The sequence below is a fragment of the Amblyomma maculatum genome, chromosome 10 (assembly GCF_055883805.1).
Source record: "Amblyomma maculatum isolate TAMU_Amacu chromosome 10, ASM5588380v1, whole genome shotgun sequence".
NCBI lineage: Eukaryota > Metazoa > Arthropoda > Arachnida > Ixodida > Ixodidae > Amblyomma > Amblyomma maculatum.
The window spans coordinates 17,222,334-17,294,422 of NC_139353.1; the positions used below are offsets into that span (position 1 = coordinate 17,222,334).

The 72,089-nt window shown below is 44.6% G+C and overlaps 2 protein-coding genes across 2 annotated transcripts; both read right to left on the reverse strand.

Annotated features, from left to right (window-relative positions):
- Positions 1–13,887: 13,887 nt before the first annotated feature.
- Positions 13,888–20,234, reverse strand: LOC146175687 (monocarboxylate transporter 3-like). The gene is made up of 4 exons (XM_084581183.1): positions 20,012–20,234; positions 17,444–17,587; positions 14,912–15,889; positions 13,888–14,021 (listed from the first exon to the last, which is right to left on the reverse strand). The coding sequence occupies exons 1-4, from the start codon at positions 20,232–20,234 to the stop codon at positions 13,888–13,890; spliced, it is 1,479 nt and encodes a 492-aa protein (XP_084437309.1).
- Positions 20,235–26,946: 6,712 nt separating this feature from the next.
- LOC146175688 (monocarboxylate transporter 3-like) lies at positions 26,947–38,113 on the reverse strand. The gene is made up of 5 exons (XM_084580843.1): positions 37,974–38,113; positions 36,506–36,778; positions 34,954–35,097; positions 31,365–32,342; positions 26,947–27,789 (listed from the first exon to the last, which is right to left on the reverse strand). Exons 2-5 carry the CDS (start codon positions 36,732–36,734, stop codon positions 27,668–27,670), a joined length of 1,473 nt encoding a protein of 490 aa, XP_084436969.1. The 5' UTR covers positions 36,735–36,778; positions 37,974–38,113; the 3' UTR covers positions 26,947–27,667.
- Between the last annotated feature and the right edge of the window lie 33,976 nt (positions 38,114–72,089).

A 72,089-nucleotide genomic window follows, 5' to 3' on the forward strand; every position in this document is an offset into this window, starting at 1 on the left:
CGTGCGTAACAGGGTCAGCGAAAGCGATAGCAGTTCCCGGAAACAAGTGCCGGTGCTCATTAGAAAAATTTGTGACAAGGAGTGCAGTCCGGTCATTGTGAAGCGACAATAAACTTCGAGCAGCGCAGATGCCTTGAGCAAGCAGGAGTGAATGGTTCGCTACCGCTACAGCATCGCCGGCACGGAAATCGTCACAGGTAACTTCCACAAGAACACTGCTTCGCGGCGGCAGCGAGACGCTCTCGGCGGAAACGCGAAGTGCGGCATTGCAAGGACTGCTACTATCTCTTTCGGCAGATTGTCCCATCGAAAATGTGACGCGTCTGTTTCGCAGGTCGATAACTGCTCCGTATTCTCGCAGAAAGTCAATGCCGAGGATAAGGTCACGGGAACAGTCACTCAAAACGACGCAACTAACGACGAACGTATATCTGTTAATCTGAATACCAGCCGTGCACATCCCCTTTGGGGTAACTATATGACCACCGGCGGTTCGAAGGTACACACCTGGCCAAGCAGTGAGCACCTTCCTCAAAACAGTCGCCAAGCGACCACTCAAAATCGAATAATCCGCACCGGTGTCCACTAATGCATTGACTGGAGTACGACCGTCTAAAATAACAGGAATGTCCAGAGAAACGCTTTTGGCTTCCCTAGGAGACGGTACCAGCAGCTCGCGGTCGGATCGAAGCGGCGACGACGGGAGGTCTTCAACGCAGCGACTACCAGCGGCCTCGACCCCGAAGGTCTCTGTTTTCAGTTTTCCCGACCAGGGCTAGACGAGCGGCCTTGCCCCTCTCGCTAGGAACCTTGGGTGGACGTCGATGAGCGCCTTGGTGAAGGGGAGCGGGACTGACGCTGCGAACGAGATGAACGCTGTTCCGCCAGGTACTCTTCAATAACTCGGGGTCGTTGACCAAACCGGGGAAGAGGCGCGTCGATGCGGAAGCCGTGAAGACCGAGGCGTCGATAAGGACAATCCCGGTAGAGATGGCCTGGTTCACCGCAGTGGAAGCAGAGTGGACGGCGGTCAGGCGTGCGCCAAATGTCGGCTTTGCGTCGGGGCAGGGGACGTTCGTCGAGGTACTGCACTGGTTGCACCGAGGGCAGCGGAACTGGAGGCGGCGCGCGAATGGGTGGCGGTGAAGGGGGAGCCTGACTCTGCAGAACTTCCGCATATGTGGGACGGTTTTCGGTCCCCGACAGCAATGGTGGGCTCGTAACTATAGGCGAAAGAGGGCTCTTGAGCGCCTGTCGTACCTCCTCTTGCACTATAGCAGAAATGGAAGCTGGCGATTGCTGCATGGGATTCCAGAACTTCCTCAGTTCTTCGCGCACGACACTGCGAATTAGTTCACGCAAAGCATCAGGATGCCGCTCGGAAGATGCAAATGACTCCGCAGTTGTGCCAGTATGGAGAGGTCGGTTATAAGCCGCGGCAGGTTGTTGGAGCACCCTTTCGATTGTGGCGGCCTCCGCAAGGAATCAATTTACAGTCGACGGTGGGTTGCGCACAAGGCCTGCGAACAGTTGCTCTTTCAAACCCTGCATCAAGTGCCTGACGTTTTTGTCCTCGGACATGGCGGGATCGGCTCGCCTGAAGAGGCGCATCATGTCCTCGACGTACGCTTGGACACTCTCATTCGGCATCTGGATGCGGGAGTGAATGGCACGTTCTGCATGTTCGCGACGATCCGCGCTAGTGTAGGCCTCGAGCAGTTGACGACGGAATTCCCGCCACGATGTTAACATTTGCTCTCGGTTCTCGAACCAGATCCGGGCGCCATCCTCAAGGTTGAAGTAGACGTTCCTTAGTTTGGCAGTATCGTCCCACTGGTTAAAAGCAGCGACACGCTCAAACTGAAGGAACCAGTCCTCCACATCCTCAAAGAGGTCACCATGGAAAGACTTCGGTACCCGACAGGCCTGCAAGGTGTAGTTACAGGCCGGTGCGACGCCCGTTACCTGCTGAGCAGAAGCACTAGAGGTCATGGCGGCGGGTGATGGCTGAAACTCCGGAGGCAGTCCCTGGAGCCGTCGACTGCAGCGATACACAGGGGTGTCCAATGGCACAGGGCTGGCGCGACGTCTTTCAGATGGAGACTCTTGCATAGGTGATCTAACCCAGCAGCTCCACCAGAATGTCACGTACAAGGTATTTGAGGATATCAAGGATATCAAGGGGTTAGCTCCGATACAACAGCGGTGAGCAGCACAGACGCAAAACCCACAAGCGACACTTCGTCGTCCTTCACTCAGTCATGCGCCACCTGGCAACGCTAGGTGGCAATATGCTATATCAGAGGCACAAATTAAGGGTGCCATGTAAGTACGAAGAGAAGTGCATGATCGCGAAAGCAAATCAGAAAGCGAGGCTTCTGACAGGAGTTATTAACGCGGTCGTGTCATACAATAAAAAGCGGAGATTTGGGAATGCACGAATTTTGTTTATTCCATTCAAACCCCTGAACGCTCGTCACCCTCGTCACGAAGGTGACGGAAAAATTCAAAACATGAAATAGAAGAGGGAACATTCAGAGTGAAAAGCTGCACAATGAACGAGCTTAGTAAAAGGCAATAAATAGCCAACAACTATCAATGTGGTGGAATAACAGTACGCACTTCGCAAAACACTACGCGAAATCAACATAACGAAAGAAGCAATATTGTACACAGAAGAAAAAAATTTGAAACACGAACAAATCACATTGAGCAGAACACAAATAGAACAAAAAAAAATAATATTTATTTACCTAATATTTTAATGAACTGATGTCGAATTTATTTATGTAAGTCATGATACAGAAGGTAATCGTTTCAATTTGTGATTATTTATGGAAGGAAAGGCGTGGCAAAGGATGAAGTTTTTCACGCGACGCTTTTGATTTTGAAAACACTGTCAAGGCGTGGGAATACCCAAAATGATGAGTGAAAGAAATCGTCATGGAGCAACCGATGATGCTAAATATGGTTATAATGGGTTAAGCGGGTAGGTTTGTGGCAAGGGAAACGATCATCAAGTTCAGAACGAACTTTTAACGCCAACACATTAGTGAAACGTTCGTAATTTGAGTTCGTGGGGAAATGCATTGGCGTGGACGAGAAACACGCGTACGGGATCTACGTGTTGCTCGAGTCGAGGACCACGAATATGGCTTAGCGGCGGCATCGCCAGGTGACATGCCGGTACTGAAGCAAGTGTGACAGATACTGCACCCTCTCTTTCCTGTGAACCAACTGATTGATTCATAGGAAGGAAAAGGCGCGGTAACTGCCTCACTTATTTTCTGTGGACACCTAAACCGCGCCGTAAGGGAAGGGAGGAAGGTGGGAGTGAAAGTCGATAGAGAGAAAGAGGAGCCGCAATGGAGGGCTACGGCATAATTTCTACCGCCTGGGAATCTTTAACGTGCGCTGACATCACACAGCACACGGACGCCTCTTCGTTTCGCCTCCATCGAAACGCAGCCGCCGAGGTCGGGTTCGAACCCGGGTACTCCGGCACAGTAGTCGGACGTCTTACCACTGCACCACCCCGGCGGGGCCAGTGAACTAACGATTATTATTTTCTCGTCTACTTTTTGTTGCTTCGACACAGTCCATCAGCAGATTTCATTCGACCTAAATAATATTCTGGCTCAGTGCAAATTTATCATTTAGTTAGCCTTTCAACAAATTGTGTTTTTCCGTACAACATATATAGACATAAGGATCTAGAAAATTTCACTTACAAATACAAACAGACGCGCACTACCCCTAAACCTTTCGGAAAACTGAATCTGATAGCCCATTTGGCTTCAGAATCGGTACACACCAAATACCTATAACCCGAACCAAACCACTCACTCAGTAGCTCTGGTCTCTAAAACGAAAAGTGCAGCAAATGAGTGACAAGAGGACTCACCGTGCCCATGAAGAGGCCCGGTAAAGGTTGAATCATTGGCCTACGTGAGCAGAAACTGAGCAAAAATCCGGAGCGAGGACACGTAGAATCGGTCCCATTTGGAGATACGTTCAGCAAACACTCAGATCACAAGTGGACCGCTCGCCCTTGGACAAACGTGCTTACTGTAAACATGTGTTTATCGTCTACCATATTGAAAATAGCAGATAAAACTCACACCCCATGCGCAATGTGCATGGTAACCTGTTCAAGCAAAAAAAAAAAAAAAGATTGATGTTCTGCCGTCAACACGCTTAACACTCACGCTCTATATCGAGGCGAAGATATTTAAGCACGAGATTAGTTTTCTTATTCGAACTTACAGACCCCATAAAACAGCGTTTACTGGGCTTTTTTTAATGTTTGCTTGTTTTCAAGCGATAATTTTGAAACAATACTCCAAAATCGCCCGAGAGACGCCGTAGGAACTCCAGAAATTTCGATCAGCTTGGCTTCTTTAACCTGTACTGATATCACACCGTTTACCTCCGCTTTCCTTTCATCTCCATCGAAAAGGATGAACTGACCGCAATTTTATCCCGCGTCCTTCGATCCCGCAGTCGAGCGCCCTAACCACTGAACGACCTTGACGGGAAAGTTATTTTCTAAAGGGTCTGCTCTTAAAAAAGTAATAGCTTTTAGCGCTGTTTTGTCTTCACTGTAACATTCACTTTAGCATGGCGCAACTAGAAAGATTAAGCAGAACCACCACGGGCAGAACCATCCTCGGCTGGGTGGGACTGCAGTCAGATAGAGGAACAAGCCACAAAGTAGACATTCCACGAGAGTGTCGCGAATATATAATAGTGCCCCCCCTACCTAAAAACATGCACCCTACGTACAACAAGGAGAGGAGACAAAAGAGGGCCGAGACGCTCGCAAAGAAAGCGGGGAAAATGAAGCCGGGGGAGGTCGCCTACGTGGACGCGGCTAGCGGGAAGTCGGGGGCGGCGGTGGCTGTGGTCGTCAACGGCCGCGGCGTGCCCGCCGCCGCCGCGTCCGTTAGAAGCCGAAATGTAGACACGGCTGAAGAAGTTGCAATAGCGCTCGCTTGCGTTGGAACGGAAGCCAGCATAGTTATTAGTGACAGCAAAACAGCTGTCTGGAACTTTGTAAAAGGGAGGGTCTCGACGGAGGCAGCCAAAATTTTAGAGAAAAGAAAACTTGAAAGAAAGATTCGAATTATTTGGACCCCCGCGCACGAGTCCGTCCCCGGCAACGAGGCGGCGCACGAGCTAGCCCGAGCTCTCTACTTCCGGGCAGCCGTAGAGCCGCCTGATTGCGATGGGATGGACGAGAGGCTGCAAACTTATAAGGAAATTTTAGAACACTACAGACTTAGCAGAAGGTCCCTGCCACCACCGGACCGAACGCTAACTAACAAGGAGGCCGTCGCTTGGCGGCGCCTGCAAGCTGGGAATTTCCCAAGTCCCGTCTGGCTTTTCCACACGCAAGTGGAGGAAAAGGCGGACGATAGATGCGAAACCTGCGGAGAAAGGGGTACTCTTGATCACATAATCTGGCAATGCCTTGATTCCCCTGGCGCCAAGGAAAACATAAACAGTAGAGAAGCCTGGGAACTGCTACTGCGGAGCGAGTCCCCCGCCAACCAGCAGCAAGCTGTCCGCCTGGCGGCTGAAGCCGCGAAGAAACACTGTCACTTCGCCTGTCTTTAGTCGCGGAGGCCCCGGCCTCCGTCCCATAGGCCTGCGTGCCGGGGGCGGGGAGTAGGGGGCCTCCTACATCGGTGGAAAAATAAAGTTCGTAACAACAACACGGTGATTTGGTTTCACTTGTAGAGACGTGCAGCCCCAAAAGCAAGGTTGGTTTTTATAAAGAAAACTCGCGCTGTACCTTGACCGGTCGCCCCGCCGGGGTGGTGCAGTGGTAAGACGCCCGACTACTGTGCCGGAGTTCCCGGGTTCGAACCCGACCGCGGCGGCTGCGTTTCGATGGAGGCGAAACGAAGTGGCGTCCGTGTGCTGTGCGATGTCAGCGCACGTTAAAGATCCCCAGGTGGTCGAAATTACTCCGTAGCCCTCCACTACGGCTCCTCTTTCTCTCTTTCCACTTTCATTCCCAACTTCCTCCCTTCCCCTACGGCGCGGTTCGGGTGTCCACAAAGCAAGTGTGACAGTTACTGCGCCTTTCCCTTCCTGTGAACCAATTAATTAACCTTGACCGGTTCTCTCTGTATCGTTGTCGATTGCATGTAATTTTATGACATGTTGTATTATCAGAAGTGAATACTGTCCAGTTAGTGAGCGTAGAGCTTTTTGCACAGCGCGAAAAAAGAAGACCGGGAAAGCATTCGTGTGTCTGTGCGTGTTTCTTCCCCGGTCTCTGTTTTTTGCGCTGAGCAAAAATTATTCTATTAGCAGGCAAAAAATATAAAAATGTGAGACATCATGGCTGACAAGAACGCCCAGCAGGCTTTGGTGGCGTGGCTCTATCACGTATTGTCTCGATAACTATAATATTTGATCAAGTCTAACTGGACTGCCCCTTCATGAATCACTGCCTTGTCGTGGCCGAGGGGCTTGCGAAACTCGATGAAGTCGTGAGCTCTGCTGTGTAGGGCCACCCAAGATAGACAGGTCACGGCAGAGAGTTCTAACAAAATGTGATTCACTGGAGAAGGTAATGGCAACCCACTCCAGTATTTCCTGCCAAGAAAACCCTTTGGCCAGTCACAATAGCATTAATGATAGGGCGCCGGAAAATGATCCCCACAAGTTGGAAGGGGTCCCACATGTTACTGGGGATGAACAAAAGGCGATTCCTAGTAGCTCCAGGACGAATGAAGCGGTTCGGCTAAAGCCAAAAGGACGCTCAGTTGTGGATGTGTCGGGAAGCGACCGGAAAGTCCGAAGTTGCAAGGAGATATATCAAATAGCAACATGGAATGTAAGATCTATGACGCAAAGTAAACTGGATATCGTCAAGCAAGAAATGGACAGATTGAGGATTGATATCTTGGGTATCAGCGAGCTCAGTGAGCATTGATATCTTGGGTATCAGCGAGCTCAAGTGGACCGGAATGGGAGAATTTATTTCCGGTGACCATTATGTCTTTTATCCAGAAGGAATGGGGTCGCTTTCATAGTAAACAGAAGAATGGGCAAAGCAGTGCAAAGGATACAGCCCAAAAATTACCGAATGGTTTCACTTCGGATCCAAGGTAACTCCTTCAACATAACAGTTATCGAAGTCTATGCACCAACCACTACTGCTGAAGAAGCTGACGTTGAGAGATTTTATGCTGACCTGCAATGCCTTTTAGACCGCACTCCATCATCAGACGTCCTTTTTCTCATAGGAGACTGGAATGCTAAGGTGGGGAGTGAAGAAATATCCAGAAATACAGGCAAGTTCGGTCTTGGTGAGTCAAATGAAGCTGGGCAGAGGCAGTAGAGTTTTCTCAAGAAAACAACCTGACCATAGCGAATACTCATTTTCAACAGCACAAGAGGCGCCTGTACACATGGACTTCACCGGACGGTCTGTACAGGAATCAGATTGATTATATTCTGTGCCGGCAGAGATGGAGAAGCGCTATACAAGCAGTAAAAAAAAGGTCTGGGGCCGATTGTGGCACCGATCATCAGCTTCTTGTTACCAAATTTAAGCTTGGATCGAGAAAACCGCAGAAAACTAGAAGGCTTTTCAGGTATGATCTGGATGAAATTACATCAGAATATGCTGGAGAAGTGAGGAATCGATTTCAATAATTAGACCTAGAAGACAGAGAGCCTGAAGAGATGTGGACTGATGTTCGTGATATAATACAAGAAGTTGGTACTAAGGTAGTTCCAAAGCAAAAGAAATGCAAGAAAGCAAACTGATTATCTGAAGAGGCTTTGCAAATAGCTGAGGGAAGGAAGATGGCAAACGTTATGGGGGAAAGAGAAAGATACAAGGTTCTCAATGCGGATTTTCAGAAAATAGCAACGAGAGATAAGAATGCCTTCCTGAACATACAGTGCCAAGCAATTGAGGAGAACAGCAAATTGAGGAACACAAGAGCTCTGTATAAGACAATCAAATATATCAAAGGAAGCTTCTGTGCTAATCTGGGTGTGATAAAGGACAAATGAGGCAGGGACCTTACTGAAGCCTCAGAGATAAAGAAAAGGTGGCAGGAATGAACAGAACTGTACAAGAAGGACCCGGATGTGCAAACCCAAAATAAGACGGTTGTGATTACTGATCTCGATCCGGGCATCCTGAAGAGTGAAGTTGAATGGGCGTTAGCCAGCCTTGCTAAGAATAAAGCCAGCAGAATTGATGGCACCACAGCTGAGTTGCTTCCAAACCTCAATCATGCCGCTGTTAACATCCCTTTAGACAAATTTAGACAACCCTGCAGTGGCCCCAGGATTGAAGGAAGTCAGTTTACATCCCCATTCCAATGAAAGGAAGTGTCAAAGATTGTTCCAACTACCGCACAATCGCACTTATTTTGCATGCTAGCAAGGTGATGTTAAAACTCCTACAAAGTAGGCTGCAGCAGTATGTGGATCGGGAGCTTCCGGGCGTGCAAGCAGGGTTTCACGAGGGCAGAGGAACTAGAGACCAGATTGTCAACCTTCGCTAGATCATGGAAAAAGCAGAGTTCCAGAAACCCATCTATTTCTGCTTTATTGATTATGCGAAAGTGTTTGACTGCGTAGATCACAGCAGATTGTGGCAAGCTGTCCAAGAGATGAGAGTGCCAGTTCACCTCATCGTTCTTCCCAGGAACCTCTAAGAAGTTCAAGAGGTCACAGTCAGAACTGGGCATGGTCTTACTGATTGGTTTCCGATTGAGAAAGGAGTGAGACAAGGCTGCATACGGTCGTCCTGCCTATTTAACCTATATGCTTAATGCATCATGAGGAAGGCTGGTCTGGACGAGTCTTCAGCTGGCGTGAAAATTGCTGGAAAACGTATCAACAACCTTAGATACGCTGATGATACCACTCAAATGGCAAAAAGTGAAGTGGAACTCAAGAGACTTCTGATGCGCGTACAAGAAGAGAGTGAGAAGTTTGGGCGTATAGTGAACATTAAAAGGACGAAGATCATGGCATCTTGCCCTATCGAGTCCTCGAGCATCAAGGGAGAAGAAGTGGACGCTGTGACAGATTTTCTCTTCTTGGGCTCCAAGATTACCTCGGAAGGAGACTGCAGCCATGAAATTAGGAAGCGCCTGCTTCTGGGAAAGAGAGCAATGGTTAGCCTTGACCGCCTAGTAAAGAGCAGAGACATTAGTCTGCCAACCAAGGTCCGTATAACTCGGGCTATGGTCTTTCCAATTGTGATGTATGGATGCGAGAGTTGGACTGTGAAAAAGGCTGACCGCCGAAGAATTGACGCGTTTGAATTGTGGTGCTGGCGAAGACTCTTGAGAGTTCCTTAGACTGCCAGACGATCAAGTCAGTTGATATTGTCGACCGTAAACCCTGACTGCTCATTAGAAGGTCAAATTCTAAAGTTAAAGCTCAGCTACTTTGGTCATCTGATGAGAAGAGAGGAGTCGCTGGAGAAAGATTTGATGTTGGGAAAGGTTGAGGATCACCGGAGAAGGGGTAGGCCGCGAAAGCGACGGTTAGATGGCATCCTCTGGGCGCTGCAGATGAAGTTATGCGATGTTAGGAAGATAGTGAGAGACCGGAAAGCGTGGCGTGATGTGGTTCATTGGGTCACGAAGAGTCGGACACGACTAAACGACTGAACTGAACTGAACTGGACTCAAAGGTAAGACTTTCCAATATAAATATCTAGACCAGTCACAATCACGCGCACGTGCAGTTAACGCGGTCTCGTATGCTTTCTCCAGAGGCGTAAGGGGGGGATTAGGGTAGACAGCTTTATTTGTTTTATAAATTACATTCCTTAATGCTTCTGCTTGGAAACATGCGGACGCGATAATTATTGGCACTAATAAACGCTGGCCTAAAGTCAGGAAATAGGATTGAACTGTCAGCAAAGCTAAAAGTAAAGCAAGATCTGGTCAACGGTAGATTAATCAGAATGCCAAAACCGTGCTTTACGGGGCTGGGAAAGCATTTTTTTACATTTCAGCTTTAAGTACGTGATATACATTGAATGCACATCTTTCGCTAGCTCAAATATTGAGAGCAAACATCCTTGAAATTAACGAGCTAAGCGTATTTTCCAAGCAAGAGCTGTGTATTTTCACCATCATTTATTTATGCTGTAGAAACCTGTGCGCTGTAAAGCTGTTTTTTTATCTCTAAATTTAGGGCAAAACTGCGCTGTCAGAAAGCAGCTGGAAACCTAAACATTCACACGTGATGCTGACAATTTTAACACATCCAAAGCACCTAATTTAAGACTGTTCAAAGACGAAGGGCTTCGATAAGCTTATAACCAATCGAAAATGAAGATAAATGGTACAGGAGTGCAAAATTGAAATAAACAGGGCCCACACTACTGCTTCCTACTAAGAAAAAACAGCGTTTATTGCTTAGTTCGTGACAGATATTTTCTGAGAAAAAAAGGTAGCTCTTGATAATTCTGGCCAAATAAATTCAGCTATGACGTGCTAGCACTGTTTTTCCGTGGGTATATTTAAAATTTCACACACTTACACATACAATATATAAGCCTTTAACCAAAAAGAAACTGTGAGGACAATAAATGATACAGGGGCACAAAAATCTGTACACGCAGCGCCCCGCACTACTGCAGCTTACCACACAACAAACTCGTTAGTGCAAAGCTCGTGCACACATTCTTCAAGAGGACAAAATGACTGCTGTTATGTCTGGATAAATAAATGCGATACATTTGTGCTAGCCTCCAAGGTTCGTCTAAGTTGCCCGAAGACTAGCTGGAGCAGTTCGACCGGGTGGCTGTCTTCAACGTCTGGAAAGCTGACTCCAAGCTGTGCCATGTTTACTTCGCATTAGGATATTTTGCGAGGACATGTTTTTAAAATAACGAATCGGGGATCTGAACGTGGGATGCATTCAAGGCAGCATTGTTGCGTACATTCACCAGCACACTTCGCAAGGAAATGCAGAACTGCTTTCAAGCAGCCGATACAGCATCTGAACAAAACTGTGATGGTGTACGCCGAAGAGGCCCGACCATGTCGGAAGATAATAAAGTACGCCTTTTAATGAAAGGTGTTAAATAGCAGTTGCTTGCTGGCCTAGTGCGAAGTCTACCAGCGACGGTAGGTGAATTCATTACTGAAGCAGCCACCATCGAAAAAGCACTTGACTTGCGCGCCCAACTGTATCAGTGCATTACAGTGTCACAGCAGCATGAGATGGCCCGCAAATACGCACTCCTGGAGGACATTTAATAATGTCCACGGGAATGTGCACGGCGGGCACTACAGTACAAGGGCAAACCTTTCCGGCGACATTCGTCGTATTGGCCCAGTGTTCCCGTGACGTCATCCTCGGTATAGAGTTTCTAATAAAAAACGGCGCTATTATCGATCTACAGAATCATTCGGTAAGATTTTTGATTGAGAATGCCGTCGATACCAATAGCAGCCTCCCCGCTGCGCTTCACATTATTGATGGCCATGTGAGTGTGCCCCCACGTTCAGACATTATGTTGACTGTGAGTTTATTATCAATGCAAGTGTCTGAAGGTGTTGTCGAGACCAAACAGAACCTGCTTATATAAAGAGGCGTAGCAGTTGCCAGTGCAGTTGTTTTCTTTTAAAATGGCGAAGCTGATGTTCTCACAAACTTCAGCAACGAACACCAACATCTGAACAGAGGGACAACTATGGCATACCTCGACGCTCTAACTGCGTGCACTAGCTGTGCACGCAGTTTAACTAGCGCTTCGGGCAACAGAATCCTACGACAACGCTGAGCGGCTGTACGCACGAAACCCTGCATTATCGTCAAATTATCACAAAAACTACGGAACCTGCTCAGTCGCTGTTCTAATGCATTTTCCAGATCGACACGCGTCGGTCGAACGCATCTTGCAAAGCACCACGTCATTACAGACGAAGATTTTCGACCACTCTGTCAGTTGCCTTATCGGGTTTTCGCAACATAACGTACTGCCTTCAGAGTACAAGTCATAGAAATGCTCTATAATGATGTCATTCGACCTTCACGAAGCCCCTGGGCTGCACCTGGGGTACTTGTGAAGAAAAAGGGCACACTACGTTTCTGTTGACTATTGTCGGCTAAACAACATAACAAAAATGATATTTACCCTTTGCCCAGAATTAATGACGTCTTACATCACCTGTGCAACACAAAGTGCTTCTCCTCCGTGGATTTCAAGTCTGGCTACTGGCAGATAGAAGTCGATGAGTGGTACCTCAAAAATACAGCTTTCATTACATCCGACGACCTATACGAGTTCTATGTCATGCTCTTCGGCCTTTGCTGCGTGTCCGCAAACTTTCAGAGACTCAGAGACACCATTCTTGCAGAAATGAAGTAAACGACTTGTCTTGTACACTCGGACGACATGATTTTATTTGCCCTGAACTTCGAGGAGCAACTTCGTAGCCTAGCAGCGGCACTAGAAGTCATCCAATTATCAAGCCCTATTCTAAAAGCCGAGAAAAGCTGTTTCGCTTAAAAAGAGCTGAATTTTTTAGGCCATGTTGTGAGCCAGGCCGGCTGTCTGCCTGATCCTGAAAAAAACTGTTGCTATAGCTAATTTCCCGACACCGCGGTACAAGAAAGAAGTTCACTGTTTTCATAGATTATGTGCGTACTACCAGCGTTTCGTGAAAAACTTCTCGAAAATAGACGCCCCTCTTACACTTCTTACAAAGCGCATATGCGTTTTACGTGAGGAGCACCGCAAATGCAAATATTTCAAAAGCTTCAACGCCACCTGCAGTCACCTCATGTTCTGACATATTTAGATAAAAACACCGATATCGAAGTGCACATCGGTGCTAGCAGTGTCGCTTTGGGCGCTGTCCTGGTACACATACAGAACACACAATATGTGATCGCCTATGCTGATCGGGCTTTGTCCGAGGAAGAGGCAAAGTACTCTGCCATTGAAAAGAAATGCCACGCCATCGTGTGGCCTGTTTCGAAGTTTCGACCCTACCTTTACGTCAGGGTCTTCAAAGTAGTAACAGACCATCACGCGCTTTGTGTGCTGGCAATCCTCAAAGACCCCTCGGTGCGCCCCGCAAGATGGAGCCTACGACTTCAAAAGTACGACATTACTGTAACGTACTACAAGTCAGGTCGTAAGCATTTAGATGCGAATTGCCTTTCCCGTGATCGTGTGCAACATGCTCCCGAAGCCACTCCTGGACGACGACGCATTTCTGAATGTGATCAGCTCGGTTAACTTTGCCGATAACCAAAGCAACGACCTGAGCTCTGCTACGTAATCGACTTTCTTCAATGGGCTAGCACATGATGCCTAAAAACCTTTTCGTCACGCTTTGTCTTCTCTGTGTCTGCGTCACAGCGACATTAAGCAACAATATTACAACAACAAACCTACAGAATAGGCCAAAATAGGATCACGAAAAAAAATTATTCATAGGTTACCACGCATTGCAATATAAGAACAAGGCTTGAAAATACTATGTATTGCAGTGGAGCGAATAAATATGGCTAGAGAACAAGCGCAAAGTTATCGCACATATAAGCAATAGCTTCACATAGATAAGGCAATGTCAGTAGTATATCTTCCGGCAGCGAAGCAATGCGAAATGTTCTGTCGAGTCTGGTGAATTGGCGAATCTCCACGCTTGATGAGGTGGACAGTCAGCATCGAACGACCTAAGCATACCATCATCATAACCGGCAGCTGTACGCATTCTTGGTTGCATTTTTGGCTGCGTCTCCTAGTTTGTGCGAAACAGGCATGGAAGCGCTGCACGTAATGCCGCAGCTGGTGTAAAATTTAGGTAACCGCATATAAACTTCCTGCAAGCAAAGGAGTGTTCTTGTTCTATAGTCTCTGCACCACGCGTTTTACGAAACATTTGATCGTTGCTCTTTCTTCCGGGCCAGGTTCTTTGCCAGCCATGCAGCGGAGAGCACTACGCTTGACAAAGACACTAGGTGAAGCAGAAGGTCGTAGGATCCAAGGATGTCACGGCAGTAACCTGCGAGATTCGAATGAATAAGCATTCCGTGAGAAGAAATATAAGCATTTTCTAATAGTACGTTACTTAAATTCAGAAAGGTTTCAGGCTAGTTTCGAATTTCATCTGCAAAAAAAAAAAAACCTTTGCAGTAACGTTGTCTACAATATATGCATTGCAGTTGAGACTACAGCCTTTATCGAAACGTTATCAAAAATGCTCCACAAAGAAAACCTTCAGTAGTTAGGCTCAATAAACGTTCATCTTGAGGAGCTTCTTCGATGACATGAGGCAGGTGTGAATGTTCAATGAACGATTAGCAGACAGCAGTACGTACTCCTTGCACTGTGATTAAAACTTGCGGCATAAAACTTGCGAAGAAAACAGCTTGTCCTCCCAAATCATGCTGTCTTCGTTTTTTATGCCGATTTTCTTTCACTTCAATGTTTCCCCACTCCTTCATCGTTATTTTCAGGCACAAATTTTTAACGAGACCACCGTCAGGTAATATGTGTTGTAAGATGCGGTAAATGACTTTACATCTGCGGATACAAACTAGGCCTTCTTGCTATAGCTTTAATGACTACCCTATGCTTCATCCCCTGAAAGTGCTCCAAACTTCCTGAACATGATGTAAAAAAAAGCCTACTACAAATACTTTCAGTTTTGAAGGATATATTTTCTTTCCGAATGTCAAGCAGTAAGGGGAGTGCAAGGCGAACTCATGTAACTGCACTGTGAGTCGGCTTGAAATAATGAGTGTTTTTTATGTTCTTCCAAAAGTGCGCGGAAAATCATTCTAGATTATTATGTTATAATTGTAGGCCAGGTAAGCTGAAACATAATAATACAAAAACCTTAAATAAACGCCAGATAAAATAATAGTAAAATATTAAAACAGTTATACGTACCAATCAAAGCTGGTCTTGTTAGGAGCGCCAACCCATTACAAAAAAGTACGCCGCCAAGAAGAACAGACAGTGGTTCAATCCCAAAATCTTTCACCAGAGCAGGAGCTTGCAATGACACCTTAGATCCATTGCTGACGCCAATGAGCACGGAACAGGCAAGCATCGTTGGAAATGTCCTCAGCCAAACGAAAAGCTCGAAAGCAATGGCCTGAAGTAAGAAGCCTAAAGACAACACGGCTTCTAGGCTCAGCAGTCCCGTGTCAATAACGACGCCACTGAGGGCTCTGAGAGTGAGGTCGCCGATGGCAAAAACAGTCATAAGGAACACAGCGCTAGACGGTGGCACTCCCCTGTCTTTAGCAATGTCTACTGAGAGCAATATGAACGTTGCAACCCCAAAAGTTAGCACAATGAAAGTTAAAGCATGAACGGCGAACGGCAAGGTGAGGAACAGTCGTGCTATGGAAGCGATGGTTCGGTCGCTTTTGCCGTTTGTTACTAGTCGCTTCAAACACAGCCTGAGCAGTCGCAGGTGATTAGCGCGGTCATTGTCACTTTCTGGAAGTGGTGTTTTTGCAGTGTCTGTGCCTTGTAGCTTTTGAACCTCGTGTTCAGTTTTATGGTCATCGACTGTCCTGCTCATAATATCAGGAAGAGGCTGATTTGTGGTCTGCACAGCTGTCATGTCTTTCAATGCGCCATCCTCTCCTGGATCAGGAGAACGTTTTTTTTCTTTCATCCAGTCTGGGCTTCGGAGGATGATGACTGCAGGGCACGCGTTCAGTGTGACGGCACCAAGCAGCAAGAATGTGCCCCGGATTCCGTACGTAGAGCGGAAGAGCTCTGCTAGTGGCGGCGCCAGGAGCATGTTGAGTCCAGAGAAGAAGAAGGTGACGCTGCAGGCCGTCGCACGAAACCTCTCAAAGTGTTGAGACACTAGGACGCTGACTGCAACGATGCTACCGGACATCGCCACTCCTGCGGTAATGTTACGAGTAGAGTCACAGACAGTTTAGTTTCAAATATTGACAGCAAAAATGTGGCTAACGTGCTCATTCTTTTGTAAACAGGAAATCGGAACAAACGCAATTTTTTATAAAAAGGCGTTTTAGAAAGCAAGTTGTTGCTTATTATTAGACTGCACCAACAGTCAATATGTCCGGGCACCACGTGCCACTTGGGACAATTCCAGTTGTTTACATTTATCATCATAAAGCACATAAAGAGCCCTCTTTTTTACTTCTTGGTGATAGCATGGAAGGGATCTTAAACTAAGATTCATCCGCTAATATCAGAGTTATTATTCATATGTCTGGGGCAGTGATATACTGCAATACAGTGATATACTAAAGAGTTTTGTCGAAAATAAAAGTAACGGGCATAGAAGGTTCACATACCAGAGCTTATTAATGCGCAAATGTTATAGAACCTCTCTAAATTAGAGCCCTTGTGCAATAGGCGGCAGCATGTGGAGAAACTACGAATTCCTTGGAGCAGTTTGACGTCCAAATTTAGTGGAGCATCATAATTGAAATGTAAAGGAATTTGCTGTATAGGAGATTTATATAGAGTAAGAGTAGACTCTAACAGTAGTCCTTTCGGTCTTGACGTCGACACGCTACCGTTAGGCTATGTCGGTACGTTCATGCAGCTTAATTAATATATAATTTTTACGGTCATCAAGATATAGTTGCAGCCTACGACACTGCTAATCATTTCGTATAAGATAATAGTGACAATAATTGATGTAGGCAGCATACCCCAAATCATTTAACTGCCAGAGATTTGAATTAACATACATAATATTATTCACTGTGCTTCGAAGCGAAATCTGTAAAGCATGTACAAAAATACCATGCAATGGGAGGATTCTGCTAAAGATACATTTATCAGTGTTGTGGTTGGAAGCGCGGCGGAAGCGCACGTCACTGAGGGGTCATTGTACGCGAAGCAGGATCTCTAGGAGGAGCCTAAAATAGGAGTCATTAACGCAGTCGCGTCATAGCATAGCTTAAGTGCCAGCCAAAACTTAGTCTTGCTTATGGAACTATTTCGCTGTCTGCTTTAGGCCCTCATATCAACGGCCTCGTCAGGATAGCAGCCTCTAGCATTTCCTTCCCTTTTTTCTGTATAAGAAAGAAACCAAATAAACTGTCAAACTATAAACTATCAAATTATTTACATAACTTAGAGGTTGCTTGGCGGAGAAGTTGGTCAGTTTACCTATCGTAAAACAAATATACTTATTTATTTGGCTAAGCCGCCGCTCACAAAAAATAACTATAAGCACGATTGTCGCTCAACCAGCAAGGGCTGAGTCACATGTAAGAATAAAGTTATGACGTCAATAAAGGTTCCGTTAGCCACCGTAATCCTTTGGTTGAATAAGAAATTTATCATATAACCTCCGTGTTGCGTCCAGCTCAATAAGAAGCTTTAATAAAATTATTTCCTCTAGTAGCGCCACAAGCTTTAACATTTAAATACATTGTCGAGAAATTGTTTGCAGTGGTTAAGCAAGAACACTGTTACCTTGTACGAAGCCGTAAAGAAATGTGAGCAGCCGTATGTCGTCCGTCAAGCAGCACGCTCCAAGAGAAACTCCGCCAGCTACCGAACATGCGAACAGTACGGCCTGACATGAAAACCGCCGGCACAGGTATCCCATCGCTGGACCTGTATGAAACAAATTTACAAAAACTTATCATTTGAACATTGGCGGGTGATGTAACTTATTCGCATTGAGTGGCGTACCAAGATTAACCACCTTAATACAGAGTTTTAGTTTACCGTGATCCGCGATCCGCTACCGTGATCCGCAACCGCACGTTCCACTGCGCATGCCCAGGCCCCCTTGACGCCAATAGATTGCGCCACATACTGTACATGTACGTCGGCACATAGGTCCTCCGCGTCGGGACCAATCAGCTTGTGCGCCCAGCCCACGCGCGGTAGAGGGTCATGGCGGCGGATCGCGGATCACGGTAAGTTAAATCTCTCCAATGTTCAATTCCGCTGTTCAGTCATCCTGGCAAAAATCATACGCTCCACAACGGCATACAGCATGCATAAACCTAACCGCACGAACAAAATTACTGCTGCCACGTGAAGCGTAAAAATAGTTTCATCATACGCGAAACCTACTTTGACGATTTGTGCAAATAACTCTTTGTGCATAAATTAATATTCTAATGCATCACGTTTTAGCTATTCCTTCATTACATAGGGGAAATCACATGCACGAAAGAAGAGCAATTTTGCCACGCCGAGATAAATGTTTCACACGCAAGCCTATAAACGGCCTTGCTTCTTTGTTTTTCTTTGCAACGCGATCAATAAATCTGTGTGGCACATATCAAGCCAAAGCATATGTACGCCCCCTTTAAATTACAAAGCTTTGCCCTCCTTTCGGAGCAAAGACTCGAAATTACATACTTTCAATTTTTTTTTTTTTTCTTTTTGTCCAGCTGCCGACGACGCGTTCGTGGGCACCGAGCTAGTCGATCTTCAGGACAGCGTGTGCTCTCCCTTTGTTTTCTTAGCGTAAACAATATGCGTTGCCCATCATTTCAATGCATCCCAACTGAGATCTGTTCTTATTATGACTAATACTTGACGCATGTCAAGTACTGCCTCATTTTGACCTGTGTCCGGTGACAAGAGTCGATTTAAGACCATTTGTCTTGTCCTGTTGGGAGTCAGGGCTTATAAACGCCAATGCATTAGGCCCAACTACCGATGCACCCCGAAACAGGTAAGGGAGACTGCACTTTTGAAAACGTTATTTCAATGCAAACTATCCGCAGTTAGTGCTTTACATATCTCACGTTCTCCCAGTCATGGAGGACAACCGTGGGCCATGTACTTTCCGGTGTTTACCTTTCAAAAATTTGCATCATATTTTTCGGAATTTATATACTTCTTGCTAGTGGCGTCGTGAAAAATGTAAAAAATCACAATTACTGGTAAAATACGTTCTGAAAGCACAAAACATTGTAAAAGCAAAAAGGTGCAAATTTTATTGACCTCGGAGCACATCCACAGTATTGACATAGGAGTGCAGTTATTGTAGTATGAGACTGGCCTTCATCCCTCGGCATACATAAGCCAGCCGAACGAATAATCCACCCACAAGTTATGGAGACAAACGCAGGACTCATGCTACTACTTTTACAAAGAATGCTGAGGTGTCTGGAAAGGAGCTCTTTTGGTTGTAAAACAAGCAAAACAAGCATTGGGAAAAAGCAGCCCCTTCCTGCTGGCTTGTTTCTGTAAAGGGAAGGAAATGACATGTTTTGTGTGTGTGTAAAGAATGGGTCTTCAGTTAATATAAACATAAGTTTTTCGGTTTGAACCAATGCCATTTTTATTTCTTTTTTATCGGTGGCTGTTAATCGCTGTTTTTTGTTGTTATTGTTGGAAAAGGAAAGCAAATGGCCTCGCTACAGCCTAATACACATTTCAATGGTTAAGCATTTCCTCCAATGGATGAACTTTGTGTATGAAAAAGAACAGAGAACTTTTCTGTGGAACGATTTCACTTTGACGTAATGCCTCCTTTTATGTTCAGTCAGAAGTCAGATGCTAATCCAGATATTTCTCCATTTGATCATATTTGGCTTCTGAGGGGAAAACAATTGTCTAGCATATATATAAGCAACTGCACTAAAGAACTGCGGACAAATAATTGAGACATAAGAAAAAGGAATAAAGTTAAATCATTTTGAGTTGTGGGAACGCAGATACGAGGGGTCTGCGCGTTGTTTAGCTTCACAAATGAGGTCAGCATCAAATTTTATACAAAGAAATGACACAATGGAGCAATAAAGAAGGCAATCAGCTGCTGAGTATGAGTTACCGAATTCGGTTCACTTTCACAGGTTGCCGTTTCCAATTGAAGCGAGATTCGAAAGTTACTGCCTGCCCAAACTACCGTGGACGTTAGAGACCGAGATCATCCGCTTTAGACCGGACACTTCAGAAAGCTGAGGCATTCACCATAGCTAAATGGGGTCACTTTGGCCGCAAATATGAACAAGGCTTCGTGACGAGTACTTTCTTTTCTGCGTGACTTTGACGGATGAATCATGATTCTCTTACCTGCCAGGCTGATGCAGGTTCCGCAGAAAATTATAGGCCATGCCGCCTCTTCCCTGTTCACACCGTATCCGTGTACGATACCATAGAAGAGAACACCCATGGCTTGCTGTGAAATCGTTGACATAAACAAGAACCAGCTCAGGAAGCCTACTGTCACCCAGCTCCAGCGAGAATCAACGCCGAACCGAGGATCTTTCCTGGGGCGAGTCGCTGAGAGGGCCATGCTTACTGGCGACAGGCAACAGGTCCTGAAGGAGATAGTAATGAAAATATACAAATCACATCAGGGTACACTGGAAACAGACGTGTGTTTGGCTACTAGACCCCAAGTTTTTTGGTGTCCCGAAAGGGCCCGACGGCGGTCGGCAGTGAGCGTAGATAGGGTTGAAAGGGTGTAAAGAGCACAAAATAAGATGTCCAGATAAATATATTTGTTTAAATCCGGTCTCAGCTTGCGTATGCCGCTTTTTTGTTTCAAATAGAGCAGACTGGGCAATGCAACTCAACAGAGCTGCTTACTGTTGTGAAGGCAGCATATAAACCAAAATATGATTTATTCGCTACGTGTATATGCATGCCCTCGCGCGAATTTCGCCGCGCCTGTTTCGTGCATGCCGTGAGTGCCCCTTTTCTTTAAGTCCTTATCTATATGTCAATACTTAAAGTTAAGGCTTCACATGCGGTGCACTTTTAGGGCCAAGTCTTCAGGTGTTTCAAATATTAAGGCAAAAGCAGTGCTTAGCTTATGGGTGACGTGGATAGGCAGTGTCCACAGCGAGTGGCACAAAATGTCGTCGTGCCTCACTGGTTAATATATAGCAACTGGGGCGCCAGCCTTTGCCGCACCATCTAAATGGCGAGTAGGAAAATAGACGTGACGTAGCGCAGTGCATGTTGGATTAGGGCGCCTTCAGGTGATGAAGCATGGAGAGGGAACAGTAAGAAGGAGAACGTGCGAAGGGGCATTGCGTAAATGGTCACGTGGTATCACGGTAGCGCGCTGCGCGGGCGAACTTTCGCATTCATTCTCCTAGGCGGTCCTAAGTGTCTCTGCTGAATTTTTATTCTTTATCCGTGCCATATTGGCAGTGCCACTATGGCTTTATAGATAAAGCAACAAGCCATCCTTAAACAAATCTATACTCTTGCAGCCAGCCACATATAGGGCAAAAGGTTCCCGTCGCAAGGCTAAAAGTACGCCGAGAAAAATGAACGTTTAAACAAATATGGACGTACGTATTGCCACCTGAGGTCCTCAGGTGGCATGTGAAGAAGATGAAATTTTGCAAAGGAAGGACTCACGCGGTCTCGAAGCTGGAACGGGTCTGAATATTAGCATGCCTTTACTGTACCATGACATTCTTGGTGGAGCTACGGGGAATATAATGGTCTAGCCTTTAATTCGTGGTGTGTTTAAAAACGGATACAGAATTGGCTTTGCTTCATTTCTCTGGCAGCTTCGTCTGCGTAAAATTTCTAAGGCACCGTCTAGGAGCAATGTCTTGAGCCCCTGAGTGACCTGTCATTGCCACGGCGATGTAGCCGTGTTTACGTTGTTAAGAAGCTCAAGTATTTTATTGCGCTAGACAACAACCATTTCTGCCTGCTTGAGCCCAAAATACTTTGGAGAGGTGAAAAACGGATAAAAAAAGTTGGTACCTACCGTAGTTTTTTCGCAGTCTTCTCCTAAGATTAAACTATCACTAACAATGTGGAAGGCGACACAGTGCATCGTAAATTTGTCTCATGCTTATGAATGTTCGACCGACCAGTAGTCTGGAACTGATGGTTGGAAGTATGTTTTCGGACTCTCACTCATGTTTAAGTTTTTTGATATTGTGGATGATTTCCACGGCTTCTAAAATGTGTGATATGGCTTCGTTCGCGGTTAATATTAAGCTGTACACTGTACAGTTCATATTCGAGCAGTCATATTTAAATAACTCGTAGTGCACATTTCTCGGCCAGTGTTTCAAGCGACATATTCAAGAAAACTGCGCAAAGTTTGACATGAGCAAAGCACACGCCTACACACGAGTGAAAATCCGGAGCTATATTCTTAGGAATGAAACATCATCTTAAGAAGATATTAGCACATGTGTACAGTTTCGAAAGTCACATCACGTGTATGAACCGGTGAGACCAGAGTTGCCATCAAAACATAACAGAGATAGACGCAATACCAATTTGCATCAAAGCTCAATGACTCATACTCTTTTATGTCTGTTGTTAGCAGTAAAATTTGAGAATAGGTGAAAGCTCATTACTAAAACGCAGGCATTCTTTAATCAGCGAACGCTTCCTTTTGGAGCATTAGAAAAGTTAGCGCAACGCAAGGCGGACCCTTTGGTCTGCAGAAGTATCCCTGACAAAATGACTCCTTAATGCACGCTTCCGTCTTTGAACTTGCATTCGAGCAATATATGTGTGTGCATCTACCCTCTATTAGCTTGATGTAGAGATATGGAAATAGGAAAAGGGCAGTTGCTTTCGTTCCTTGAAATGTGATTTCCAAAGAATCATCCCAAAAGAAGGCAACAAGTCAACGAGTGCGGAACGGGGTAAATTGATGCTTCATGTTGCAGATGTCGCGACAAAGTGCTACAGAAACACAGTAAATGCACGCAAACAACGTTATGAAACTGTAATCGTCTTAAGAATGTCAGCAACGCGCATTCCTCTAGCATCTCAGCCCGTCATCTTAAGAAACGAGGTAGCAACGCAAATATTGATGAAAGACAGTCCCTGTCTGTTTTTTTGTAAACTTTTTGTTGTTCTGCATTTTTAAACCTTACGCTTTCAGTCAATGTAAAATGTCAAACTGTGGTGCAGGCAGCTCATAAGCATTCCTTTACTCTAATCTAACTACACAGCATAGCTGTAGAAAAACAATTGGGCAAACATAACGTGTTCTACACACAATTTCATACAGTTAGAACACATCACACAAAGGACCACATCGATTAAAATGATATGATGATCACGATTCTCCAGACCTTCCGTAGTTTACAACTGCGTAGAACTGGTCGTACAAAAACTCACATGCACCTTGGGCTTCGACGGTGTGTACGACAGTTGTAAACAGATGAGTAGATACGTGATGCGCCTGAGGTGCCGCTGAGTGGTTTGTGTTAGGTACCCGGTCACAACGGGGCGAAAAATATGGAGCAAGGTTAAGTAGAATGGGTCAGCTCCGCAGATACAGCACAACAACCACTTGAGATAAAAGTCGGCTTCCTGCTTTCGCGCACACGTGTAAGTCTAAAAGGCACGCATATCGAGCGATACTCAAGAAAAGAAAGGATGAGAACAACCCGCGCGTTAAACGTTCTGAGAAATCGCTTGAAAACTTACTCGTGTTATGAGTCGACGTCCCGCTTTCACGCATGCTTGAAAGATTTAAATTAGTGTATATCGGGCGATACGAAAAAAAAAGATAAAACTCCGCATGCTACACTTCCTGAAATATCACTTGAATATTGTTTCACAATAAAAAAGAGCGTCACTGTTCACTTGCTCCAAGACTCAAAGGTTGTTTTTAAGAAGCGGTACGTACTACCATTCACGGCACAGTCTTAGCCTCCACATGTGTATCGGCTTTTCTGAATTTCTATAGCGTTTTACACAACACCAACATGTCAGTGAGTTTATATTTCTCGTCTGCCGGAACACGGTCTCCGTGGCAGGCATTGAATGTGTGGCTCTGGCCTTAAGCCCCTACCACGGGGAGGAATTAAGCCACTGAGGAAAGAATATCTTAAGTCAAGAATATATTTCAAGTTATAGTTCTTCACAATTGCAGAAGGGCAATTCCACGCCAAGCAATGCACGCTGTACGCTTGGTCATCTTCAGTTTCGTTTTTAAAAAGTCGTGGCCTATTACATCACCATGACATATATTATGTTAAGTTGTTCTTGCCGAATGTTTTTCAGACCATTACCGCCACCTTAAGTTTTCAAACGGTAGAAAAGCCTATTCGCACAAAAATATAAAAATTAATTTTAGACACATACCTGTTAAACAATTCCATTTCATATGCATTAACTTATTACATTCAGCCCTCCAAGAGCTCCTGTCACACCTTTGTTTATAGCCTGCGCATTCTACCTTTCTCCTTGCAATTCATTCATAAATTACGAACGCTCATTTTTCTTTCCCGCACTACTGACATCATTCTCGATAGTTTTTGGACGACACGGTTATGCAGCTCAAATAATACAAGGTTTGCTGACAATAACAATTTGCTCCTGCCAATAGTATTATGAAGTAATCTTGCAATTCATCATCATTTAAAAATTCTTGAAAAATTATTATAATTCAGGGTTAAAATTTCTTCGTTTATTTCGCTTTCGCTTGCACTTGTATATTTGCATAATTCCATTAGGATGTGGATATACTTTGCTCTTTTCCGGCTCTCTTGCTTTTCTGCTGACCTTTATTACCCTTTGGTTGATGTTCGTTTTATTAACTCAGTTTTTTGATTTCCATTTATTTTATCTTAACTGAATAGATTATCGTGTTTTCTACAAAATTATGCTCAAAGACTTTATTATTACAAATTGTGTAAATGTTGTATTCATTATGTAAAGCTATGTTACTTTCAATTCCCGCGCTGTCAATTCGCTGTTGTAGTTATGGTATATATAGAATGTATCCTTTGGCAGGTGCCCCCCTGACAGGCTAAAATCAGGACCTCCATTTTGTATTTTTAGTAATGTAACTTGAACGCTTTAGTAAACCTTCAAACATAAAGTAACCCCGTATTTTATTTATTTAAATACAAGCCATATGAATGTACAAAAACTCAAAATTTCCAAATTTCTTAAAAACGTTTGATGTTTTCATAATAGTCAATTCAGCTATTTCTTTCCGTTTTTCAAAAAGCAAAAGAAGCCTATGAAGGCATTCCAATGATCAAACAACGTAGGAAGGCGGTTCCCTTCGACGTAATCTTGAAAATGTGTGTATTGCATGAGAACTAGCTCGCGATACTGAGCTATATCCACGGAATGAAGAACCTGATTATTGCTCATGTAAATAGAAAACTTATGAATGACAAGTAACGACAAGGTCTTGTCATTTGCAGTTGGTGAAGTTTCCAAAATTCTCGACTTATTCCATTTGCGCTAGCAAGAGGTCGAAAAATTGCCTTTTAAATTAGCTAATTATTCACTTATATCTTCAATACAAATATTATGATGGACACTTAAACTTCGTCTTTAAGGTTAAGGCGCGACAGCGCAGGCTACCACCCTATATATATATATATATATATATATATATGAAACCCCGCCTTAACGAAGCCGTATGAAGTGCTTGCGTGGCCTGCGGTATGGTGTCTAATGCTGTCGTGGACAAAATGTGTCCCGCTTTTGCAGCGACTCTCATTGGCCGAGGCGGGATGACGTCATAGAGGACTCGACCAATCACAGAGCACCACCACAGTATGCACGAATGCGTGTCTTCATCACATCACTTTATTAATTCATTACTAATAATTAATTCACTAATTGACTAACGAAATATTATTTATCAGTTAAGTAATTACTTGTCTACGTAATGCCTAAATATTTAGCTTATGACTAATTAATTATTTTTGGTTTGTGCCAGTTGCGTAGCAGAATGCGGCACTCAGGCTTTCGCCTTTCCCTACTTTAGTCGCTAAAGTCCCTCGTAATTATTTTTCGCTCATAACGCCGACGCTCGACTTTCTGGTGAACGAGGCCTTTACCGCTGTCGCGTTAAAATTTATATTATCTATACATTATCTATGTATATTTCTAAATTATTTACGTATAGTACCTGAAGCGGAAGCTGTAAGTTTTTTCCTGTCCTCTCGGTAGCATAAAGATTTTATTCTTATGCGATAATTTGCTCTTTTTCTATTCAAATTTCCTGACTGCTATGACTAAAATTATTCACGATAAAGCTAATTTTCTCTCATGGTATCACTGAAAAAAAAAATCTAATGAGGCAATATTATTTTCTCTGAAAAATACTCTATTTACTATATCTCATCGTCGGGAAAAGACATAAGCTTGCTGTTTATTCCAGCAGAGAAAAATGCATGGTATTGAAGGCCATGTCTTGAGGGTGCCCGCGCCGCCGCCTTTGCCCGCGATGAACGTATGCCCTCGCCTACGCGCATAATCTACATATCTGTTTTTGCAGCTTCAAGAGCCGCCGGTATCAGCCGCTCCTGTACCTGCTGGATGCGCTGTTTGACTTGTTTTGATGCTTTTGCTGCGATACTTGATGCCGTGTCGGCGTGCGTGCATTGGTTGTTGGCAAGCACACTAAGTGTCCTTCGTTATTTAAGTTGCCTGATGCGCACCTCAACACTCTTTTTCCGTCTCAGCGGAATGGTAAGCTTGTTGGGCTGCATCTTCACCTTTCGCTGCGGCTACACCCAAGCAATATTAGGGCCATTTGTTTAACCTACACCAGCTATACCGGTGTAGGAAGTCTTTTATACCTACAATGGTTTTTTGCTGCACTAGTGTAGCTGGTGTAGATTTAAAAAATAGCCCTATTATACCTTCTTTTTTTTCATTCATCTAATCAAATGGAAACACCTTCCATGGCAGTAATGCTGGGTAAAGACTGTCAACGGAATAGGGTGCCAACGTCCCACCTCAAGTGAAAAAGATTTTAACGGCAATGTGCCCCTCATGATGCTCCCTAAATATACAAATTACCCCGCGAGATAATATACTTACTTGCTAAGCGTAATTTCAAACAGTAAACAATACGTTGGACGGGCCTTTCGGTCACCTGATAGCGTTTAAAACGCCTATTTGTTACTCCAAAGCATCTCAGAATGTGTAAGCATCAGAAAACGACGCTTCTTTGTCGTGGCCTCACGCTGAATACAATGTGGACCACACCTCTCCATTTTATTTCTACATAGAATCGCACATGAAACGAAACCGGTTTTAGATTTCTTAGAAAGTTCTCTCTTAAGCAAAAAATTACTGCAACGAATATCGCTCATGACTTTCCGGGGACAGGTTCGAACCTGGTTTCACCTTTTCTTTCCATCGTCGAAACGACGCCTGTATGAAAACCACGCTCAGATATGCGCAATTCGATTTCGAGCAAAATATTCGCAATTTTCTCCGGCAAAACTTTTCTTCTGTACTTTCAATTATGAAATGACAAACATTTTGAACGGCAATTTTATTAACACACGTTATCAAGCCATAACGCAAAGGACTCGGAGATTTGAATAAAGCTCGGGCAAAATTTTTCTAATTGCCAAATAAGGTAAGCCACTGCGTTTGTACAAAATACTGAAGAGAATCGCGCTGCTCGACTTCCCAACATTCATGTGCTTTCCTCCCCTTATGTGACTTGCTTGCTTCCTTATAAAGCCATTTGACTGATCTGATCCACCGACTAGCCCCGGCCAAGGTTTTTGTCACATATATGTACAGGGTCGTCCACTTCTAGCTATAACACGGTCACTGCTTTCAAAGCAACATTGCGCCCGACGTAGGCATATATCGATGCAAAGCGATGCGAGCACAGAAGGACCCGGGCGTGTTGCTTCACATGGCCTGCCATTAAGCTATATTGCTTGGCCGAGTCGGACGCAGTGACGCTTTGAAAGCAGTGACCGTGTTATAGCTAGAAGTGGACGAGGCTGTACATACTTATAGATGGCTTCGTCGGGCGGCAAAATGCTTTACTACCCATACAACAAAAAACGCTATGTTTGCAGCGGACACCATGTGAAGAAGCAAATCGTAGGATCCAAGGTGGTCTCGGCAGTATCCTGTAAATTGTAAAGAACATAAATTAGTCTTCGTGAGCTATGTTAGGAGTTATGATCGTATGTATTCCTTAGTAAACGCAGACGAACGAGGCTTTAATAAGGTTTCTGAGCGGGTCCCAACTGCGTAGCAAGTGAAACACAGGAAAGGGCTCTTTCGAAGCTGACGCAAGAAAAAACGCGGCGTCTTCATATCCTCACCGCGGAAGCCCACAGCCGTAAACATCATCATCATCATGCCTGACTATACCTACCCACTGCAGGGCGAAGGCCTCCCCCATATTTCTCCAATTAACACGGTTCTGTGCTAGCTGCATCCACTTGACCCCTGCGAACTTCTCAACCTCATCCGCCCACCTAACTTTCTGCCGCCTCCTGCTACGCTTTCCTTCCCTTGGAATCCAGTTTGTTACCCTAAGCGACCACCGATTATCCTCTCTTCGCACTACATGTCCTGCCCATGCCCATTTCTTCTTAATTTCCACTAGAATGTCAGTAACTTGAGTTATTTCTCTGACCCACTCTGCACGCTTCCTATCTCTTAACCTTACCCCTACCATTTTTCGTTCCATAGCCCTCTGGGTTGTTCTCAACTTAAGTAGAACCCTTTTGGTTAGCCTCCATGTTTCAGCCCCATAGATGAGTACAGGTAAGATGCAACTGAAATGTACTTTCCTCTTAAGCGATACCGGTAAGCTGCTAGTCATCATCTGCCAGTGCTTGCCAAATGCGCTTCATCCCAATCTTACTCTTCTTGTTATTTCCTTTTCATGGTCCGGATGTGCGGTTACTACCTGTCCCAAGTAGACATATTCGCCTATTACTTCCAGTGCTTCGCTACCTAACGTAAACTGTTGCTCCTTCCCGAGGCTGTTGAACATTACCTTAGTCTTCTGCATATTGATTTTTAAGCCTACCTTTCTACTTTTTCTGTCTAGGTCATCAATTATTATTTGCAGTTCATCCCCCGAGTTACTTAGCAAGGCAATGTCATCAGCAAATCGCAGATTACTGAGGTATTCTCCTGAGGTATGCCCAATTTCTTCCTTACCGCTCTGAGGCTTCCCCCGTTGTTTACAGCATGCTCAATTTTCTCCATGTTATACTTCCTTATATCGGCCACCTTGCGCTTATTGATTAGCTTTGATATCGCGGCCAGTTCTATCTGGTCTGTTGGATTGGAAGCTTTTATACTCTGGCGTTTCTTAATCAAATCTTTCGTCTCCTTAGACAGCTTACCGGTATCCTACCGCCTACTTGTACAGCGCACTCAGTAATGATATCTCTGAAATTATTGTTCATTGCTTCTAGGGTAATGTCGCCATCCTCGGTTAGAGCTGAATATCTATTCTGTAGTGAGATCTTGAACTCTTCTGCCCTCCCCCTCACCGCTAATTCGTTGATGGGTTTCTTTCTCACTAATCTGTTGCATTCCTTCCTCAGATTTAAGCTAATTCGGGACCTCACCATCCTGTGGTCACTGCATCGCACTTTCCCGCTTACTTCTACATCTTGCATATTGGTGGGTTTGAACACAGGAGGAAGTCAATTTCATTTTTAGTCTCCCCGTTAGGACTTTTCCATGTCCATTTCCGGTTCTTCCGTTTGCTGAAGAAGGTATTCATGATTCTTAAGTTATTGCGATCTGCAAACTCAACTAGTAACTCCCCTCTGGCTATTAGCGCCAATGCAATATTCACCTACTGCCTGGTCTCCTGCCTGCTTTTTCCCTACCTTGGCATTGAAGTCGCCCATTAGTACAGTATACTTCGCCTTTACTTTTCGCATTGCCGATTCTACATCTTTGTAGAAGCTTTCAACTGCCTGGTCATCATAACTACATGTAGGTGCATAGGCCTGTACAACCTTCAGTTCATACCGCTTATTAAACCTAATTACGATGCCTGCCGCCCTCTCATTAATAGTATAGAATCCATCTATATTGCCCGCTATATACTTATTGACAAGGAAGCCTACTCCTAGTTCTTCCCTCTCCGGTAAACCTCTATAACACAGTACATGCCCATCTTTCAGTATAGTATATGCCTCATTCGGCCTTCTAACCTCACTAAGCCCTATGACATTCCCGCTATATACTTATTGACAAGGAAGCCTACTCCTAGTTCTTCCCTCTCCGGTAAACCTCTATAACACAGTACATGCCCATCTTTCAGTATAGTATATGCCTCATTCGGCCTTCTAACCTCACTAAGCCCTATGACATTCCATTTCATGCCCTCTAGTTCCTCTAAAAGCACTGCTAAACTAGTTTCACTAGCTAGGGTTCTAGCGTTAAACGTTGCCAAAGTCAGTTTCCAATGGCGGCCTGTCCAACGGAGCCAGGAATTCTTAGCACCCCCTGCTGCGTCACAGGTCTGACCGCCGCCGTGGTCAGCTGTTCCGCAGCCGCTGGTGACTGAGGGCCGGGGTTTTATGGAAATAATCATGAGAGGTTGCGATCAATTACTGCACCAGGGTGGCCAACTCCTGCTCTGGTGAGGGAGTGCGTTGCCGGAGGTGTTCACTGGCATCAGGTCGCACCCCAAACCTGTTTATGCAATTCCATCGACACGCGGATTTTTTTTTTTTTTTTTATCCGGTGGAGAATTGCGCGGCACCAGGATTTGAGCCCCGGTCCTCCTGCATGCGAGGCGGAAGTTCTACCGCTACGCCACCGCTGCCCTTAAATGATTGAATATAGCCGATCAAACTGTTTTGAGCAGATGATTCTACGAGATCCATCTATTTGGAATGTTTTATATAGAACTTTTAATCATAATGCAGAAGTTTGCACAACTGTAATATTTCACTGAATCCATTTAGCTAGTGAGATTGACTGAAAATGACTCTGAGGCCCATAAAAATCTGACATTATCTTTTAGCTCATATTCCCAGTTTTGAACTGGGAAATTATGAATTATGGTGTGTGACCAGCATAGTGGTCTGTAACTATGCATTCTTCATGGATACAGTCTTCCCCCATCAAAAATTTCATATATTAAATCCACACATGGTAATTGATATGTCACACAAACACTTTTTTAAGAAATACCATGAAGCAGGATGCACCAAGAAACATTTGCAGTGTTTCTTGCAGGATGCGGGTGATGCTTATTTTGTCTTTTCACCTCACAAAGGGCACATACGGGTGCCGTAAATATGGAACCCATCAAAAAGTTAGCACTCGTTTCTCTGCCCACAAACACGCTGGTTGAGAACATCATTATGTCCTTGTCCGCATTATTCTCCCAGAAGCAATTTCATAGGATAAACTCTATTTACGTATATTCATGTCTAGGGTAATCGTTGTGTAAAATGTTTTACGAATCAGCTGCTGTAGAAAATGTTTGTAAGTTATAGAGGGAAGCGGCTGTAAGTTTATCACGTCGCCTGCTGCAAAACTGTGCTTTCAAAGGAGTTGGGTAAACCCTGCGAAAAAAAAGAACGTCACCAAACAAATGCGCCTGAGAGTTCAATACCTTACGCAAAGATAGCAAGTTCTTTGGACACGTAATTCATAAAAGACGAATAAAGTTCTAACACGACAGAAAATAAACCCATTATGAACAATTTCTTACCAAACAAAAAAGGTCTCGTGATGAGCAGAGCGCCACAAAGAAACCTCGATCCTCCCATAAGAAGAGCCAGAGGTTCGATGCCGAAGTCCTTTACGAGTGCAGGGGCTTGCAGGGAACACCGAGCTCCATTGCTGATGCCTATGAGAACCGAACAGGCCACCATTGTTGGCAAACTTGTCATCCACACAAACAGCTCATAGCCGATGGCCTGAAGAAGGAAGCCGAGGAACATGACGGTTTCCAGGCTTAACACTTTCGAGTCTATGACTACGCCGCTGAGAGGTCTGAACACAAGATCACCAGCTCCGAAGGCGTTCATGAGGAACACGGCACGGGAAGGAGGCACGCCCCTATCTTTCGCCACGTCGGCTAAAATGATAAGGAACGTTGCCATTCCGAACGTTACCAAGGCGAAACTCATGGAGTTCACTAAAAATTGTAGCGTCCAAAATTCTGTCGGAATTCGAGACAGGATATGGTGGAATCGGCCCCTCCATCCCACAGGCTTTGATGTCAATGGCTGGGACTCCGCTGCTTGCACGCTACCCGCACTGCTTTCGGCAAACAACGGTTTCAAATGGTCCAATGACTCGTCCTTTTGAAAAGGTGTTTTACATTCCTCAACCATTTGTGTCGTTGAGAGCTGTGGCGAATTTGAAAGGTCCTCGCTGTCTATAACCGCTTCATTAATTGAAGGTATGGGGCCTTTCGTGGTCGTCGTAGTGTGCCGGTTTTTCATCCAGACAGGGCTCCGGAGTACGATGACTGCTGGGCATGCGTTGAACGTTATTCCGCCCAAGAGTAGGAAAGTTCCACGGATGCCATACGTGTCGCGGAAATGTTCCGCCATGGTTGGGACGAAAAGCATGGTGAGTCCAGATATGAAGAAAATTAAGCTGCAGGCGGTCGTGCGACGTTTCTCAAAATGCTGTGACACTAAAACGTTGACTGTGACAGAAGCAGCCGTCAGAGCCAGCCCTGCAAAAAGACAGTTAGTAAAGTCACGTAAACGACGAAAATTACCGCATTCTCAAAAAAGCAAGAGTTTTTATTCTCAGATTGCGGAATTGTTGCTTTGAATCTAAAACTTGACGAAAGCTTGTAGCCCTTCGTGATATTCCATCCTGATCCATTGGGCTCTCAACTCAGCCCTTGGCCATAAAAAATGAATTAAGCATATTGAGTTGGATCTTATTATGAAAGTATTAAAGAATTACGCTGTTTGTAGGAAGGACGTCTTAATAAAAACAAGGCTTAAAATAGCAGGGAAAACATAATTAGGCCAGCCGTTCAGCTTGTCGCACCTTTTCTATGACACCAATGCTGACTATTCATTATTAACCCGCTCGCAGCTGACGTAGTTCATTGTGCGGAAAAAAATACTTGAAGTTAGATACTTTTGTTTTTTAACTAAACATTTCATTTCACGACAACGGTGAACTTATCTGCAGACATAACATTAACTATACTTAAAGCCCTGCGACACAAATGGAACGCTTTTTTTTTCAGTGCCAAATACTGGCATTTTTGAAGGATACAGATGTTAAAAGTCTGAAATTCAACTGGCCCCCTAGAACCACTGGCATAAAAACAAAAATATAGGACAACACCTCGCGAGTTGAAAAATTAGTGAAAATATGCTGTGACCAATACATTTGCTTGTCTTTATATTCTACAACAAAGTTTGCCCGAATAAACATTTTACTTCTGTCGGATGCAACTGAAGAAAAATGCGGTAGATCCCCCTCAGAGGGTAACCGCGCGACATGGCCGGTGTGACAGGAGCTGCCAACTCCGATTTTTCCTTTCAGATCCGAAGTTGAGAGCAGAATCTAGCCTTCTTGGACCCTTGAATTCTCAGTCAGCACTCTACTTCGAGTCGGCAGTGCCACGTTCGTACGGCATGGTTAAACTTTTTCTAACAAATGTAGAATGATGCCTTCCGCAATCCTGTAACTTAACACTTTACGGTTTAGTTTATATGTAGAGTATTAGGAAAATAATTAAGGGATTAGTAATTAGGCGAGCACGAGTGTCCAAGTACACAAACTAGGATCCGCAAGAAGGACAGGCAGACAGAAGGCATTAATCGTTTCTTGTGATACCTTTAAAATGGCGTTTTAGTAGCACATTTCCCCACAATGTTGTCCTTAAATTTGGTCATTGTACTCATGGTCACTCATGAAAAGTCATAGTGTAACCATGTAGAGCAATGCTAGGCTTCATTGTTGCCATAATAACACTCGGTTTAGAGGAGGAGGGGGGGGGGGGGGGGAGGGAATTGCAAACCAGAAATCAGAAATATGAATTGCGCTAGGCTGTAACTGCTTTCGCATCGTAGTGTAATCTTGTATAGTGAAGCTAAGAATTGTTATTGCCATATTCAGGACCCAATTAGTATTTAACCAATTAACTTTTTAACTTTGGTGAACGAAAAAATGCTGCAGGTTATTACAACAGGCTCTGAACAACTCTGAATTAATTTCACTAGTTCGGGTGGCACCGTATATGCAAAACCTTGGTTACATTTCAGCTAGGACCCTTCTACATATAGCTTCAATAATTTATTTAGCTGCGTCCCTAATACATCCGTCTGTCTCAACTGCCAGCCGCAACGTCAGGTAAATTGTTTGGGCATCAGTACACTTTTAAAAAGTGAGTTCTGTTTCTGTTTGAATATCTAGTGCCATCAGTACTAAATCCGTCGTTTAATTACATTTGGTCGACAGGCTTTAACACCACAGAACGACTAAAGATCTGGGAGACTTCGTGGAGCAGGGATTCGTAACTTTCGACGATACACGGGCTCTGACGTGCACTGCCATGGCACTGTGCACGAGCGTCTTTCTCTTCGCCTTAAACCTGCCGCCGTAGTCTGACTCTAGACCGCTTTCTCTAGTACTGCTGTCGAGCATCCTATAAGGTAGTCTATGCATCTAGCATCAAAGCTGCAAGATGTATGCATATTGTCACGTGGTGGTGACCAGAATAGAGGACACAAATGAAGAGTCGGTGATTGCACTGAAGAAACTCTTTATTGGGCTGACTTGCGCCCGCAAAAGAACTAAGCAACTCGGTGGCGGCGATAGCAACAAACGTGCTCGTCGATCGTCGAACAAAGAATGCCCGTCACACTCGTCAACGCTCAATTTAAAGGCTACTCAGAACAATCTAGATAACGTCGCAAACTGCTACTAGCACAACCTGGAACATTGTAGAAACATACGCAAGTGATCAGAATCTTCGAGACAGATCTCGGCGCATTTTCGCGACAAAGAAAATGATAACGCATCGTATCGTTACAACAAGCATGAACAAACACGGGATACAGAATTGATACGCGTGCCAGAATCACAATGATAAGGCCGCATGCCGGCGGGTGTTAAAAAACAACAAATAAAGTTTTGAAGGTTTCGCGGCAATATCATGCCTTTCTTTTACAACGGAACGTACAAATTTTTCATATCATGGGAAATGGATTGAGCAAATAAAGTATCGCAGCATTATACTCTGTGGGGAAATTTTAAAGTTGAAACATATGTTTCCAGCATTGTTTTCCATGTAATATATGTGCACAATTCATCCTTACCGTGGACAATGCCGTAAAAAAATATAAGTTGAGGAATGTTTTGAGCAAAGCCGCATGCGCAGATGGCAGCTGCGGCGGCCATCGTAGACACGAGAAGCATGGCTTGGCACGAGAAACGGTGACAAAGGTACCCCATGACAGGACCTGCAGAAAGAACATTATTAAGTTTATTATCGAACCACTTTTCATTGGCGATAGCCTTCAGAAAAGTTCTTGTCAGGCAACAAATCTATGCTCCTAGGGACATCAATGGCTGCAATAGTGCTTTGAAAGTATATACATCGAACAGATTGGCTCTCCAGGAGAGACCACTGCTTTGATCTCAGAACAACGAGAGCTCTATTGTACTCCTGTCCTGCGTTTCAGCTGCTTGAGGAATGGTTCAGCTACGAGAATCTGTTTTAATTCTTCCTGCAAGTAAGTCATTTGTCAGTATATTCTGGAGATGCGTACATAAAATTCGTGGACTTTCGGCTGCCTGCCAGGCTAGCTGAGCCTACACTTTCATAATTGTTTTGGCAGCTGCTGTTGGGCCCCAGTGTCACGTCTCCATCTGCACTTTCTAAACCAGAGCTCTATGCTCACACCACCGCTTTCAACTGCTGCGTCACTGTTCCGAACTAGTGAAGCCAGTAAAAGTCAAATCAAAGTAAAAAAAGGGCGAAGGAGGGATTAGGCGAGGGTAGAGAGTGGAGTCAGGAGAGTCAGTCAGGAGAGTCAGTCAGGAGAGGGCGAAGGAAGGATTCGGCGACGGTAAAGAGTGGAGCGCAGTGGCCAGGGACAGATTAGGGCAGAACAGGCAAAAAAAAAAAAATCATGCACCGACTTAGCACCTCCTCGGCGGTCATTTTCTGCCATTGCGAGCCCTTTTCGCATTTGTTCATAAAAACGTTAACATACCCATGCAGAACGAGCCTAGGAAACTAAGCCTAAGTCCTATGTCTCGCACGAATCTCGTGGATAGTCTAAGAGTTTTTCCCATGTTTTATGTCACGCAATCATGTGGACGAGCATAGGAACAGATATTTGCTGGCACATAAAAGGAACACGTATATGGTGAATGCATCCCTGGTTTAAAGTTGGGCGCCAGTTACGAACAAATGTTTGTACTGTAGTAGCAAAGGCGAGAAAAGTCAACGTAAAAATATTATCAGCGATAAAGACTGCCCTATCGCAAAGGAAGCAGGGGTTTTTGTTTTTATTCATACCTTGCGGTGTTTCAGTCATTCTTTGCCATGTCAAATACTGTCTTTTCCGACACAACGATCGTTGAAAATGAACGACACGCTTTAATCCGCAAATCTGCGTAATAGTCAACAAAATACTTACGATACATTTTTATTTTCCGAGAGTGTTGATATGACATGAACCGATTTTTTTTCTCTCTCTTTCTGCTCTACACTGAATTTCTTTCCTGGCCAGGTAGAGGGTTTTTTTTTTTTTTAGTTATTTATACTGTCATCTAAATCGAAGGCTTGAACATATGAATGGCCTCAGCTGGACATACGTAGGTAAAAAGACGCGTCCAGATTATGTACTGTCATGCTTTCACCTGTCAGGGCGCCCAGGCTTGCGCTGAGTACGAGAGGCCACGCTGCTTCTTCCCTGGTGACGCCGAAGCCGTGTACGATGCCGTAGAAGAGGACGCCCAGTGACTGTGGCGCTATGATCGTCACAGCGAAAAGCCAGCTCAGGAATCCTGCCGTCACCCAACTCCATCGTGAGTCCACACCGAAGTGAAAATCCTCCTTCAGGGCTGTCCTTTGTCTGTGGTCAGTCATCTTACGTCAGGCAGATGCGCAGTGAATGATGTTGAGATGTCAGGCTATGGAATGGAGAGAATGTATTTGGTTCTTTAAGGTCTTATATCTGGAGTTGTGAATACATGCAGTGTTTACTTCTGTATAATTACTACATGTGACCAAAACTTAGGTGTTCATTGATGTCCTTACACCACTGGAATCCGCTTTTCATTTTACACTTTTGTTTAACAGCAGGTTCGTATTGGTCTTTTATTACTTTTTTGTATTGGTCTTTTACTACCAGTAGTTAGAACCAAGCAGTATTGTGCTAGATTCCTACCCGCGGTACATTTTCATGACAAATACATAGTTATTTCTTCAGCGAATTCTTCGTGGACGCCAAAGGGAAGTGGGTCATTTCTCGGCTTTTATACGAGACGCAAGAGGGTAAAACTACATCCTTCCTCGTTTTGCACTGAGCTGAGGACCATCGTCTTTAGAGGCTGGGAGACGTTAAAGTCGCCTGGGCCGAATTCTATGTCCAGAAATAAATCTATTGTGCTGTGCAAAACTAATAAACGACCCTGACCTAGAAGAAACAGCTCGCGAAACCATACTGCTGCCTTGCTCTTCCAGTGGCTGCAGTAGTTGTTGTCCTCTCAACTGACTGCACATAGCTACACAAGGGGATGACCAAGAATTGGGGTGCAGAGGAAATTTTTGAAATCTATAACTACATCGCCAAAATAAAGTGATTGTTACAGAAGAGAAAAGGAAACGAAGCGATGAAACATCGAAATATAAAGAAGGAATCATAACGCACGCAGGAGGTGACACTGTGAGATTGGCAGCCAGCGATAACGTTTAGACTCCATTAAGAAGTTTTGAACGGCAATTAAACAGACCTGTGCCTGTACCCAAGTATGATATCTTCAAATGACAATAAGATCTGGCTGCTCAAATTAAGCTTAAGCGTTTGCAACGGCTTCTCCAAATACCGTCTTCACATCACCGTAAAGCGGCGGCAAACCAACAACAAAACAATGTTTTACTGATTCCGGTTCCCCGCAGAATGTGCAGATGGAAAAAAGAGGTAACTAGACAATCAAGTCTTCTTTCTCTTCTGCTATACAATAGCTCTCATATATGATTACATCCCTCATAAACGCGCATACCTTTTCATACTGCATACCACGCAAAGAATTAGGCCTCAATAACAGCAAAAAATATTCACACGAATTACTAAGAGCAGCGGAAAAATTTCAAATTTTGGCGAACCTGACAAGACGACGTCCCACTTGCTTCATCGCTGGCCAGACCATTCACTGTAGACGGTTCGCAGATAGAAGTATAAAGGTGCACTCTGAGCGCCGTACATTCACGACGCCAAAGATAACAAGTACAGAGAACGCGCTAGCAGAAACGGGAACAAGTGTGTGATAACACAGCTCTGGGGGTTACTGCTCCGCTGTTGTGCGGCGAGCAAAGTGAGTGAAGCGGCGGATTACAATTCTCCAAATAACCCTTCAAACATAGTCCCAAAGAAACCTGCATGTGCTCACAGCATCGCTGACTGGATTTGCTGAAGAACGGTTGCGTATAAACTCTGTTATTAAAACGATGATGGAATTGGCGTGCGCGGTCTCCAATTAAGTGACGAGCAAAACAAAAATGACTAGGAAAAATCTGTTAATCTTGACTGGATTTACAAAACACTAAAATTTAGCAGAGATATTTATAATATTAAATTTTATTTTTATTTATTTATTTAAATACCCTAAAAATCCAAGTGGGCATTACATAGGGGGGGGGGGGGGGGGGGGAGCGGCATAAAAACAGCACAATACATATCCTTCACGCGTATTAATTAACAAAAAATGCACTTAAGAATTATACATAACGTACAGATCGAAGTACACAGCTCAACATTCACTAGTGTATACATAGGTGCACTGTAATTAACAAAAATGCACTTAAGAATTATAGATAACATACAGATCGACGTACACAGCACTACGTTTACTAGTGTATACATAGGTGTGCAAGGAACAGCACGTAACGCTAAAGAAGACAATAGTGGAAACAATACAACGGTGATTACAGACAACCAAGGTGCCCTGAAAGTTTTATTTGAAATTGTGATAAAGAAGTTTCAGTAGCTATATCACTCGGTATTGAGTTCCAGCTTTCTATAGATAACAGTAAGGGTGAAGTTTGGTATTTTATCGTTCTTGCGAATATTGGCTGTACTTTGTAGAGATGATCAGTCCGGGATGAAATATGATGGGCAGGAGCGATGCGATTAGCTGCAAATGGGCAGTCACCATGATATAAGGAATGAAAGAACGATAAACGAGAGAACTTGCGTCGAATGACAAGGTCGGGCATATTGAGATATTTAATATTAATCACACTGTGATACGTTGAGTATGACGAAAGGATGAACCTGGCAGCTTTATTTTGGACAGACTCAAGACAGTTAATGATAGACACACTACTTGGATTCCATATTATGGAGGCATACTCTAGAGCTGACCTTATGAGAGTAGTGTACGCGTGAAGTTTTGTCTCGGAGTTGGCAAGGTGTAAACGACGTTTAATGAGTCCCAGTTTTCGAAATGCTTTATTCATGATATAATCTATATGGGCGCTTCAGCCTAAATCAGGACTGAAAAAAAAAAACACCAAGGTACTTGAAGCAATCTGTTCTTTCAACTAAACTGCCATTAATCGTGTAAACTTTGGAAGGCGTATTATTGTGCGTGGAAAAAGTCATTAGCTTGGTTTTTTTTTTTCCATCTGCTACATGTGACACCACTCATTTATCTTGTCAGTCTGTAGGATAACTGTGTCAGTGTGGTCAGCTATCTTCCTAGAAATTACACAGTCATCAGCGAAGAGTCGTACGCTAGATGATATATTAAACGCTATGTCATAATTATAAATTAAAAATAGCAGAGGCCCTAAAACTGATCTCTGTGGAACTCCGGATATGACGCGTGAACTGTTAGACGAATACTCTTCAATTTTGACCCGTTGGGAGCGATTTCTTAAGAATTATTCGATCCATCGGGTGGTGTCGCGATGCAGCTGAAGGTTATTAACTTTTTTCATTAATCTTTTATGGGGAACGCGGTCAAAAGCTTTTGAAAAATTTATAAATATATCGTCGGTATATATTAATTCGTGTACCGATTCATGAAGATCTGTTAGAGCTCGAATAATTGTGTTTGACAAGATTTCTTTTGCCTAAAGCCATGCTGGTTGTCAATAAGCAAGTTGTTGTCGTTTAGATGGGCCATTATGTGCGAGTAAAGAATATGTCCAAGTAGTTTGCAACAAATCGAGGTTAGTGATATGGGGAGATAATTTTCCGGAGATGTGCTGTCACTGGATTTAAAACCTGGGCTGACGTTTGCTGTTTTCCAGTCATCTGGAATGCATCCGGTATCTAAAGACTGCTGAAATATGAAAGTTAATATGGTAGCCGACACGTGTGTTGCAAGTTTTAGAAGTTTGGTGTTGATACCGTCTGGACCAGGGCTTCAATTAGGTGGCAATCGCTCAATAGCACGGGCAACACCAGCTACGTTAATGACGACCGGTCCTGATGGATGAAGAACTAATGGTCTGAGAGGTTGAGGAAAATTAAAAGGCACTGATTCGGTAGTAAAGATTTCTGTAAAGTGCTTGTTAAATAAATCAGGCATTGCCTCTAGAGCCCCCACAAGTCCGCCCAAATCTTTCAATACAGGAATCTCGTGGCTATTCTTGGGCTTAATTACTTGCCAAAATTTAGCAGGGTTGCTTCTGAGCAAACTCGGTAATGTATAATTGAAAAAGTTGTTTTTAGCCTCCTTAATAGCGACTGCAGTTATAGCTGATACGGCTTTGTACTTCTTCCAGGCATCGTCGGAGTTAATTTCTTTTGCTCTGTGGTGCACTCTTCTTTTTTTGTTAAGTTACTTCTTAACATCTTTTGTGAACCAGAGGGCATCAGTTCTCTGCTTTATGTGTAATTTTGGAATGCAGGCATGCTCAATTTCCTTCAGCTTATCCCGAAATAACAGCCAATTTTCGTTCGTCGTGCGAATCTCAAAAGCGGCTTCGAAAATGTGCTCAGTCTTTTAGCATGCAGTTCATTTTTTCATTGTCACACATTCGGTAGTTCAGTATACATTTGGTAGAATCTGCTTGACAGGAAGGTGCATGGTCATGAAACTGTGAACGAGCCTATGATCGCTTATTTCTTCGAGTACGTAGGTGCGAGAAGGAGTGGAGAGGTTAGTAAATAATTAATCTTGAACATGATTACCTCGGGTAGGCTCTTGAACCAGCTGGGTTAGATGGAACTCAGCCATTGTATAAAGTAGGCGTGAGCATTCTTGGTGATTGGGTCCAGCTGTGACGGATGGTTTTATCCAGTTAATAGCAGGATAATTGAAGTCCCCTCTTAATAAAACAATGCTTTAGGGGTAAGTGGCAAAAATGTATTCTAATGCATCGTGCAGGTCAATGAAGTTAACAAGCGTTGAGGTGCCGGCTGGTTGGTAATACATTTTGGAACAACAGCGCGAAGGACGAGGACGAAGATCAGAAGGACACAAACACAGCGTTGACTGACAACTGGAAATCAAATAAGTTGTCAGTGAGCGCTGTGTTTGTGTCCTTCTGATCTTCGTCCACGTCCTTAGCGCTGTTATTCCAAAAAGATCAATGAAATCCGGACGGCTGTTTGCGGGGCGGTAGCATGCACCTATGATATATGTGGTACCTTTGAATCGAAACATGGCCCACAACAGCTCAAGGCACATGTCGAAGGCGACCTGACATGGCTGATAATCGCTTCTTAAGGCGATAATTACACCTCCTCCCCTTCCCTCTTTCCTGTCTTTACGAAAAACACATATTGTCAGGAAATGATAGTTCACCGTTAGAAATTTCAGTAGTTAGCCATGTTTCAGTGCCAAGAGTGACATCCGGACAGCAAGTGAAAATCATGCCTTTTACGGTGTCAAGTTTAGGAACAATACTACGGAAATGAGCAAGAATCACAGAAATTTCGTGAACCTTTTCAGATGATCCTTTGCTTTGAGTTCTTGGTCATTTAGGACTGCGTACATCTTGTTCGCTTACCTTCACGACTTGTTCCAATGTGGGGTCATATTTGTAAGTTACACCATGCAATTGAAGCTTATTAAATCGAAGTGTGAATTTCTCGTTTTCTTTACGAATAGTTTTTGCATACTCCCTCAATTTTTCTCGTTTTAGTTGGATTTTAGGTGAAAAGTCTTCTTCTAACCACACTTTATGTTTGACGTCTTTTAAGTTAAATGCATATTCCGCAGTACTTGTTCCTTTACCTTGAAATTAAGAAACTTGATGATTATTGGGCGATTGTAGTCATTGTGACGCTGACCAATGCGATGGGCTCGTTCGATATCGTTTGCGTCCAGTTTAACCTTTAGGTGGGTGGAAATGAAGTCCAGCATTTTGCTTTCAGTGTTTTCATAGTCTTCACCTTCTGTTTCAGACATGCCTTTTACTAAGAGGTTGTTTCGCCTCATTCTGTTATTTAGATCATCAACTGCGTTACCAAGGTTCTTGCTTGTGCTTGCCACTGCAGATTTGATTTCATTAACCGTGCCATGAACAGAACAGGCATTTTCATTAATGCCGGATACACCACTCGTGTTCTGTTCAATAGCGCTAATCCGAGATTTGATGTCAAAAACATCGCGCTTAATTTCTTCTAACGTTGGTGTCGCGGCCTGAAAATATTGCTTGTTTTCTTCAATGAATTCTTTCAGCAGGTTAAGAACGTCTTCTACCTTAGGTCCAGGATTTGCCTCAATGTCTCCAGCAGAAAGAAGTAGCAGGGCTAAGCATACAGATGCAAGCACATAAGAAGGTCTCGACAAAAGTACGCGAAGAAGCGCGGAGACTGCACTTGCTCGAACAGTTATTGCGCTGCGACGATGAGAACATGGTAGAAATGTACCTATGCATGCGCGGTACGTGTTTACGTCAACTCCCATATCACAGGTTGACTTTACAGCATGTATACATCAAACAGACCAGAACGGGATCAGCGGCCACAAAGTACTAACAAGTAGGTGTAAATAAAAAGACAAAGCCCTACCTACGACGAAGCAGGAAAAGCAACTTAGCACGCGCAAACAGTGGCCGCAAATCCCAAGGGCCCAGTAGTTGTCCGCTCCTTTTATACGTCCAGGTGGCAAGGCGAGCAGTGATGACGTCACGAAGACGAAGGAAGCACTGCTGTCCACCACCAAGGGCTTTTTTGTGGGTCGATAAGGCGCAGATAGCAGGACTGACGGGCTGATGGCTGGCAGGCGTGAAGGGCATGCACACTCGGGAGGAGGTCGATACCTACGACGAGGCAGCAAAAGCAACTTAGCACGTGCAAACAGTGGCCGCAAAACCCCAGTGAATGTGCAGAACCTAAAAAACAAAAGTTAGCGTAGGAATTAAAAACCAATTAAAATACCGTTACCTACCCCACACCGCCTAAAACACAACTGATTAAACCAACAGAGGGTTACACCAAAAGATTGGCAAAAACCAAAATATTCATTGCAGAAAACTGGCTAAGAACTATAGCATTGATTCACTTCATCATTTCATTTCGGCCAATCAGCTAGAATTATTTTCTGCTCTCATTTAAGGCGGACGGAGACCAACGCAGTCGGCTTAGGCGAAAATGAAATCATGTTGGCATATCATACCAGTGAAAATCTCAGTTATTTCAATGATTCCTGGTTGAACCAATCGTGTTTCCTAAATTGTAATGGTGATACAGGGATGACAATACTTGACTTCACTGGTCTCTCGTAAGTACGGCGACAGCACCTGTAGCGCCTATTTAACCCAAGTGGAAAAAGACTTGGATTATATCATTTATTGCAAATAAGGTGCTTGCGACGACTAAAATGTCCACACAACACAGCATCCACACTAGGGCAGTATTGGTTTGCAGGCTGTCGCGATATGATCGCAAGGGCGGATTTGTTGCGGAAGGGAGGGCAGTAAAGACTACAAATCACCAAGCCCATCCCCCAACAAGCCAGCAGTATTGCACACAGAAACATCGCTGTACACCGCTGTCAGACAAAAACTCCAGGAAATTCATATTTTCATAACCTGCGCTCGCCCAACCCATCTCCCCGCCCTCACCGCCTCTTCCAGAAGGGACACGAAATTTACCCTTGTGTGCGATTAGAGGTAATTTATATCCACGTAACCTGCTATGATCCTGGCCGACTGTTACGTTTTGCGGAAACATTCAGTGGGAGAAATTTGTGGCTAGGTTTTTTGGGCTCTTATTAGCAACGGCGCCATCTCGAAAAAGCAACAATCGTGCAATCACTTCGGTATCATTGTGAAATGTAGCAATAGCACAGTTTTCTATTTATTCTCTAAACCTTTAACCTAAGAAATAAATGGTGCCGAATGTTGCCCGTTTGCTTCCGGAGGCAACTAAATATTCCGAATGGCGTGTTATTTGATAAAAGCTTCACAGATTTTTCTTTTTTGATTGCAGCCAACTTCACTTACCTTTTAACTTGAGCTTTATCAGACTTTTTATAGGGTACCAGGATGCACCTCTGCTTCAGTGGTGAACGTTAATCGTGAATACAATATCTGACATCTAATCAGCAGAGCTTAAACGCAGAATCCGCAAATAGGTTATTGAAATAATAAAATTGTTCACCTTTGTCTAAAGTGTTACGACAGTCCACAGTATCTACTCCACTTCTTGAAGCCTTCGTTTTCAGCGAGAATTCGTTAAGCCGAGTGGAACACATGAGCTCAAAGGAAAGGTATGCGAGCATTTTCAAAGTCCGTGATGAAGCTCTAAAGGCAACCGAGTTGCACACTACGCAATGAGTAGGATGCAGCAGTCCCGCTGATAACGCGAACAACCAGATAAGACGAAGGAGCTTGAAACTTTATTTCTCTTTCTGAGAAAGGCGCGTCCGTAGTCACTGGCGTTTGATTTTTTTCTATATTTTGTTTTTGTTTTCCCTCGTTACTTTTCGTTGCCCAAAGACGCCTTGAAGAAGTAAAGCTCGCTCGCTTATTTTCCGCTTAGGCCACTTGTTGCGCTTTTCTCTCGTTTACTATTGCGTTTAACTTTACTTGCTCGTCGTAATAAAGTATGTGAAACAATACACTGCAGACATGCCTCCATTCTCGTTTTGGAGAGATTTTGAGATCAATAGCTGTCTCTATATCATCATCATCATCATCATCATCATCATCATCAGCCTGACTATGCCCACTGCAGGGCGAAGGCCTCTCCCATATTTCTCCACTTAACCCGGTTCTATGCTAGCTGCATCCACTTGACCCCTGCGAACTTCTTAATCTCATCCGCCCACCTAACTTTCTGCCGCCCCCTGCTACGCTTTCCTTCCCTTGGAATCCAGTTTTTTACCCTAAGCGACCATCAGTTATCCTCTCTTCGCACTACATGTCCTGCCCATGTCCATTTCTTCTTCTCAATTTCCGCTAGAATGTCGGTAACTTGAGTTATTTATCTAACCCACTCCGCACGCTTCCTATCTCTTAAATGTTACCCCTACCATTTTTCGTTCCATAGCCCTCTGGGTTGTTCTCAAATTAAGTAGAACTCTCTTGGTTAGCCTCCACGTTTCAGCCCCATAGGTGAGTACAAGTAAGATGCAACTGTTATATACTTTCCTCTTTAGCGATACCGGTAAGCTGCTAGGCATAATCTGCGAGTGCTTTCCAAATGCGCTCCATCCCAATCTTATTCTTCTTGTTATTTCCTTTTCCTATATACGCTCTCATATCTCGTGTAAAGAAGAAGATAGAAGTGGTGTGGCCTGCAGTCGTGCAGGTATTGGCTAAAAAAATGTGCGGGAAGCCTAAGCAAATGCGGCAAATACTTAACAATACCAAATACCTAAAGAGTACAGCACTCCTAGTCCCTCACACGAGGAGCTGCAATCAGACACCTTTCCTAAGAGTGTTCGCAAGTGACGTTCCCTAACCCATGTTAATATATGTGTGGTTGCATCACCTACTCAAACCACCACATGAAATAAAACTACAGTTACGAGCTTAAAGGCACTCATGTACTTTTATTCGTTTTCCCAGTGACCTCAGCGTTGAATTTTATCGCTAGGAATTTTTGATCTGAGTCTATTTCCTCCTCGCGAAGCTCGTTCTTTAACGATTCACTGATGTCGCCAAAGTGTTCGTTTCACGAAACCAAGTTACTATCTTTATCTATTTGGTTTTCGTAGTGTCTCCAAAATTTCTTTTCTTACGGCAGATTAGATTTATTGCGTTTTACACATAGAAGTACACGAAACACGTTTGAAGCAAAATGTGTCAATGAGTACCGGATTAAAGTATATGAGACCATTTCCTGAGCTTGTAGATGGCTCGCTATACGCGATAATGTTTTGGTGATGTGTATAAAGAGGCCACTTCGGCAAATTTGTAATGGTTATGTATCTAAGTACACATAATAAACGGGAGCACACACACGAGCGATGTAGACTTCTTGCTTTTTCATCCCTGTCTACCTCAGTACATAGCATCAAATACGTATTTTTCTTTCTTCGTGGAAGCGAAGGCGCTCCGCTCGCGGTAAACGTGCGATGCCATGAACTCCACTAGAACGCTATAGCTACTGAACCAGAACGATGGGTCTATAGTGAGATTTTTCCACATACCATAATAATCTTTATATTGTATGCCGTACTTCAGCGAACACTCGCAATGTACTAAGAACAGTGATCATGCTAAATTCTCGGAACGAAGAAACAAAAAAATAAATACAGCTATGATCATGATTGCTCCAATTGCAAAATTTAAACATCAATTGATAGGTTTTTGCCATTGCAATATTTGAGGTGAATAATGTTCAAGAAACTCACAAATATGCACTAGTGCCCGCAAATTAAGACGGAGCACACAAATGAAAAAAAAAATTTCGCGGTGCGCCCTTCAAGCGATTGCGCATGCGTATAGCTTGGCTGCGTGTAGGGTAACCGGATGTTCAGCCTGACACTCTCGGTGTTCGCCTCATTAGCAGCCCGGACAAAGGAGAGCGCTTTCTTCACAGGCCTGTGCTCCGTTTTCTTTTGTGGGTCATTGTACGTACAAAAACATATAACTCTAATATTTCACACACACGCTTTTTCATGTAACATGCCCCTCTTCTCCTTAACTGATTGTCATAAAGGAAGCCTTGTGGTCGCATAAACAGATGGAAATGTGTTCGACGTTTTGGATCCATTCCTCGTTCTCAATAAAATGTCTACTTCAGCTTAGCTTTTGACTCAGTGGCGCGCCCTTTCGGATTTTTTCGTCGACGGCCGACGCTCAGCTTATGATTCGGCGTCTCTCACTTGTGGCAGCAGTTATTAGCATAAGCTACAGCGGTACGCACCTCTGGAATCTGCCATCGGCACTTGGCAGCACTGAGCATCGGCTCGGCCGGCTTGTTTCAGAGACAAATGAAACAATTCTAACCATATCTTATTGCTCGCCGAGAAGTCCATGTTACGAAAACAAAATGTTTTATAAATTTACTGAAGGCCACTGGTGCTGATGTCATAAAAAACTTCAAAACAGGTTCCCGTTTTTGCTTGCATTCTCCTTGAAGGGCAGTGGCATTTGCCGTTCAAAAGCCTCCTTGAGCAAACCTCAAACCTGCAAAAATAAACAGTTACAAGTTGTTGTTGTTGTTGTTTTCTCACGTGACATTTTGCTTATGGGCAGGTGCATCATCATTATAATCATTAGTGTCGCCGTTGTTATTGCATAACTCATCAACAAATCACATTACAGGAGCTGTCTCTCATAGCTGTGAAACTGCGGCTGTCCTCCCCCTTAGCGACGCATATTTTGTGCATCGTCGTTCTCCGCAGTGTCAGCTTTTATCCTCGCGGTGCCTTACAACGGTGATTTTTGGCCATCGATATCGATGCATCGTTTTTATCCCTTGTACACGATGCGATGCGTATGCTATCAGCAAAATAATTGCGCCTAAAATGTAACGTAAGCTCGCTCGGAGTAGCACAGACCTTTCTGGAACACATCCTTAAAATAAAGGTGCAATCTAAAGAAGTAGTGTTGAAGTCAACGTATTCTTGCTCCAATTCTAGCGGCAGCTGGTGAAGTGTCCTAGAATTTCTGTATATGTGGATGCTTTCAGCATTTTGCCTTTTAAACGACAGTCCTTTAATAGTTTGAACATCACTTTAAATAATTGATACAGGAATTTGATTCTTTAGGCAGTGAGGCATTAGTGGATATATCTATAGAGGCAGGCAAAATGAGGTTTTTTAAAGAGACAATCGGTATAAGGAACCTCAAATGGACAACCTTCAGTGCAATTACCTGCGTTAAATAAGAAGAAAAATGCGAGAAGCCGCCAGTATAGCTTATCATGACAAAACTTTAGAACTTTGCAAAGAAATTAACACTCAGGCCACATGATGCAGGAAGAGAAGAAAACGAATAAAGACATGCGTACAAAGTATTATTGTGAATGTTAGTTGCTGCATCTGCATTGTTAGTGCGCTAAAGCCACGCTGTGCACAATTCAGCACACCAGATTTGTACTCTGCAGATAAATCCTGACCACCTGAGATTTAGTAACATAATCTCCTTTTTTATGTATTCTTGGCTTTCATTCTCTTAATTTATTAACTGGATCCCATTCATTTAAGACTAATCCAAAAGCAGCGTCCTGAAGACAAAGGGCACATGTGCTGAGCAGACAAGAGGAGTGGTGCCGAAAACTTAACTTACTTTGAGCGTTACTCGTGTAAAAAACAACTAAGGAAGACTTCGCATAGAAATCTTGTAGCTTTTTTTGTACTTTATTCTTTTGTTCAACATTCTGTCGTACTCAGAGCAGCGCACCAATGCAGAAGATTTATTCGTTTATACTGATGGTTGCCCACGTCAGCTAAGTAAGCAAACTAGTAATGTAATGATGGGGACGAATTTTTATTGCGCATAGCAGCTTCGTCCCGGAATACGATGGCGCAACTTTTTATCAAAGTGGGCAAGCATTCCTTTCCCAAGAGATACCCGCAGAAGCCAAGCACGATGCAAACAAAAACCTATCATCATCGATTGGTAAAGCGGTATTTGTACATCGAAGAATTTATAATATATCAAACGTTTAGAAAACACTAAACTCAAGAAACAACGCTGAAAGTTGTTTATTCGTAAAGACTGCACCATTCTCGTGCTTCAATGCAAGTAACTAGCTTTAAAACGACAGAAAACTGGAATTTAGGTTGCAAATTATTTTTGCGCAATGGAAATATTGATGTCTAAAATATTCGATTCCGTAGCAGTTTTGGTACAAACGCTGTAGAAAATTTTTACCGAGTATTTTTCGATCAGTGCATGCACCCGTTTTTGTGTAGTCCGATGCTGGAAACCATGAGCAGCGACCGCGAGGACGACAGGTGCTCGACAAAAAAGACGTACCCGAAAAAAAAATATAAATTTGACTCGCAAGACAGAAATTAAACACTTTTTCTTAGAGTAACTTCCTTTTCAGTTTCACACTCAAGACTATTACGGCACAATAACGCACGCCTCATCGACTAAAGTGTTTGTGGGCACTATCACCGCTTCATTCACAGAATTCCAAACACTGTGGCGCCATCAAGTCGCAAAAGCTGAAAGCATGCCTCTGGCGGTGCGAAAGGAGGGGTGGTTTTTATTTAAGTATGCAGTGTAGAGAGCGGAAAATATAATAAATTATTACAAGCACTCCTAGAAGAAAAAAGAACAATGTGCACTTACGAAAATCAGCGATATTTTTCTCACATTTAGTCACGTGGAGTACTACACCGAAAGTAATAGGGTTTCTCTGTTAAATAGCACCTCAGTTGTTTTTAGGCTATTTCCAATGACAAACTAAAATTGTAAAGCCTCTTTTCTGCTCGGTCTGTAGTATATAATGCAAGCTCTTTTCATCTCTACCATAATCTCATGACATATTTTGGACAGTGTCCTGTCGCCTTAAGTTCCCAAGGTACTACAAAAAATCTTGTTGGTAAAGGCGGCTATGTCTCGAATGTACGACTCAAAACATATGAATTTGCATTTAGCGCCCTTCGAACAAACGGCTGAAGAGCTGTACTGGGCCGGTTTTTTGCCACTTTTCCTTCCATTGTTCGTCCCGATGTGCGTTTTTCTGTGTCCTTCCTTCCAATTTAGGCGCGAAGAAACAGATGAGCCCGACTTTAATGGCTTGGCTCAACGACCTGTCCCTCTCCTTAAGATTTTCGCGCCAGTCGTGCTTTATCTCATTGCGAGTGCATTTCTGCAGTAGGGATCGTCGTCGCTTCTTTTAATTTCGCAATTATTTCAGCTTTATCTCGTTTAGATACCAGCGCTCTTTCTTGCGTTTGCCTCTCCGCACGTTTCAGCGGCAGCACTATAATTCTCGCTTTCTTCTTTCTTTTGGGAGCCGGTGCCGCTGCTTTGTTCTAGGACGAGGCCGCGATTGTCTCGTAAAATCGTCACGGTTGTCACTAGCCATACCTGCAACGATGTTTGTGATGCATTATCTTGCAGGCTCAGGTCTACGTTCTTCCCCAACGTCTTTAAATGCGCTTTCGTGCCGATCTTTCTAGGCTAAAATTACATTGACAACATTACTGTCTTGTAGTGTGATCTCTACAGTGTCAGACAGCAGCTTGGGTTCTACAGGCACTGAATAATCATTGAAGCTGTCATGCACCTGTTTACCGGTTGGCGGTAACCAGAGAAAGAGTAGGGCCATTGTTACGGCGCTGCGTTTGCACCGTGGCCATCAGCGTATGTCTCACTCCCAGTCATGACCAAACAAGGCTCACACACGCCAGCGCCCAGCTAGGCATTTCCATGCCGACCCGCCACTAAATCTTCTTGGCGCCGCTGGGAAGGCTACGGGGCCGAAACTCATTATCTCCCTGTGCAGGTGAATATAGTCCCCAAATTCGAATTAGTGTTTAATCTTGAAACAAATGGAAATCATAAAGATTTCGATTTCGAACACATTTCTAAGTACGCGGAATGGATTGCTCCCTATCTGCTGGTTATTTTTACCCATGAACTTCAACAACAACAGATCCCAGATGATTGGCGATTAGCTAAGGTAGTGCCAATAAACACATCGAAAATTATAGGCCGATTTCATTAACATGCGTCGTTTGCAAGCTTCTGGAACATGTTATTTCTAAATAAATTTACTCGTATATGGAAGAAATAAATGTATTTTTTCAAACCAGCACGGTTTTAGGCAAACGCTTCCAACGATAACGAAACTTTTAGAAACCACAGACGACTTTGCCAGGGCATTGGACAACAGCGGGCAGATTGGCGCAATTTGTCTCAACTTGTCTAAGGCCTTCGACAGAGTGTCTCACCCGGACCTTATTGAAAAACTTAAACTAATATGAATCAATTCTAATCTGAGAGGCTAAATAGCTGCATACTTATCAGAGTTTAGTATGTAGAGATTAACGGTCATAAGTCAGAATTCTTAAGCGTAACTTCCCGCGTCCCGCAGGGATCCGTCTTGGGGCCTCTTTTATTTTTAATCTATATTAACGACATAGCTGCTGACATTGCTAACAATATTGCCGCACGTCTTTTCGCGGCTGATCGTTTACTTTATCGAGGATTAAAAACCAAGTCAGGTCAAGACTTGTTACGTGACGCGCTAATTAAGGTTAAAATTGGTGTGACTAGTGGAAAATGAAAATAAATGAGGAAAAAACAGTCGTCCTAAAAATTACTAACAAGACTAAGCATTCACTTGATTATAGTTACGTGCTGGGCTTTACCAAACTAAAAACAATTTCTGCTGGCGAATATTTAGGATTAACAATAGCAAATGACTTAAGTTGTAATATGCACATTAACCAGATTTGTTCAACTGCCGAAAAGAAATTATGGGATTATAATTACCCCGTTTCACAATTCCACATTATTACATATGCGAACTCATTTTCTCGCCGTACTTTAGCAGAGTGGAATTCATTGCCAGTTGGTGTACTAGAATCAAACACGTTATCTTGTTTTGAATATCTAACAAGAGCTTGTAAAATGCATTTTGCATACGCTGTAACGTTTCTCATGTTCCTATTGTCTGTTGCGTTGTTCTTTTTTCTACATACATTTACGTTTTGTTATTAAAAAGTGTATTATCTGCCTCCCACCCTGTAATGGCCTTCACCGGCCAACATATCGGAAAATAATAAGACTCCGCAGAGTCCGACTCGTCGAACTACATGGCGGAGGGACACATTTGCAAATACTGCTCCCCCGTAGCTGTTCTAGCGGTGCCAAGAAATCGTGTCGCGGAGTATTGTCGAGGCTCCTCGCTAGTCGCTCGCTGCCACCTTCGCAAGTGTTGCTTTGTAAAGCGGCCGCGTACTCATCATGGATCTGGCTTCGCTGATCAAAGCTTGTGCCCTGCGCAGTTTCCATGAACGTCATTTCATTTTTTTATGTGCCATGCTCTATGATGATGCTAACTTCGAAAGTTACAGTTTTGTCATCTTCTAGCATGACCCCATCTCCGACATGCTCTGCAATTTCCGATTTTGACTCGACAGGCGGTTCAATTACTGTCCCCCACTCTCACATGCTGGACTCGGGTCACATAGGGTTCAAGTGCCCATAAAGCAAGTGTGACAGATACTGCGCCTTTCCCTTCCTAGAAACCAATTATTAATACAGCTACAGGAGCCTGCGTGCCGTTCACATCGCCCTACGGCATCACTGTGGTTTCATCGCCGAGGGAGCCTTCGCCAACCGTTTCTGTTGCAGGTGGCTTCACCAAGGTAACCCGAGACGTTTCTTTTCGAGGCTCGGTCGGCTCGCTGCTGCGATCGCATTGCTCTGCCGTTTCCCTAAACTGTCTTTCACTCTCTGGTACAAGTTCAATTTGCTCCGAGACTTTCTTAGCGTTTTTCTCCTGATACGCCAAATCGGCAAAGAATGACCTGCCCTGATTCTTCAGCAGCTGCTCAGAGCTGTTTAGAGATGAGTAAGGAAAATTGTTCCTGGAGTGCGGCCGACACAGGCTCTAGAGGTATCCACGGGCCGAAATTTTGAGCACGAACCCGGCCCAGGCCCGACGCCACAGACACGAGCCCAGCCTGACTCTGAACACGCCTAAGCCAAGCCCGACCTTCAGATGTAAGGCTCGGCCCGGCTCGTCATGCTATAATTGTATTTGAAGCAATGATAGAGATTGAAATAATTTCAGGATGGTAAGTTTATTCATGATCTGGAAATGTGGAGTTCTCACGCTTGAAAAGGCAAATATGCTGAATATCTAGAGGATCAGCATATGCATAAAATTAAATTTCTGTGCAAACACTACAAGTTACTCATTAAATTCAGGTATTCAGGCTCCTGAATAATGAATCCGGTACGTAGTGCTCAGATTTCTTTCAGTGTTATAGCTTGCGGCTGGAACGACTAGCAAGTTCTTTGATAGCAAAACAAGTTTTCGGTAAGCAGCTTGTTTGCTTCTCCAAACGTGCACTAGCTCTAAGCCTAAACAAAGGGTTGATTTTGTGGCGAAGTAATCGGTGAGCTCGCGTCGGTCACCGTGTGCCTTTCACGTAAACATTTCGCAACGAGAAAAAGAAGAGCACACTCTTCCACTGCAGATGTTTTGATCTATGTCCCGTCCAAACGAGGTCATGTAGAGGCAGGTATAAGCCACAATAAATACGTTTCATAGGCGACAACGTGGCGCAAATCTCTAAATGGATACCCACACATCAGTGCCAGTGTTACCCAAGCGTAGATGCGAAACTAAAAACTAAACAGCCCGCGAGCGGCCCTCTGCTCGATCGGTCACTGACGGCTACCAAAGATCCATTCGCGGGGAGGAGGCGGGAAGGAAAACGGGTCGACGCCGGGAGAGAATTCGGAAGCTCTCGCGTGGGAAGGAAGGGGGAAATGCTGCGCAATATAGACGCTTATCGCAATTAGGCCGTATTCGCCCTCTCGCAAATGTTGCATGCGTTCGTGATCGGGGTGTCCAGCCCGGCCTGCCTGAGACGAACATACCTTTGTGCGTTCGCGGCCCACGGGCTCCCGAGTGGCCTGGACCGGGCTTTTCGGGCCGGCCCGAGCCTGTGCATAGCTCTAGACATAGCGGCTTCTGTGTTAATTTTTTCAAGATCTCCTTCACGGGTAACCGTTGCGATCAAAAAACAGGCACTCTGCTCCTCAGCCACTTGGCGTATCCCAACGTAATCTCCTGTTACCCGAAAAATCTTGCATTTACATAGAAAAATGAAGTGGTTACGACGAGGGAGCACCTGTGGTAGCATTATACGAGCTAAGCAATTAGAACTTAATAAGGCCATTAGGGAATCCAAAGAGTACTATTTCAGGCATACCTTGCCGAATTTTATTCCAACTGCACCAAATAAATTCTGGAAATCTTCATGCAAAAAGAAAAATCTACTGATCAAATAATGCATGATGGAGTGGTCCTTGTCGAAAAAACAACCATTGCAGAGAAATTTAATTACCATTTTCATAGTGGGTTTTCTGAGCATTCTACATCTGAACACTATGTTAATCATGCATGCTTGGTTGTCCCAGACATTGTTTCGCCTTCTGGTGTAGTTGCTATGTTGTTAAATCTCAAAACAAGGACATCACCAGGACCTGACGGAATAACTAACAGTTTTCTTCGTCGCTATGCTGAAGCCATTTCCAAATTTTTTGTTATAATTTTTAATGCCTCAATACCATCTGCTAGCCTTCCTTCTGACTGGAGAACGACACGCGTTGTGCCGGTGTTTAAGAAGGGAGACGCTCTAACGGTATCTGATTATCGTCCAATTTTACTTACTTCATGTTGCTGCAAATTAGTTGAACATATTATCGCCAATGAATTTACTAAATTTCTAGCTGAAAATAACGTCTTGTCTTCTATCAGCATGGATTTGGGATGGGTTTTTCTGCTGTAACACAGTTTACCTCTGTTATCCATAACTTTGCAAGTATTTTGAATAAATCAGGCCAGGTTGATGTTATATTTTTGGATTTCAGCAAAGCATTTGATCTAGTCTCACACTGTAAGCTAATTCACAAACTTCATCTGATCAGTCTTCCAAACTTCATAATTAGCTGGGTGTCTTTATACCTGACTAACCGTACTGAAGTTGTTTTGCATAGGTGATCATATCTCGAAACCACTTCCAGTAACAACAGGAGTGCCACAAGGTAGCGTACTCGGGCCGCTATTGTTTCTCATATATATTAATGATATTATGAATTCAATAGCTGACCCAGTTCAAATTCCGCTCTTTGCTGACGATTGTGTTCTTTTTCATGAGATCAACAATCTTAGTGACCAATTACTCCTTAAATCTAGCCCTAATAAAATTCAAGGATGGTGCAGTGAGTAGGATATGAAACTTAACACAGATAAAACGGTCTTCATGAAAATAACAAATAAGCGAATCACACATTCATTCCAGTACAGTCTTCCGTCTCATCCTTTAACTGAAGTCAGCGAATACAAATACCTTGGAGTCACTATAACTAATAAACATGATTGGAACCGACATGTTTCTAACATATGTGCATCCTCATTTAAAAAGCTTTCACTTTTACGACACAAACTAAAGTAAGCTCCGTCTAATGTAAAGAAGTTAGCATAGTTGTCAGTTATAAGACCCAAGCTTGAATATGCCTCCACTGTTTGAAACCCGTGCACAAAACTCAACATTCACGCACTCGAAATGATCCCACGCAAAGCTGTTTGTTTTATTTTTTTCAAGTATCGTGCAATGGACTCCCCAACCGAACTAATGAAGCAACATGACATCCCAACACTCGAATTACGAAGAAAGATTCAAAGACTCAAACTTCTGTCTTTGCTGATACATAATAAACTGATAATGAATTCCTGGCCTTACTTGAAACCGTTAAACACCCGTCTGACAAGAAATCATCACGAAAATCAATAACTCCATCCAATTCTAGAGTAAACACTTTTAAATATTCCTTTTTTCCTCGAACTGTAGAAGAGTGGAACCGCCTGCCACCTCACCTGACAAATAGCATCAACTCGATTACCCTAAGTGAGTCTTGACTACCTTCACTAATCTGTTATTGTGCTGATTTCTGCTGATATTGCTGATATCCTGCTGATTTCACTAACGTATTTTATTTGATTATTGTACAAAATATTCGATTTTTCTACCCCTGGCTGCCATGATTATTGTGTTCTAGCTGTGTATAACATTATTGGTGCCACTCCTGCTCGGGCCCACCAAAGGGCCTGCAGTATATTGTAAATAAATAAATAAAGTAAACTCACGCGGGAGATGAAAGACGGGTACACATCGTGCATAATTGCTGCTGAGTTTCGAAATGCTATGCACGTTTTGCCGTTTACGTTAATCTCGCGCATAGACGGTTTCAAGTCAAAGGTTTGTTGCATGTTTCCTGAATTGTTGCAAACGGAACTTTCTCATCGCAGTTCCTAGAAATGTGCCCTTCCTTTTTGCCATTATAGCACGTCAACGGCTTCCGTTTTTCTTTTTAAGAACGTATCACATCGTTGTCCTGCTTGGAAACATTGTTAGCATATTGAGAATCATGCTGTCTTTCTTTTGCTGTTTCTTTCCTGAGAGAATATACTCTCCAGGACTCGCGACGGATGAATGGCTTCCATTCATCGGGCTTCCTCGAAAAAACATTTTTGTGCCACCTGTTTTTTCGGCGGCGGTATTATTCTTTCGACAACTCTGCTGCCATGGGTAGCTTAATCCCATTTATCCTACCTAGCAACCAGAATCGGACATCATCCTCGACAAAACAGTAGAAGTGCTCTAACGCGATACATTCTAGATAATTGCGTTCGTCTTAAACCTCTTTGCTCTTGAGCCATTCAACTAAGTCGGTTCTTGAACGAAACGCAAAGTCAACATGCGACTCACTGCCCTATGTGCATACCGCAACCTCTGCTGGAAAGCTTCAGGCGGCAATTTTACTTCCGCAGTAGAGCTTCCTAGAGATAACTGTAGCTTTCAAATGCCTCTTTCGATAGGCACGGAATTACGTCAGATTCTTCCCCGGGAAGCAAAGCTAACACATTCTGTTTCTAGAGGGATCACTCGATGTCATTTCTTTCTCACACACGCTCAAATTCCACGAGGAATTTAGACATATCCTGGCCGCAACAAAGGGCGGCAGTTGGCCATCGATGTTTGAGCGGTTAGAGGGACTTGTCGCAGAAGTAATGCTAGGCGCTGGCGGGCCATTTCGGAGCTCCAACTCCATTATTTTAAGCTCGTGCTCACGGCATTCTTTTCCTTTCTTTTCTTCCTGCTCAAGCCGGTACTCAATATCTGCAAAGCCTCCGTCTTTTTCTCAAACGCCACGTTCTTAGTCCGCATGACCTCAAGGATCTGCTTTTTTGCTTTGTTGAACCCAAATCAATGCCCAACTCGTCACAAATTTGGAGTTCTCTGACCTTGTAAATCTCCAACTTTCACAACGACCTTTCTCTGTTTGCTCTTTTTTAGAATATACTTGACGTTCGCTAACTCTCTCTAGCAAAACAAGAACAAGTGTTTCACACCTTGCCTTGTTTAACGTCCTAGCATCCCATTATTTTCAAAACACTCTTCACCAGGCTTGAAACACGCAAAGTTCACACAGTGCTACTCCAAAGGTTATGATAGCTGAGAGAAAGTCAGGCGTTTGAGGTAAACTTCAGGTACTTACCGCACTGATGTGCCTGACGCCTGTCAACCCGCAGCTTCCATGTAGTGTTGCGAGGTCACCGGGGCCAGTCATTTGCCTACCAGTGTTGTGCCACGGTCACGGCTGGGACATCCCACCGCTGCCACCGCAGTTGTGCCAAAGGGTATGGGCCTGTAGCTCACATCACCCGTCTCATGATCGAGAGCTGCCCTTGACGTAGCGATGAAACTGAGTCACCGTTGATAATGTGAACAAACTAGTCTTTATACACTGTTTACGCGGCATTATCTAGTCGCGTAGCGACGGCCAGAAAGACTAGGGCGCGTCCCCTCTTTGCGAGCGGCAATGAGCGCTCGTGAAGGTCTCGGTCTCCAGCGGTAGTGCTCTCGCTTATACAGCCCGGATAGCCGTTGGCTCTCAAATTGTCCCATCCGGTGGCAGCACTTGACGGTGGCCCGGGAGGTACTGTGAGCGAACGCGCTGATCGCCAGCTTCGGATCTGCCGCGGCGTAAAGCACGATCACTGCTAGGGGCTCTGGCGCCAGATTGTTTGGGATTTGCAAGCGTGGTTCAAGTTCACCATGACGCTCCGTGATGCTTTCTGACAATGCGCTGTCGTCTTGCGTAGCAGCATCGAGGCCTGCAAAGGAGGCGCTAACAGAAGTTTTACGCTCGGCTGAGCAGAATCCGGGCAGCTTGCCCGGCACAACAGTACCAGTTATTAATGCGGTCGAGATCTTCTTTAAGGGCGATGTAATGGCTAACAGAGCTGATTTTACGATAAATAATGCAGATACAGACGGTACCTGTGTTACCTGTATATGCCTATCTGTAGCTGTCGCAATATAACTTCCTCCTCTTTGGAGAACATCTTCGTTGGAGCAGATATTTTCTGTGAGGGAGTCTGCAAGCCTCCCTCCATACATCGCCTTGGGCTGAGGAAGGGTAATGTGCGGGATGGAGGCATCGCGTCCATGGGAGGATAGCTCAAGCAGCGACATAGGAACACTCGTTCCCTTCCAATGTCCTGGTGCTCAGAAGAGGCATTTCATTTTGTCAACGTGGTCAAGATTTTTTTCATTTTCTGGTGGCCGTAGGACTTATTCGTCCTGTGATGTAGCTGCAGCAGGCAGCCATAAAAGCCATGATTTTATAGGCGAAAGTGGCATTCGTAGCGGCTAAATCAGTGGCCACCTACATCGTTTCTTATTGTCATCGTGGACGGTGAGGGCATCAACCAGCTTTTGTTAGCGGAGACGATGTGCTGTCTTCTCAGCCTTACTTTCAATTATGGTAATCATTCTTAAAACCAAACTACGTTAGGTATGACATCTGCAGTATGCCTTTTACGCGGATGACATCCCTATCTGGAGCATGGCCATAGTAATAATAATAATGAGTTCAACAGTGAGCCACAAGGTCACAAGACCTCTCCTGATCAGTAATTAAATTTCATGACACAAGGAAGTTAATTTTCACAATGCGAACATTATTGGCATCGCATAAAAAGTAATTGTAACGATAGTTCTAGCCCGCATTTGAGCGTTACCTTCGTTGACTGATGCCCCTGGACATCTAGGCCCACCTTAACTCGCCTTGTGCACCGTGCTCTTTCTCGACAGTATCGCCCGACCTGCTCTGAAACACCGCCGTTGTAGGTGCGCAGCATCTTGCAGCGCTGACGAAGGGTCCGAGCGGCACATACCTCCTGAATGACCTAATAGCTGATACTGAAAGTACGTATTCACAGTATGTGTTCCTGCTTCACATATGCTTCAAATTAATGTTCGAAACTGGGTGAACAGTTGGGGTCGTGAAGACCACTAGATTGCTCAAAAAAAAAACGTGTGGTTTTGAAATGATATCATGGGGCACCTCGTGGGCTCCTCATAGTGGGTTTCCAGGCCGAAATTATCTGACTGCCTCCGAGAAACATGCGCCCAGAGTAGCCGCTATCCTTTTTAACTCCCTGTGTCTTCCTTAACACTGAAGGGTTGACGGTGGTGTCCGGTACGGTGCGCATTTTTCACCATCCCGTTGCTGAAGCATAGCCCCCAAGTCCTTTACCGGAGCATCTGTGGCGACGATCACATCCAACTCTGGATTGGACATCAAAACGACAGGACTAACTGATAAAGCACGTCTGACGAGATCAAACCTGCGATGAGCTTCCCTATTCCAAATAAACTTCTGATTCGACCGCAGAAGCTTTCTCAACAGTTAGGCCAGATCTGTAAATCGGGATATAAAACGGGAGTTGCATTCAACTAGTCCCAGGAAAAAACGCATCGTTGCAAGGTCATGGGGGGCAGGCACTATCATAAGAGCGTCTGCTTTGGAAGGCAATGGGCAAAAACCTTTCCCACTAACGACATGTCCCAAAAAGTGCAGTACAAAAACAGTGAAACGAAAAGGCAATTATTATTTAGTTTCAATCCTGAAGCGCTTCTGCGTTGAAGTACCATGCCAGAACATACTCTTTTAATTCAAAACAAGCCATCATGCGTAATACAATTTGTTAGGTCGCGACTCTCTGATGTACGTTGAGTTTGGTGGTACGTAGACACCACCCCCGCCCCCCCCCCCCCCCCCAAGTCAAGCTTCAAAAAAACACGTCCCACCTGGTCACATCCGGTCACGACTGATGACGGCACCTGGCGATTTATGCATATAAGAACAGGTGGTGAAGGGTGGCTCCTCGCCTTACGTGGCTGGGACGGGTTGGTCCACGATGCATGCGGTGGAGACTAGCCTGCCACCTAATTTTTATCTGCTCTAGGCCGTCATTGCACCACCACCGCTTCGGTGGGGGATGACGGCTATTGTGACGCGCCTTTTTCTCTCCCTCTTCTTTATCTTTCTTATTTATTTTTCTTCTGTCCGCACGAGGCAGCGGTCGTGGCTCAGCTACAGAGCCAGGTAACAGGCACGTGCAGTTTCTTATAATTCTTCCTACAGTCGCAACCAACAATATAAGAAGCTGAACCCGCCGGGCATCCGATCCAGGCAATAACGTCGTCACCTGGTGATGCCATCGACCCTGATCGTGACGTGATGGCATGACTGGATATGGCACCATCATGAAGGCGCACCCGGTTTTGTCTAATAACCGGAACTGACGTCATTATGACGTCACGTGTGGTCATGCCATTATATCCAGTGATGACCGATGTCTTAACCAGGCGATTCACGCATATTTTAGGCGCCATTAAATGCGAAGCTGACCCCGCTCGGTGTCCGTTTTATACGTCCGTGCTGAGCCATCGATCTGACACCTCCTTGAATGCTGCACCACACACTATACAGAAGCACACGCTGTAAAGCAGAAATTTCGGGCGTTTCGAATTGCTTTATAGAAAAGAAAAAAATGTAGGGGCACTTGAGGCCACTAAAGTGCGATGAGGCGAAAACCTTTGTCTAAAACGCGGCTGATTCGTGCTTTACTGTTTGTGTATGCTGAGCGGTACGGCATTCATGGAAGCGCCAAAGAAAAAGACGCCTGACGGAGTCAGCTTCGGATGTGTGAATCGCCTGGTGATGTCATCGGTCAAGACCAGAAAGGATGTCAGGCCTTAATGTGATGTCATGATGACGTCAGTTCTGGCTGGTCATGACCGATGACGCCACATTCTCGCGGAAACCCGCGAAGTCATGTGACAGTTTTTGTAGCCGGACGGACAGTGTTATGGCCGCGAGTATGAGCCCTTAAAGCCGCCTTAATAGACACAGTATCTGTCACTTTCCCACGGACGCCTGAACCACGCCGTAAGGAAAGAGAGGAAGGTGGGAGCGAAGTGAGAGAGAAAGGTGCCATAGTGGAGGGCTACGGAGCAATTTCGACCACCTGAGAATCTTTAACCTGCACTGATATCGTACACCACACAGAACATTTGCCGTCCGCCTCCATTCGCTCCAGAATGCGCAGGTTTAATCATGACAGTTCAGTAAACATCGCTAAAACTCGACAACCACTGCGCTATAAAGGCTTTCACTTTACCGCACTTTAGGGGTGCTAAGTACTGCCTAGAATTTTAAGGTGCGTAAGCCATTCAGCCCTCATACTCGCGGTGACCGTCCGTCCGGTAAATCCAAAGGCTGGAACAGTGCCAACTGTGACCCTCCCCCGCACCGGCGCACACTCTACTCGCTCCTCGACAACAGGTGGCGGCGCCGAAACTCATGCGCAGCTGCGCATAGCAACACTGAGGTCCCCTGCACCGACAGGCGGAGCGAGTACGCTCTGCGACGGCACTTTTCGATAGACGCGTCGTCGCACTCAAATGAGGAAATCGAACGGCTCCCAAGCGGCCTAGTAATTCCGCACCAAGCAGCTCGGATTTTTGCAGGAAGGCGGATTGCCCCAACACCAAACGGCGGAAGATTAATGAACGAATGCGTCAACTACAGCTCCAGGCTTCTCTTGTGTCCAAGGCTAGAGACGCGGAACGAAGGCGTCTGCGACTGCACAATGCTTCGCCTGGGACGAAAGCAAGGTCACGTTGTCAGTCATTGGCAGTCGAAGCGGCGCGGCAACAGCTTTCGCTTATTGTACTTTAGGCTGCCAAAGCGACCCCCATAGTTCTTATTTTCTGGTGATAGTAAACGTCCGCAAAGCGTTTGGCTATGGCCCTAATCACCACGTTACCTTTTTTCTAGTTCCCGTTTTAGTGCAACTACGTTTGAGTTTTAATTCGTTATCTACACAGTTTGTTGAGCATTGAAGTTCACTTTTACAAACCGTCGTCTCACAAGCGGCACCCCAAGGAACCGTTCTTTCACCCATCCGTTTATGTTGTTGTGCCCTCGCTGTTCAGTTTCTTTTTCTTCCCCATATTCACCACTTAGAGCATCATCTATCCTCATCGCATACCCCCATGTCATTCAGTCGCGCTGCTGGAGCAGAGGCGCGGTCAGTGACGTCACGCAACGTAACCCGCTGCAGACAGGCGCACTGCGACGCTCGCTCAGAGGTTCTCCTTATGATACCACGTGACTAAGACGGTGGTTTAACAACTGCTTCGGCGGAACTTGGTTGCTCAGTCTTGCCATGAAGATGTGCGTGCCGGTGCGAACGCATCAACAGGCGAAGCTGTGTGCCAAATTCCACCCCCTTCTGTTACTGCTGGCTCCGCTTTAGCTTGTCAAGGAAGTCAAGGGCATATCCTATGAGACAGGAAGAGCTACTCTTACACACTCTAAAGGTGTCTGGTAGTGTGCGCTCTAGTAAGTGGTGCATTGTTAATAATAGTGTATTATCAACGCGTGACACGCACCAACAATGTTATATCTTTTCACATGAAGATGTTAATCGACAGACTTGTAGTTTTGTGGGATATGTTTTCCTTTCTTCTCCAGTATCCCATGGCAGTTCCTGTCCCCTTGGCCGATTCTCTGTTCTACCCTGGCCGTTTCTAAATTCCGTCACGCTAGAACAACATTATAGGGGCCTGTCAGTAAAATCTGAAAATGACGAAGTAATAAAGCCGGTTGTGATAAGCAAAGAGGAGAATTGGAGACAAAGAGAGGAAATTAGGGAAAGAGTCGTATAAAAAGAGGCGCCGAGATGAAAGGACAAGGGGGCAGATAAGTTTTTTTGTTGTTTGTTTTTTGCGCTTACACACGTGCTGCGAGAAACCCGGTTGTCACTCTGGCCAGATGACGGATTGGGGTGAACAGCCAGTGATTAGCAGCGCTGTGCGTGTGCTTGAGCAGTGACTGCCTTTGCTGTCAAAGAGCTGCCATAGGCGGCATGTTCTATTCTCTTGAAGAAAATTCATGTAGCAGAGCCCAGTTCGCATAATCACAACGCTACACCCCCGCCCATGTAGCAATAGAGGACCCATATGGATAGTGTAAAACTCTGTCCCCATCGGTCAAGTTGGGGCAGTCCACAATGAGCTCTCAGGTCGAACGTTGGGCCAGTGCAAGAATATCTATGGGTTTTTGTCAGATAATATCGACATCGGTCATTTGAGGCCCTTCTACTTTTGTTCGGGATCATTCGCATGCATGCTATCCTGGAGGAACCTCGAATTGAGACGCATGCAAAACACCCGATTTTTACATGTGTGTTACTTCATTCACTACTTACGGGGGTCGATGCGAGCTCTAGACGATGTCGATGATGCGCGCCAGTCTTGGAGAGGCCATTTGTAATGATCTATCATGGGGATAGATAGATGGATTTATTGAAAGCAAAACCCAAAGAGGTTGGCCGGAATAATTAAAATCTGGCTTGCTACTCTGCACTGGGGAAGGGGAAGGAGAGAAGAAGGACGATCATTATGAGTGACTATGTGAGAGAAGGCACATAAAATGCATATCTACAGGCATAGTGGCTTGCTTTACAAGCGCAAATCAAGTCCGCTGGCGCACAAAAAAAGGGCGAAGAGCACACACCGCCTGGACACGCTTCCCCTTGTCCTGCCAAGCGCCCAGCCTCCGACAGAGGCCTCTTGTCCAAACGCTTCAAGGAAGCGGCTAGCACACTTTCGCCCGCATACACTGGGCACGCATGTATGGTCCACAGTGTCTGGGATGCCACAAGTTGAACATTCCAGTGAGTCCACCTGTCCAATTAAATGCAAGTACTTGCGCGTGAAAGCCACGTTTAAACGAAGTATATGTAGCAAGCATGCCTGATGACGCGCAATATCACGCGGAACATAAAATTTCCATGTTCGATCGAGACTTTTTCGGGCTTCTGGCTGGGCCCAGTAAGCTGCTGTAGCATTCTTCATACAACTCGTAAAAACGCATGTCGTATCTGCTTTTGAAAAAGGCACAGCTGTTTGGAGGCCATTGCTGAATGCGCTTTTCGCTTCAACATCGGCCTGTTCATTCCCATGGAGCCCGCAGTGGGCAGGGATCCATTGAAACATTATCCTGTGGCCTTTCAGCTGGGCAGATGTGAGGAGCTCCATAATGTTTAGTGCCAGGGACTGGTAGGCAGTGTGGCGTAAGAAGTTTTCCAAAATTTTCAAAGCACTCTTCGAGTCCGTGAATGTACACCATTTTTGAGGTGGTTCTCCACATATGTAGCGAATAGATTCCCGAATGGCTACGAGTTTCAGCAGCGGTTAATATAGAAGTATGTCCCAAAAGGAAATGCAGAGTCGTTTTTTGAGCTGGTATGACTACAGCTGCAGCGGATGTCTGTGCTGACACATATTCATCGGTGTATACGTGAATATAATTAGGATAGTCTTACCTGATATGCACCAGAGTGAGTTGTCTGAGTCCACTAATTGGCACCATTGATTTCTTTAGTATTCTGGGAACACGAAGGTGCACCAAAGGTTTATCCATCGTCCATGGTGGTTGGGCGAGACGACATGGAAGGGCATATCCTGTCGGTACTTGCGACTGATGGCAGTGGATTGCACATGTAAAACTGCAGTCCGGCCGCTCATCCAGAATCTTGAAGAATGGGTGAAAACGGTGTCTTGTGAGTGCTCGTAAATATACACTAAGTGATTCCAAATATATGCATACTGGGCGAGCATGTGCCTCTTCAATTGTGCCATTATTAGAGGTGCATATGGTCAGTCCAAGGCATAAAGTCTGCAATCAGGAAATACTCATACTAGAGAGTACTGGGAGACTCTACCAGATGTAGCAACAAAGTCTCGTAAAGTCGTATTAAGGAGCTGAAGAGAACTTCTTGTTGGGCTAGTTGGGCGTGTTGTTTTGGCGCCTTTAACTTATAACGTATTAAGGAGCGCTCAGTTGGACCCCATTAGGTGCCAGCTAGGAAACGAAGTACATGACAAAAATTAATTAGCCTTTTCTTCGCCATAGTAATATGTTTCGACCAAGATAGTCGGTGGTCAATAATTACTCCCAAGAATCTGTACCTAGAGACGAACGTTATTACGACATCATGAAGAGTAATCGGATAGCGGCTGACACATTGTACGACATCATGAAGAGTAATCGGGTAGCGGCTGACACATTGTCTTGTAAATGCGATCACGGCACACTTTTCTGCCGCTAAAAATAAACCTTGACGTCGTAAGTACATCGATGTCGATGACACAGCTCATCGCAATCTCGCACGTAGTTGTGGGTGCGTCGAACCAGAGGCCCAAATGCAGATGTCGTCAGCATATGCGCTTATGTGGATGTTAGTTGGCAGTTCATTCACCAGGCCAATTGGTGCAACGTTAAATAAAGTTGGGCTGAGGACTCCTCCCTGTGGAACTCCACGACCGACCTGAAAGCGGGTAGTATCTCCTTCAGCCGCAGTCATGTAAATAGCGCGGCCACTGAGATAGCTCACAATCCACAAGTACAGCCGGCCACCAACCCCCACGTCGTCAGGTCCATCAAGAATAGCATCATGGAGGACGTTGTCGTAAGCTCCCTTTATATCAAAATGACAGCAGCTACTAGTCGACGGTGACGCTTTTCGTGCTCTAGGGTCGCCCCAAGGTCGATGACGCTGTCAATGGAAGAGCGTCCCCGGCGAAATTCAGTCCGGATAAAGATCATCTCATCCTAGAAACCAATCAACTCTTGCAATCACCATTCGATCCATAACTTTTCCAACACAGCTTGCTAGGGCAACTGGCCGGTATGAGGTAAGTTCGAGAGAGGGCTTTCCAGGCTTCAAAAAGCAACCAGGCGGCTAATTTTCCAGTATTCAGGAACAGTACTAGAAGCCCATATATCATTGAAATAATTCGGTAGTGCAGTTCTACCATCCTTCCCTAGGTTTGATAAGGTTGAATAAGTAATCCCGTCAGGACCAGGTGCAGATGAATGCTGACAAGAAGCAAGAGCGGCGTCTAATTCAGCTATTGTAAAGGGCACGTCGTATTGATCATTCGGCGAAGGTTGCGCCAAAACCTCTGAAATTGGTAATTTTGCCTGATTTGTGCCCACAACCATTTTACAAAAATCTTCAGCTACGTCAACTTCATTGTGGCGTTGATAAAGGGCCAGGGCACAAAAAGGGGGCCCTTCTTGCTGAGGTGTGCGCAAGCTTCTCGCAACATGCCAGATACGTGACAGGGGGCTTACGGGCGTCCAGTGATGAGCACAAATGTCTCCAACGTTGTCGTCCTAACCTCTCCAGGTGGCGCAAAACTTTTCGTTTAGCTCGGCGAGAAAGTGTGAGATCTCGCGCAAATTTTGTTCTATCTGCACTTCCTTTCTGCCCTCCGACGGATCGCGCGAAGCCACTCGAATTCCACGTCGATGCTGGACACCGACGCCGGCACACAAACATAGCGAGTGTTCTCACTGAGAGAGGAAGTAATGAGTCCCTCTATTTGAGATGGTGACTGGAGGTCCCCGCTGGAAGTCTCCACCGATGCCCTAAAGGCGGCCCAGTCTGTGTATTGCACACGAGGTGAAGTGGCCGGTGCGAACCACTTGATGCATACGTACGTTGGCATGTGATCACTCCCATGTGTTTCCACATCACTGCACCAACAAACATAGGGATGGAGGCTTCTGGAAACAAACGGCACATCCAAGCAGCTGCTGTAGGTTGTTCCGCGTAGAAACGTCGGTGAGCCGTAGTTTATATTGACGAGATTTTGCGCATGCATAAAGTCTGCCAGGTCTTTTCCTCGATTGCTCATTATGGCACTACCCCACTGAGGGTGGTGAGCATCAATGTCCCCCATAATAATACTAGGAGCTGCACAACACTGAATTGTTGAAAATATATATTACTTGTCCAAGCCATCCCTCGGTGGAATATAAGCGCCAATTATAGAACATACTCGACCTTTCAGGGTTAATGTCAAACAAATGTAGTGATTCGTGTTGTGGGGCTGTAGAGCATGGCGGACGTGCGCAATGTCTTGGCGTATACAAACCAGCCCTTTGCTTGTTTCGTGTGCTTCTCGAGACCACTGCAGAACATATCCAGAAAGGTGGAAAGCAGCCGGCATGTTGGCCTCACAGGTCACAATCACAGGAAAGCGGTACTTCTGTACCCGCTGTCGCAAGTCACTCAGCCGACCACGCAGGCCTCGAGTATTCCATTGCATCACTACACTGCGGCGCAGGTGCATCATCACAGAGGTGGCGCTAGTTTGTTGCGCCATTGTTAATTATTGCAATGCCGTCAAGAGCGGCTCAAATGCGCCAAAAACTGAACAGCAAACTTTGCTCTTTACGTATTGATGCTAGAGAGCAGCACCCGCATTGAACTAACAAGCTGTTTCAGCATTTCTTTCACCTGCTGGTTGTCGAGGTTGTCGGAATTTTCAGCACGTGTGGCAGCCAAACTGGGATGAGGCCTGTCGATGGCTTTTGATGGTAGAGCAGGTCACTCAACATCAGAGGCGGTAGGTAATACAACAGCTTCTGTCTGATCCTTGGCATGTGGCATTGGCTGTGACATTACAGCCAGAGTATTCTTAACGGGATTAGGCTCAATCTGTTGTGGCACCTGAGCTGACGTTAACTGTAAAGTTAACTTATTCAGGCTAGGCTTGCCTTCTGATTCCTTGTGTCGGCGTCGGGAACGGTGGTTGCGACGACGAATAAACGCAGCCGCTTCTGATGAGTCGAATTATCTCGCACCATCTTCTTTAGTATACGTCTTTCGTTCCGAATTTTAGGACAGTCCTTAGCCGTCGCTTCATGGGCACGAGAGCAGTTCGCACACTTGACAGTCTCCGTCTGGCATGTGTCATGAGGGTGCGTACCGCCGCATCGACGGCAGGATACCTCGTTTCGACAAACGGCACTCACATGTCCGGTCTTGTTGCATTTGTGGCACTGAACAGGTCTTGGAACATACATCCGAACTGGATGTCTCAGATAGCCCACTTTAACGTGGAATGGGAGGGATTCAGTTTTAAAGACTAATTTAACGCACTTTGAGCGGCCGAAACGATGAGCATCCACAATGCGCGCCGCAGATTTGATCAGAGTGCAGAGATCGCTTTCACTTATATCGGGTGATTACGTCGGTTATTACACCTGCAGTAGTCTTTTTACCATGTGCAAGAAAGGAACGGACCGGCATGTTGCCAAGGGCACCAATTCCTTTCAGCTTGTCCACTGTAGCCTGGGATTTGACATCCACGGTGATGACATTCTTCCAGGGTTAATTCTAACTTCGTCAACTTCACCGGGAATCAGCTCGTCAAAAAACTGGGTCAGGTGCTGTCTGTTTATAACATTCAGATTTGCCGTCGCCGTTGTTGGTACGAAGGCCACAGAAAAGATCCCTTGCTTTTCAGCATTCTTCTTTTATGTCTCACTCGTTATTGATGTTCGGCGCAGCTTCCTTTTCAGGCGGCGCGAATGTACAGGTGTGTAGCTGCTGTCAGAATCCATCTCAGTCACTGTGTGGTCATCCGCCGTGTCTGGAAGCTCCACGTCCGCGATGTTGAGCTGACCCGTCGAGTACGCCGCAATCTGTTCGACGGTGGCGGGTGGGCGCAGGGGTCGTGCGCCCGTCATCCCGAAGGATGACGAGATCACAAATAGCTCACAGCAATAAAAAAAACGATTTCACAGCCATCCGAGACTGTTTAGAGTTTTTACCGAAAAATACTTGATGTTCAGAAAATACCGTTGTTTGTGACTTTGTTTATTCGTGTTTTGAAGAAAATTATCAACTTGAATATCTTATAATAAGATAACTTACCTGTAATCAGACTTCTTTATTTATCTTGTAAATTGTAAACCCAATTTCACGCGCATGTGGGAACTAGTGCTCTGTGTAACGTGTCTTACGACTTAGCTTGCAGGCATAAAACGTCATTGCAATCCAGTGACAAGATCTGGTGTGGTTTGGTTTATGCATTTTAATGTTCCAAAGCGGCACAGGATAAGGGAGAGGCCGTTGTGGAGGGCTCCGGAAATTTCGACCCCCTGAGGTTCTTTAACGTGTACTGATATCGCACAGTACACGGCAGCCTTGATTTTCGCCTCCATAGAAAAGCTGCCACCACGGCCGGGATTCGGTCCCGCATCCTTGGGCACAGCAGTCGAGCGCCCTAATCACTGCACTTCCGCAGCGGCGTGTGCCTAAGGAACTCTTATTTTCTTATCCATTGAAAACAATATGCAAACAAAAATCATTTGTTATAAAGCGTGCCATAAAAATTTCACTCATTTCCACTAACCATGAAAGCATTCATTAGAGCAAGAAATACCCTTAGAATTAGTGAAATACGCTTAGGATACTTAACTTCATAAAACAAATTTTTACTCTTTTCTTGTGCTTTCAGACGCATGTATCGCTGAAGGAAGACAAAGAATAAAATTCTCGCAGCTCTTCCCATGAGAGAACTATCCTTAAATGATGGTTCTGGTTCAATGCATTTAATAACAATATGTGGCAACTTTGAACAAGCTTTAAAGCTTTTTGTAAGGTGACAAACATTGCGTGTCATCATCTCTTTAACTAGCGTACATTATTTCTTTAAAGCCGCTTCGCGCAAAATGCGTCGCCAAGGTGATCTTGATCAATACAGTCAGCCCCCTTGTGGAGCTTCGAATTCACTTTATTTCTAATCCTTCTATATTGTTTTCGCACGTTTGATACAGGGTTGTGTGGGTGATAACACCGAATAGGGAAATGATTTATGGGAGACCACAACCTTTCCACAAGCTCATAACATCAGTTCCTACAGTCTTTCTATCAATCCAAGCCTTCATCATGGTTACTTCTTGCGGAGTAAAATGAGTTTTCCAGTCGCCTACAATTCCCTTCCGTGTAAGTGCCGGGCCTTCGTGGTGCCCGTTTTCGGTCTTTGTATACTTTGATAGCACTTGAATCGAGCTACAGGTTCTTTCAGGAGGAAGGCTTGCCAGAGCCTTCACTCGATCATCTGTAGTATAATTGAAAACTGCTCTCATTACTTCAAGACTCGATAACTCCAGAATCTTCGCAAGCAGAGCACTATCTTTCCGAAGTGCCGTACCGTGCTCTTCTCCAAGGAAATCTGCTATCTTCAGAATCCATTCCTTGGAATCTCGCTTCATTTCTTCGAACGTCACAAACAAAACATTAGGCTTGTCCTTGACTTCATACCAGGGCAGGAGATGATCGAAGAAGTCTCCGTAATTAATTTGTCCGGATATAAAATTCTCAAGAAATTTTCCAAACGGCATGTCCCGGTTGCATTTCAGAGGAGCACACCTAAGAAAGTGATAGCAGGAAACACAACAGTCGTATGGATTCCGGGCGGCGTAAATGTACTTGGCCTCCTCCGAGAAGACCATGCTTTTCATCGGCAGATGGGTCATCAGGGGCCCCTTCCTGGTTGGGTTCTGAGCGGCTTCCGCCCCCATCAATTCCAAATACGGAGAGAATAGCATATATTCGGCTGGTCCAACTGGCGTTTTGGCTTTAGTCAAGATGTTAGAAACAATATATTGAGTCCACGTAGTGCCACATTTTGGATATGTATCAATTATCACATCGTTGGGCTTCGGCTTATACTGCATTGCGGAACGCACGTTCTCGTCTGGGAGGAGGGCAAGAACTGGAACTCCACTGATACGTTTGTACGCCTCTGCATTCATTTCGCAGTATTCTGGTTCCCCTGTAAAAAAATAAGAACAGTTGCAACGGTCATTTGAATTATGAAGCAATAACCGCATTGTTCTAGGGAACGGTTAAGGCACCCTAGAAGTAGGGTCTCAAGTGTCAGTGACGCTAAACAAAAAAACACAAGTGTAACTTTTTTTCAAACTAGACACGGCGTTTCGAGGAATGCAGTGGTCGTAATGGCATGCATTATAGTTACTGGTAGGGTTGTTCCCTACAACAACAGGACAAGATGTTGAAACGCAGTTAATTCTGCGATATTTTAAGCTATGGAAGCGGTTTCGAATCAGAATAATTATGCATTAGCATCCTCCAGACTTTTGGCATGCCGACAAACTCCGCAGTATAGTTCAACACAGATATCTGGACGAGTTAGTATGAATTCATAGCTAACCTGTGCGTAAAAACACGGACGCAGCAAAAGTGCAAAGGCACAACAAGCACTAACTTCAACTCCATCTTAACTCCAGGAAGCAAACACACAGCCAAAAATTCGAAAACCGAAAAAAACGCCAATGCCATAACGATTGACCGAAATAAAAAACCGAAACAAAAATAAATATTGAAAAATAATGTTACAAACAATAAAAATAAGTATACATCAATGCAAAAACTAAAATATGAAACAAATATAAACGCCCGGCATACACGCTGCAATCTAGTGTCCACGTGTCCAAATCGACGCCACTAGTGTGTCCACAACTGCACTCTACACAATGAATACACATTGAGCTCATATCTTCAATCTATCTGTCAACAAAGCAACAAAGCAGGCCTTAAAACGTCAAACTGGAGTAAATGTTTACCAAAAAAGCGAAATATGTTTTCTAAGGACAAACTCAAGGATTAGCGATCCTTCAATAGCGAAACTATTTCGCGCTACATTTCTCATCGGCATACGGTAGTGTAACGCCAATTTTCACACTACTGATACAAATCTACGGCTACCTATTCCTAATGGTCACGATTGGCCTGTTGGTCCCAATTGTACCTATCCAGGAAACCAAACATTTTCCAATAAATAAATGTCATGTTTTTCTCAGCGTTAATGCTAAAGTCCCATCAATGTTCTCACCGTTTTTTTTTTGTTTTTTTTT

Bases quoted from the DNA above. Each gene is read 5' to 3' on its own strand.
- LOC146175687 (XM_084581183.1), bottom strand. From the start codon at position 20,234: ATGGCCCTCTCAGCGACTCGCCCCAGGAAAGATCCTCGGTTCGGCGTT. The intron at 17,588-20,011 runs GTAAGAGAATCA...TGTTTCATACAG, and splicing joins AACCTGCATCAGCCTGGCAG to GTCCAGCGATGGGATACCTG. The intron at 15,890-17,443 runs GTAACAGTGTTC...ACATTACCGCAG, and splicing joins TCTTTACGGCTTCGTACAAG to GAGTGGCGATGTCCGGTAGC.
- LOC146175688 (XM_084580843.1), bottom strand. From the start codon at position 36,734: ATGACTGACCACAGACAAAGGACAGCCCTGAAGGAGGATTTTCACTTC. The intron at 35,098-36,505 runs GTGAAAGCATGA...TTCTTTCTGCAG, and splicing joins AAGCCTGGGCGCCCTGACAG to GTCCTGTCATGGGGTACCTT. The intron at 32,343-34,953 runs GTAAGGATGAAT...GTCTTTTTGCAG, and splicing joins TTTTTACGGCATTGTCCACG to GGCTGGCTCTGACGGCTGCT.